Genomic DNA, 62,625 nt, shown 5'->3' with positions numbered 1-62,625 from the left:
TTCAAATCGCGGGAGGGGGGGGAGGGGGGACCAACAGTGGTGGGGAACGAGAATGGCTTCTGTCGTGAAGCCAAGGAAGAAGAAGGGTCCCTATAATTTATTATAGGAAAACGCATTACAATAATGCATTTCCTATAATAAATTATAGGGATTTAAATGTCCTGCAGAAGTGGGCCCTAATATTATAGGAAAACACAGTATTATACTGCATTTTTCTTAAAAAAAATTAATTTTTAATAAAACACAGTATAATACGACATTTAACTTTAACAACTAACTTTCCGTTAAAGTAAAATGCAGTATTATACTGCGTTTTATGTATTTATATAACTTCTTTTTTTTAACAGTACAAACGTATTTTGTGCCATTTTTGGCACTATTTAAGTTTCAGACTCATCAATTGGGTACCAATACCACACATGTAACGCTCCAAAATAATTACATGTACTTTTCCTTAACTTCCTTTTTCCCATTATTTACTCTTTGTCTTTTTGTGTTTTCTCTTTCTTGTTTTTACTTTTTCTTGACTTTACCTTTCTCCCATTAATTACTTTATGTCTTTTTGTATTTTCCCTCTCCTATTTATTGCTCATAGCAAGTTATTCATCTATTTCATCATATATGTTTTTGTTTGAACTTTGAAGGCTTCAAGAGCTTCTTTGTACTCTTTTTCCTGTATTCATATATCAAGATTCCCCGATCTGTGGACAAGTTATGTCTTCAACCACATACAGAGGCGGATTCAGAATTTAAATTTAATGGATTCAACTTCTAAGATTTTAACATTGAACTCATTATACTATTAAAATTATGGGTTCAAATCTAGTACTTGTTGAGATTTTATTAGGTTCTTACATATAAATTCATACTCTATATCAGAAGTTATGGATTCAATTGAACTCGTATCCGAAAGGCTACATCCGCCCCTGACCACATACTGCGATTAACTAACTCGAGGATAATTTTTCTCTCCCTCGTCTTGACTGAGGGCTTTCTCTCTCTAGCATGAGAGCTATTTCCTCCTTGTGAGGTCTCAATCCTTGCTGCAAATTTAGTCTCCACCTCTCAAACCCCACTCTCTAACACTTTGCCAATAGGAAACATAATAACTACTGATTTCATCCTTTGCGGGTATAAATTTGTGCAAATTCCCTATTATCTACTAAATCCTAAATCAATTTGACCCAACATTCAAATCGATCAAATCGCAACGAAATCAACAGGAAAGATCCGGCGATTCACGAAATTCACGGGCGAACGCCGGTGGCTTAGCGACATCCAAATCAGGTTCTGCTTTTATTTAACTTCTACTGCGAACAGGTTCGGTTCCACTCTTCTCTTTAAACATTGGCTCCAGTGAGTTCTGTTCTGGCTCTACTTTTCTCTTAATTATTGGGGCTTTTCAATCTACTCAGTTAGATTTTGTTAGAACTTTAGCTAGCAGGGCAATTGAGGCAAGAAAACATCAGTAATTGTGCCCTAAGCAGCTGACAACAAAATAAGGGTTTTCATCAATAAATATATTCGATGCCTGTAGAGCTAGAAGCTCTGATTATTTCCTCTAAATTGAATAAGTAAAACTAAGTTAATCTGTTGTAAGTGTGCATAACTCTTTAAAAATTGTTATGCCATATATATGAGTCTATCGATCTATTTCTCTATAATTGCAAGTAATTTCAAAAAGGATATTGTTTCTAGTAATAACAAATGTTATGAAGTCGAATATTTAGTAGACAATATCTAATATTTTAAACACTTAAGAGTGCCTTTAGGCTAGCTTAAGCACTGAATCAGCCCATCAATCCAGTTACTGCACCAACAGAGAACAATACATATATTTGGAGGTAATGTTATCACTCTCGTATCTCATCTAATTAATTGAGAAATAGTGAGTACTAAATTTGATATTAATTAAAGAATGCCTAGTATAATATCCAATGGGTTGTATTATTACTAATTTTAATTGGAACACTCTGTTCAGAAGACTAAGATGTTTAAGAGAGAGGTTTGGATGTTAACTCTCTGAAGGCAAGTACTTAAGTTAAATACTAGAAGAACCCTATCTTTTGGTGCAAACAGGTTAAAAATACTACCGACTCAACTACAATAGGGGCGGGAATCCTTCCATTGGAAAGATGGCTGATACAATTACTGACCGCCTAAATAAATTTATTCTTACAGAGGAAGAAAACGATGTTGTAGCAATTGAATATCCAGATATTCAGTCAAGTATGAAGGATTGTGAGGTAAGTCTTTTTGGCAAGGTGATTTATGATAAAAAGTGAATTTTCAGGGAGTCAAAAACACCATGTCATTGGTTTGGGGGCACCCAGTAGGGCTGCGGATAAAGGAAATTGGATGGAACTTTTTTCAATTTATTTTCAAAGATAAGGAAAGTAAGGATAAAATATGGTTTGCTACACCATGGTTGTATGACAAATACCTTCTTAATATCCATCCTTGGGAACCAGATTTGAAGAGTGATTCCCAGGTGTTTAATATTTGTAATTTGTGGGTTCAAGTTTGGAATATCCCATTACATTGGCTGTCAAAGGATGTTGGGCGTAAAATAGGGCAAGCCTTGGGAGGTACCGTTGATATTGTAATCCCTGACAATGGAAGCAAAGAGGGGCGATATATGCGGATTAAAGTTACAATGAACATTAACAGGCCATTACCTAGGGGAGAATTGCTCAAGTTAGGCTTGGAAACAACTTGGGTTGAAATAAGATATGAAAACCTACCTTATGTTTGCTACTACTGTGGTATGCTAGGACACAATGATAGAACTTGTGTATAAAGAGAAAAGGATATAAGATCAGGAAACCTCAAAAGTGACCAGTTTAGGACATGGTTACCAGCGAAGAATCCTTTACTATCTTCAGATAATCAGTGTCGTCAAGGTGTAAATACTAATAACGATGGGTATACTGGGGTGAAAAATCATAACCTTGAACTAGTTGAGGGAAAAGGCGGTGCAAGAAGTAGTAAAAGTCTGCTAACTTTGGCAGATGATACTACCTTGGTTGAAATGCAGCCTGACATAAGAAAAGAGGATCTTCAGAGTGACCAAATGCAACCTATGGAAGCAACAAATTATGAATCTAGAGCGAAGGAGAGTGTCGAGGTTTGGAATAACACCGGGGCTGGAACTTCAAATGGTATTAAAACTACCTCAATGCGAGGTTTGAATATTGGCTTGGAGAAGATAGATGTGTAGGAGCAGTTGCCAGCGGATGACAATGTCACACCTCCTTTTCGCCCGTGCCACCGCAAAGGGGCGCGGAAGGGAGTTTTTTCCAATTAAAGGACAATCGAAACGGGGTTTATTTATTTATTTCAAAGTCGCCACTTGGGAGATTTATGGTGTCCCAAGTCACCTGTTGAGTCCCGAATTGAGGAAAAGAATGACTTTTGTTTAACAGTCTGCGCACCAGAAATCCGGATAAGGAATTCTGTTAACCCGGGAGAAGGTGTTAGGCATTCCCGAGTTCCGTGGTTCTAGCACGGTCGCTCAACTGTCATATTCGGCTTAATTATCTGATTTTATACAATTATGAACCTACGTGCAAATTTTTACTGTTTACCGCTTTGTTATTATTTATTTTAACAGAGAATTACAACATTGTGAAGAAACGTATCTCGAACCACGTCACATCAATGTACCCGTGGTTATCGACACATTTCGACTCTGTTGAGATTTGGATTTGGCTCACATAAATGTGCACCCGAGTTTAAGAAAGTAAATTGTTAAAGGCACAACTAAACTGACTAGTGTATCATTATTTTGGGTAAGGCCGTGAAATTCGCTAAACGGCCGATCCCGAAGTCTATACAATTATTAACCAATTATTGAGGGCCCCGCGACTTATGCATTTTATTGGGCGAGGCTCATCTCGTTTATTTTAAAAGGATAATCCTAAAGTGACTATATTTTTTTTTATTTAAGTTCGTCTCTAAAAAAAGAAAAATTCTAATTAATTACATGCTTGAAAAGGCCGCTACTTATTTATCGGATTAAGACAAATGCAAACTGAAAATTACAATCGAGACAAAAGGAGATTGTTTCATGCCTTATTCTATAATTGAATATTACTAAAATTGAAATTATAAATAGAATACGGAATTTACAAATAATATTACCAAAATAAACTAATTATCCTCTAACTAATTTAGACCCACATTGTTAGATGAATTGAACCGTTGGAATTAATTGTTTACAACTATTTGAAACTGGAATTAACCTTAATCACTAATGCTTATTCGAAAGTTTGTTAAACTTAATCGTTAACTCGTCTTGTTTGAACTCAACTCATGCCTATTGGATTAATGATCTTAGCAATTACTACTACGATCCTAACTTAAAATATAGTGGGCCTACTGATTCTACGAAATTACTGGCCATTTTTTATTCTGCCTAATATTTACAGATCTCCATTACTAACATGATTAAAATTCACAAGCTTTGACTCATTTCTATTCCGGTTTGCATGAATTCAGAGTTATACTTCACTGATTAAACTAAATCAAAATAATCTCCAGTAATGACTATCTATCAATTCATGTATCCATAGGCATATAGAAAACAGTTCAAACTACTTAAAATAATTCTAAGTACAGTCCAATTTTCAGTATAGTTGTACAATGTAAATACATGTTTAAGATGAGCATAAACATATACAATATTTCCTAATGTACATTCTAATACATTAATTGAACACAATTTAATAGGCAAGCTGTTAAGCCTTTTAATTCAGCATTTTTTTGCAGTTTGAAGTCACCTCAGAACTAATCTCAGAATTGTACCTGGAAAGGGACCACAAGGAAAAGGAAGAAAAGGATCAGCAGGAGCAGTAGCAACAACACAGCAACAACAACAATAACGAAAACAGAACAGCCCAGTAATAGTGTTTAATAAAACCAGCAGAATTCCAGCAACACCCCAATGAAACAATAACAAATAACCAACTAAACTCAAGGAACAAACCAAATGAAAGCCCAGAAACACCAACAACAATCAATGGGAAGAAACAAAGTGAACCGGGAATGCAATAGGACAATCGATTTCCGACTCTCTATCTTTCAGACTCTTAAGGAAAGAAACTCACAACTTCAATTCAAAAAAAAAACCAACACTAATTCTGATTTTTAGTAGTCAAAGCAAGACCTCACTCTTTCAGTTTTTAGTTCTTAAATTACTCACCTTTTTTAAAACTTAAATTGAAAGACCAGTTAATGTTTAACCCTTCAAAATCTGATCCCTTAACTTGTGTCAACCCCCTTATTTATATCCAAACTTCAAGCACTCAAATTAATTCCCACCATCTTCTACCCATCCCCCTTTTGAATCCTACTACTTAATGTTTTGTCCCCCACTATATTAAACAAATATTAATTCCCACTAACACATATCTTTTCTTTACTTAATTCCATTATTCCCCACTACCGCATGCTTTGTCCCCTACTATAATAAACAAATATATTAATTCCTACTACCACTTGTCTTGTCCCCCACCATGTATTAAAAAATGTATTAATTTAATATTATTAGTACTTAGTGGACAGAACACTCAAATTAATTATTTTTTAAAACTTAAAATCCCGAAAATGCCCCTGAAACTACTGAAATTACCATTCTACCCTTGAAAATACTGCAATTTATCATTCTACCCCCATCAGCTATAACCAATTCACCTAATCAATTAACCAAAATACAACAGCTATAACCAATTCCTAATCAAATTTCATCAACAAATTTAAGCTAGAAACTCAGATTATGTCAAATATCATCAAAACAAAGACTAAGGATTCAGGGAACCAAACCATATGATGAACAATAAAGAAACAACTGAAATCATTTTGACTGAACAACATTTTTAACAACAAACATACTTTCAGATTCAATAACAGTAACAAATTGAACATAACAAACAAGTAGATTCAAATCACTAAACTCAATAATCAATTGAACTTCAAATTAAATCTAACAACATTACAACCAAGATAAAGGATTCAAGTGATTAAACTAACACACTTTTATATTAAAACTAAACAAGAACAAATGAATAAAAACAAACTGAAGAAATAATCAAGAAATGATAAACAACGTACAAGAAAAGAATCAAAATATACTGATTTCAGATCCGAGAATATCAAACAAAATACGGACAGAAATGAAACTTAAACCAACTAACCAGAAATGACCGCAACGGAACAGAAACTCGGACAGCAACCTCGACGTACCGGATCTCGACGAACAACGACGACCTCAACGGAAATGGAAAACTCGAACCAAGATTGCCAACGACCTCGGCGGAACCTCGACACACTGCCTCGATGTATGACTGAGCATGACCTCGGATGGCTGGTGTTTGGAGACGGCCTGGGAGACGACTGTTTCAGGTCGTTGGGCTACTTGAGGTGACGAACTGGTGGAGAAGAGGAATGGTGGAGGGGCGACGCTACTGGTCGACGAGCGGCTGGTTGACGACTAGTGGTTGCTTGGGATGAGGAGATGAAGCAGCAGCAATGGCTGCTGGACATGGAGCGATGATGGTGGTCGTGGGACTGTTTGGTCTACGGGAGGGAGGTGGTCGTCTGGTGGATGTAACAGAAGCAATGGCGGGTTTGGGTGGTGCTCGCGACTGGAGGGTGGTCACGACGGACTGTATGTGTGCGCGTTGAGCAGACCGACAAAGAAGAAGAAGAAGCAGCAGCCATGGCGTCGTCTGGTTGGCTGCGTCGCTGGTGGTTATGGAGGTTGGGCTGTTGGTTCGAAGAAGACGAGGAAGAACATCCATGGACGACGAATGATCTGGAGGGGTCGTTTGGAGAAGATGACGACGCAGCAGGGGTGGTTATGAGGACGTGAGTTGTGTGTGCGATGAAGAAGATGGTGGTTGTGGGAGCTGGAGCTTGGGGTCAGCCATGGGAGGGCAGCCATGGGAGCTAGAGCTTGGGGTCGTTTGGAGAAGATGGAGAGAAGAGGGGGGCAGATGTTTTTAGGGTTTGGGGAAAATGAAGAATGAAAAATGGGAAGAGGGGGGTAACTCGTTTGGGTTATGGGGCGGACCGGGTCGGGTTGACCCGGTGGGGGTTTGGGTTGGATAAGGGGTTATTTGGTTTGGGCTTGTGGTTTAAAATTGAAGAAAAGACCCAATCCGATTTTCTTCTTCTTTTATTGCTTCTTTTTTCTTCTTTTATTTTTTCTTAAACTAAAACTAAATTCTAAAAATACTAAAGTATCCTATAGAACTAAATTAATTTATAAAAGTGTTAATTAATTATTAATAACAATTAACACACAATTAAATAGCAATTACGATAAAACCACACAATTTGGACATTAAATGCTAAAAATGCAACGTACATTATTTTTATGATTTTTTTGTTCTTGTAAAAACAAACTTAATTGATCCTAATTGTAGAATTAAATCCTAAATGCAAATGTGACATATTTTTTCTATTTTTTATTAATTTAACAAATAAACATGCATGGACAAATACAAATAATTATCAAAAATGCCACGGAAATTCTCAAAATTGCACACAAAGAAAAATTATTTTATTTTGAATTTTTGGGAGTAATTCTCACATAGGACAAAAATCACGTGCTTACAGCTGCCCCTCTTTGTCCGAAAACACAAAGAGTTTTCGTGCAAAGATAAAGTGAGCAGATACGAGCGATTTTTGCCCATCCGAGTACTCCGTGTGAAGCATTTTTTTTGAAAGATTTAACCGAGCCTTTGCTTCGAAGGTGTCCTACATATCCCTGGCTAAAAAGGAATCAGGTTAATGTAGTTCGGGAAGTTTTGGTAGCTGAGACTACCATGGGACTGCAATGTTACTGTTGTTGCATGTTGTTATTACTGCTTGCCGACCTCCTTATTACGCCATGCTGAAAGAAAACAAGAAGCTAGACTAAACTATAATCTATGAATTACAAAATCTTATCTAGATCTTCAGCCATGCTCTTGTGTCTTTTGTTGCTTTGATGTCTCGGTGACTCCTCTGGCATTTCTTTACTTCTGATTTATCTTGTATTCACCCTTGACTGCCGATCTCGAACTGCTCATGTCCTTCTCGGGAGCTTCGCATTATTTTTCCATTGAATCTTGAACTTCCTTCTTCTGCTGGGGATTTTGTTGTCTCCCACTGCTTTACTGACTTCAACAACAATTACTTCTTAAAATATAACGCCTCCATTCTCCAGGCGGGCTCCTGACTTCAACTACTTCTTCGAAATAATTCAGCCTCCATTCTCCAGGCGGGCTCCTGACTTCATTAGCAACTTTGAAAATAAATCAACCTCCATTCTCCAGGAGGGATCCTGACTTCAACAACAACTTAAAAATAATTCGGCCTCAATTCTCCAGGCGGGCTCCTGATTTCAACAACTTTAAAAATAATTTGGCCTCCATTCTCCAGGCGGACTCCTGACTTCATCAACAACTTTGAAAATAATTCAGCCTCCATTCTCTAGGCGGGCTCCTGACTTCAACAACTTTAAAAATAATTTGGCCTCCATTCTCCAGGCGGGCTCCTGACTTTATCAGCAACTTTGAAAATAATTCAGCCTCCATTCTCCAGGCGGGCTCCTGACTTCAACAACAACTTAAAAATAATTCGGCCTTCATTCTCCAGGCGGGCTCCTGACTTCAACAACTTTAAAAATAATTCGGCCTCCATTCTCTAGGCGGGCTCCTGACTCCAACTTAAAATTTAACAACCTCCATTCTACAAGCGGGCTCCTGACTTCTCCAACTTAGAATATAACAACCTCCGTTCTACAGGCGGGCTCCTGATTTCTCCAAATTTTTAAATGTAACACCTCCATTCTCCAGGCGAGCTCCTGACTTCTTCAATTGCTTCCTTCAAAACTGGTGTTTTATTCCTCTGAAAACTGCTGGGGATAACACCGATATTTTATTTCACCAATATGTCATTTTCCTTCTTCAAAGACTATTTCCTTTAAAGCTGGTGCTTTCACTTCCCTGAAACCTGCCGGGAATAACACTGCTGGAGAATTATCTTCCTCCTTTTAACAATGGTGGGGATGATATTGATTCAAAGGTCATTGCTTTTACAACTTTGGGTTATCTTGCTTCTTCCAAGATTGCTTTTCTTTTAAAACTTGTATCTCCCTTCTCGTATACTGCTGGAGATTTTACTTCCTTCAAAAACTTGTGTTATCTTCTCTCTTTCCCAAATGACAATCTGATTTCAAGAAAATTTTCGTAATGAGAGAAAATTTTCTGCCCCAATTTGATAATCTTCTTTGTGACCCTGTCTTTCTGCTGTCAATAATATTTCCTTTCCCTGCTTTAAATCAAAGAAAAATTTATTAGTCTAAAACGGAGCGAGTGGTCGTGCCACTTCTGCTGGGGATGGTTTTTTCCCTTTTCTTTTCCCTGCTTTGCTATAAAACTTGCTGGGGATGATATTATTTGCTGGGGCTGATATTCTTGTTGGGGATGGTTTTTCTTTTCTCTTCCTTCCCCGCTCTGTGTTGTCCGACCATTGTGGAGCTTTGTCGAGAATCTATCGGAGTTGTTCCTGTATCTCGCAAATCTGCTGGGGATCCTCTTGGAATTTGATCCATAACTTTGTAACTGTTGCTTTTCCGTTTTTCTCCAACTTCCCCTAGAAATTTGGTCCTCTTGGGATTTAGACCCATTCATCATTTGGTCTTGCACCAACTTCTTTTTGCTTTATCGCCTTATCTTTGGCCTGTCCTATTCGCATTTTGCTTTGCACCATTTTGGCAACTGGTAGTTAGCTCTGAAAATCTTTTTCAAAAACAAACTGCTGGGGAGGTAAAGTCTTTAAACCAAGAAATGAAAAAGTGATGATTTCAAAAAATAGAAAAAGAAGATGTCTTTCTGAACAAATACTGGGAAACAGGAAAGAAAAGAACTTATCTAAATGATATAACCAATCCCAACGATCATGTCGTGCATTCCGCATTGATCAACCCAGTCTATTCGTATCAATCAATCTTTCGGATGGCCTCATCTTGCTGGGGATAAATAAATACTCAACTCTTTGCCAAATGTGGACCTTTTCCGCCAATCTTGCCTTGTCGCCTCATAGTGCCCTTCGAGGGGTTTTCACTAATAAGACTCTCTCATTTCTCTCAACTCTCGTCGCCTCATGGTGCCTGTGAAGGTTTTCACCGATAAGACTCTCTCATTTTATTTTATTTTTCAGCTGGGGATTGGAGTGTTGTCGATATGACTCTCTTTGCTGGGGATTCTTTCGGCTATCAATTCATTTCCAGTTTATGATTTTCTTCTTTGTTGGGGATCAGAGTGTTATTCCCGACTTCCATTTGCATTGACTTGGCACTTCTCAGATACTGATCGGGAGGTCTTTTTGGACATCAATATGGGTTTTTATGTATGGCCAAAAGGAAAAAGGATATCAAAAGTTCAAAATAATTTTGATGGGTAAAACAATACAACTCTTGGAATCAAACTTTCTTACCAAAATTATAAATGCAAACTTCTGCCCCAGTTTTTCTTGCTTGGCGATTTTTATTTTGTTACATTATGTTACATTATGCACACCATGTTACACTATGACCGAGCCGTGAGGCACCTACGTATCCTTCTTTGAGGAATCAGGTCAAACGTAGTTCCCATTCCTTTATTTTTCTTGTGACTTTTCTTTATCATCATTATTTTTCTCTTTTCTTTTTCTTTCATTTTAATTACTGATCCCAAAAGAGGGATATGAAAGAATAAATAAGGCTCAAAAGGGGAAGCAAAGGTTAAAGTGTTTGGATAGAAGAAAGAATTGCCTCCGTCATTTCATTCTCCGATAAATGCCAACCACAAACAAACAACAATTACAATCAAAAGAAATCATACATAATATCTCTTAACTGCGTCAGAATCGATAGCCATGTCGACGCATTTCCCGTCGATATCTGTTAAACATAAACGCCATTGGGCAACACTCTGGTTATAATGAATGGTCCTTGCCAATTCGGGGCGAACTTGCCTTTTGCTTCGGCCTGATGTGGCAGGATTCGTTTCAACACCTGCTGCCCCACCTCAAATTTTCTGGGGTGCACCTTCTTGTTGTAGGCTCTCGCCATTCTCTTTTGATATAACTGGTCATGACACACAACTATTAATCTCTTTTCATCAATCAGGTTCAACTGCTCCAACCGGGCTTTGACCCACTCGTCATCATCAATCTCAACTTCAGCGACAATCCGAAGGGATGGAATTTCAACTTCCGCCGGTATTACTGTTTCAGTTCCATATACCAACAAATAAGGAGTTGCACCTATTGAAGTCTGAACAGTAGTGCGATAACCCAACAATGCAAATGGTAATTTCTCATGCCATTATCTGGACCCTTCTATCATCTTCCTCAGTATCTTCTTGATGTTCTTGTTGGCTGCTTCAATTGCTCCATTTGCCTTGGGACGATATGGTGTGGAATTACGGTGTGTAATCTTAAACTACTGACATACCTCTTTCATCAAATTGCTGTTAAGATTAGCACCATTATCCGTGATGATCACTTTTGGGACCCCAAATCTACAGTTGATATGGGAGTGAACAAAATCCACCACTGCCTTCTTGGTTACCGAATTGAAAGTTTTAGCTTCAACCCACTTAGTAAAATAGTCGATGGTCACCAGAATGAACCTATGACCGTTGGTAGCTGGCGGCTCAATACGTCCAATGACATCCATGCCCCAGGCAACAAATGGCCATGGTGTTGACATTGTATGCAATTCTGTCGGCGGAGAATGAATCAAATCTCCATGTATCTGACACTAATGACATTTTCACACGAAATTGATACAATCACGCTCCATAGTGAGCCAATAGTACCCTGTTCGAAGAATCTTCTTCGCCAATACATATCCGCTCATATGTGGCTCACAAACTCCAGCATGTACCTCTGTCATAACTGTCGTGGCTTGACTGGCGTCTATACATCTCAACAATCCCAAATCAGGGGTTCTTTTGTACAACACTCCTCCACTGAGGAAAAATCCATTGGCCAATCACCGAATGGCTCTCTTTTGATCTCCAGTGGCCTGATCCGGGTATATCCCCATCCTGAGGTACCCCTTGACATCATAAAACCATGGCTCGCCATCCATTTCTTCCTCTATCATGTTGCAATAAGCATGCTGATCACGAACCTGGATATGTAATGGGTCAACATGAATTTTGTCTGGGTGATGCAACATTGATGCTAAAGTGGCCAAAGCATCGACAACCTCATTGTGAACTCTTGGGATGTGTCTGAACTTCACTAATCGAAATTGCTTGCTCAGATCATGCAAACATTGTCGATATGGTATGAGCTTCAAATCCCGTGTTCCCTATTCACCCTGAATCTGATGCACCAGGAGGTCCGAATCTCCCAAGACCAAAACATCCTCGACATCCATGTCTGCAGCTAGTCGCAGACCCAAAATGCATGCCTCATACTCAGCCATATTGTTGGTACAATAGAAACGCAGCTGAGCTGTAACAGGATAATGACGTCCTGTTTCAGAAATAAGTACCGCTCCTATTCCAACTCCCTTCGCATTTGCGGCTCCATCAAAGAAAAGCTTCCAACCTGGTTCCTCAGGTAATTCCAACTCATCTATATGCATCACTTCCTCGTCAGGAAAATACATCCTCAACGGCTCGTATTCTTCATCAACAGGATTCTCAGCCAAGTGATCGGCCAGTGCTTGGGATTTCATGGCCGTCCTCATCACATAGACGATGTCAAACTCCGTGAGTAATATTTGCCATTTCGCCAACCTCCCTGTGGGCATAGGCTTCTGGAAAATATACTTTAGTGGATCCAAGCGTGAAATGAGATAAGTAGTATATGAGGACAAATAATGCTTCAATTTCTGGGCCACCCAAGTTAGGGCGCAACATGTCTTCTCGAGTTGAGTGTACTTAACCTCATACACTGTAAACTTCTTGCTGAGATAATAGATGGCTTGCTCCTTCCTTCCTGTAATGTCGTGTTGCCCCAACACACAGCCAAACGAATTTTCCAGGACCGTTAGATAAAGAATTAACGGTCTCCCCGGTTCAGGTGGAACCGACACAGGTGGATTTGATAAATATCCTTTGATCTGGTCAAATGCCTCCTGACATTCTGCCGTCCATTCTATCGCAGCATCTTTCTTCAGTAGCCGAAAAATGGGTTCACAAGTTGCTGTGAGTTGTGCAATAAACCTGTTGATGTAATTCAACCTTCCCAACAAACTCATTATTTCTGTCTTGTTCTTCGGCGGTGGCAAATCTTGGTTAGATTTGATCTTCAACGGGTCTAGTTCAATACCTTGCCGACTGACGATATATCCCAATAGCTTTCCAGATGGAACTCCAAATGCACATTTGGCTGGGTTGAGCTTAATATTGTACTTTCGAAGCCTTTAGAAAAACTTCCTTAAGTCTGCTACGTGGTTTTCCTGACGCTTGGATTTTATGATCACATCGTCCATGTACACCTCAATTTCTTTGTGGATCATGTCATGAAATACATTAGTCATTTCTCTCATGTACGTTGCCCCAACATTCTTCAAATCAAATGGTATTACCCGGTAGCAATAAGTTCCCCACGGCGTAATGAATGTCGTCTTTTCCGCATCTTCTTCATCCATCAGAATCTGATGATACCCAGACGTCCGGCACAATTGTCGATCAAGATATGGATGTTGGGTAAAGGAAAGTTGTCCTTTGGGCTTGCCCTGTTCAGATTGCGGTAATCAACACACACCCTGATCTTCCCATTTTTCTTCGGCACCGACACCACATTAGCCAACCAATCAGGATATCGAGTGACATGAATAACCTTTTCTTGCAGCTGCTTGGTTACTTCCTCTTTAATCTTCACACTCATATCCGTCTTGAACTTCCTCAACTTCTGCTTGACGGGAGGGCATGCCGGGTCAGTAGGCAATTTATGAACCACTAAATCCGCGCTTAAACCCGGCATGTCATCATACGACCATGCAAAAACATTTTTGAACTCAATAAGTATTTTGATTAATTCTTCCCTGATATTTGGTGCAATGTGGATACTTATTTTAGTTTCCCTGATATCGACTGCATCCCCTAAATTGATGGCTTCTGTGTCATTTAAGTTAGGCCTGGATTTTTCTTCAAACTGGCTTAACTCTCTGTTTATCTCTTCGAAGGCTTCATCCTCATCATATTCCGATTCATTATCATAATCGACCTCTTGTATAGTTAGTTCGGAATCAGATTGATCTTTTAGACTAGGTTGAAGATCCGTTGTGCATGTCATGTCGTTAAGACCAGTATAAAGAGAACTGTTCAGAAAAAGAAAAGAAGAAAAATAAAATTAAAAAGGAAAAATAAAATAAGGAATGAAAAAGAAACTTTTTATTTTATTGAATTATGGGATAACAAGGTTTCACACTTTGATGAACACAATAAAAATAAAAAAGGAATCTGGATTACAACCCTGGATTAATCCAGAAAACAATAAAGAAAATCAGAGCCAACTACCAGGACTCCCTCCGAGTAGGAAGAGGAGTAGCTGTCCAATTGTTGACATTGTCCCTAGGCCCCACAAACTATATGTCTGCCTTACTGGAACCTTCTCCAGCTTCTATCATGTTGACATCGGCGAACAGCCTTTCAAAGCCTTCATTCAAATCTCCATCTGGCCCGATCAGTGGTCCGAGAACCTTCGGTACCGACAACTCTCTGATACCCGCTCCGACAAATGACCTGGATAGGCGCGGGATTGGCTTAGGAAGGACCCAGATGCTTTTCTTCAACTTGCGGGCCCGCTTTACATCCGCTGCGGTAGGCTTGAATCCCAATCCAAAAGTATCCAGGTTCTTGGGCAAAGAAACTGGCTGGACCATTCCCTGCAGATCAATCCCCAAACCTTTTCCTGGTACAAACCCGCTGTTCAACATCTCCGAGGCTATCATGAAGGTCACAACTGCGATTCTGGGAAGTGGAAGGCCCCCACCCTCAGGAATTTTGTCTACTGAGACTGCGTCAAAAACCTGATAAACCCATGGGCCCTTGTCATCGTCGGTTTCTATGAAGGGCACAATGGCATCACTGACGGCATGTGTGTCGTCATCCCCATGTACCATAATCTCTTGTCTATCCCATTCAAATTTGACCATCTGATGCAGTGTAGAAGGCACTGCTTTGGCTGCGTGGATCCAGGGTCGTCCCAACAAAAGATTATACGACACCACCACATCTATCACTTGAAATTGCATGGTGAACTCGACCGAACCAATTGTCAATTCCAGTATGATATCACCCACTGCGTCAATACCGCCCCCATCAAAACCTCGGACGTAGACGCTGTTCTTGTGGATCCTATCATCAACAACCTTCAGTTTGTTCAGAGTGGCCAAAGGACAGATATTGGCACTTGACCCATTATCAATTAGTGCTCGAGTGACCACCGATTCTTCGCATTTCACCGTCAGGTAGAGTGCCCTGTTGTGTTCTATACCCTCTACCGGTAACTCATCGTCAGAGAATGTCACTCGGTTTACTTCGAAGATTTTGTGCGCTATTTTCTCCAAATGGTTCACTGAGAGCTTGTCCGGGACATGGGCTTCGTTCAGAATCTTCATTAATGCCTGACAATGATCGTTTGAATGGATCAACAAGGATAGCAACGAGATCTGGGTTGGGGTCTTCCTTAACTACTCTACAATGGAGTAGTCCTGTGCCTTCATCTTCTTTAAAAACTCCTCTACTTCTTCCTCCGTTACTGGCTTTTTTATTGTTACAGGATTGGCCCTTCTCAATTCTGCGGGAACAAAACACCTTCCCGAACGAGTTAACCCCTGGGCCTCGCATACTTCTTCCACAACCTCCTTCCCCTTATGCATCACTGTCACTTGACTGTAGCTCCATGGCACATCTTTCTTATTTGTTATCGACAACTGCATTATTGGCCTGATAACAACTGGTTCTACGTGGACCCCCTTCACCACCAACACTGGTGTGCTTGATACTCCCTGCAGCACTGCCTTGATTGACTCTGGCTTCTTCGCAGCAACAGACGAACCTTTCCCCACTACCACAAATGGCTTGTCATCTACTTTTCCCAATTGTACCACTGTCTTTCCACTGGTCGACTTTTCATTGGGACTAGCACGAATCATCATTACCGTTTGTAAGGGTGTTTTAGGTTTCCCTCCTTCGTGCACTAATTCGATCAAGTGGGACTCATAGTGCACCGATAACGGGTTGTCATTAATGTTGGGTGCCTCTGGTGCCTGAACCTCGATCCTATTTGTGTCAATAAGATCTTGTACGGCAGTCTTCAACTTCCAACACTTCTCAGTATCATGCCCGCCCCCGAATAATATTCACAGCTTACTGAGTGGTCCAGATTTTTGGGAAGGAGATTTGGTAATTTGGGTTCAACAGGACTTAATAGGCCTAACTGCCTCAACTTGTGGAACAGAGTAGTATAGGTTTCTCCCAGCGGAGTGAATGTTCTCGACCTCTGCACCCTCTCGTTCCTGAAAGCCTGATTTCCGCGGAAGATTGGCCTTGAAGGATTCCTGTAGGCCCTTGGTGGTGAGTATGTGCTTTGCGGAGGTGGGTATGTGTTTTGTGGAGGTGGATATGTATGTTGGGGAGGTGGATATGTATGTTGGGGAGCCGACGCACGCCATTGCGGGCGAGCCGGAGGCTGGGTGTAAGTTTGGGCGTGATGGACGGAGAAATGTGGCTCTTAAGGTGGATAATAGGGTTGTGGAGGGTTGTATGGAGTGTGTGGATAATTTGGGTAATGGGGTCTGGGTTGGTAGCGAGGGGAAGGACCTCTGGATTTGGACCAAGTACCTGCTTCGACTGTTGCGACCTCCTCTTTTTTTTTTCCGAGCGCACCTCCCGTGCCGCTTTGGATAGCCTGAGTTGTGGCCTTGATCGCCGAATAACTCATTATCTTGTTGGACCTGAGTCCCTCTTCAACCATGCCGCCCATTTTTACTACTTCATTGAAAGATTTACCAACTGACGTCACCAGGTGACCAAAGTAAGTTGGCTCCAACGTTTGTAAGAAGTAGTCCACCATTTCACCTTCCCTCATTGGTGGATCGACTCTTGCTGCTTGTTCTCTCTAACGGAATCTGAATTCCCTGAAGCTCTCTCCAGGCTTTTTCTCCAGTTTTAACAGTGTGAAACGGTCGGGGATGATCTCAAGGTTATACTGGAAATGACCTGCAAATGCTTGTGCTAGATCGTCCCAGGTAAACCACTTGCTAGGATCCTGCCTCGTGTACCATTCTAATGCGGACCCGCTTAAACTTTGACCGAAATAACCTATTAGCAACTCATCCTTTCCACCTGCCCCTCTCATTTTACTACAGAAACCTCGTAGATGTGCCATGGGATCACCATGTCCCTCATATAGATCAAACTTTGGCATCTTAAAACCTGCCGACAATTGAACATCGGGGAAGGGACACAGATCTTTATAGGACACACTGACTTGGCTGCCCAATCCATGCATATTCTTGAAGGATTGCTCCTGTCTTTTCACTTTACGGAGCACTTCATCCTGCTTCGGATTCTTAGCTGGCCTCTCAGTTTCTGTCGGGAGCTGAAGGTGAGGGGTGTAGGTGTATGGCTTGGGTGCTTTGAAGGTGAGTTCAGGAGGATAGTATTGATTGTCATGAACCTGAAACACTGGTTCATCAGATGATTTTTGCAATGTGGCAGGTGGAGGTGCCACGAAAACAGGAACAGCTGGTGGAGGAGGGTTTTGTTTGGGTGGTGAAGCTTGGGGATTATAGGAAGTTTCCCCTTGATAGTATTGGGAAATGGGGAAGCTCGTTGATGGACCAGTGGAAGGGTGTTCCGAAGTCCGAGCTGGTGAAAGGGTAGGAGTAGGGGGAAGTATTGGTGGTGTTTGTCCCTTAGCCCAGGCTAGGTGCATCCCAGCTATCTCTTGTCTCAACCTGTCTACTTCCTCCTTCATCATTTGCATCTCCGTCTTTTCCTCCTCAACACTTTTGTCCGAACCAGACATACTTTCTGGAATGGGCCCTTTTGATCTTGTGTGGTAATGGTAATCTGCCAGAACGTTCTAACGAGCTAACTGTTTTGAAATCTCTTTCTCTAATATAAACAACAAACTTGTTAGCGTTAGAGTTTAACACATATTGCAATTTCACATTGGGGAATGCAATGTTCCTAGGCAGTTTAACCATTTCTAACATGTCTTTGCTTCGACTGCATGCGTCATTCCGGCTTATGTATTCACTTTGCCTTTTCCCCCCTTTTTTTAGTGATGGTCGAATCTTATGTGGATTGCCTACGTATCATGTCCCCGCATGAATCAGACCGGGCGTAGTTATGCCACAAGTAAAGACACAAATTTTTTATTATATTTTCTTTTTCATTTTATTACCAAAATATGCTATTACAAGCTACCCATTTGAAAAAAAACAAACGAAATACAGACTCCACACTATTGACATTGTTTGATATGAAAAGAGAACAGAAGGGTAGACAACAGACTCTTAAAAACAAACAAGTGCAGACTTGAACTAGGGATACATTAAGGCCTTGAATTTTGGTGCCCGCGAGGCATCGTTCGGCCTTTCGGCGGGCTTTGGTGCCAGGCCTCTTTGCAAGCTTTTTAATTCCTCCATGATCCGGTGGATATAACCCATGACTGAGGCAAAAAGGGTATCACGGGGCATTTCCTCACATGTTAGGCACTTCGTGGTGATGTAGTGCCCAATCTCATCGCTCCTACCCCTGATTCTATCCCTTTCCATACACATCTGTTCTATTCGTTGATTCTTTAATCCCAATACTTGAGTATTGTCAACGAGCTGATCTTGGAACCTCTCTATTTGTTCTTCCATTCGGGCTATTGAATCATAGCAGCGCTCCCTATCCGTTCTAGCATCTCGGGCTTGTTTAAAGACCCGATCTCTAAGAGTGGAATTTTTTTCTCTTAATATTGCAATGATCCCATCATAATCCCTTCTCACTTGCCATAGGTGTTTTTTCCGCGTTGTTGCATCTTTTGCCCATCTGGCCTGCATTCTTGCTATGCTAGCCTCGGATCTTTCCAAGTCTTTTCGGCTTTCAATGACCTGATTCCTTAACCCTGCTATCAACCTTTTATCGGACCGGCTTCTCCGTTGGTTGTCGGCATCCATTATGACTTGTCAGTTTTGAGCTCTAAGGGAGTCATTTTCTTGGGCTGATTTCTTTCTGTCCCCTTCATCGGCCGCGGTCTGAATTTCTCTTTCAAATTGAAGATCTATGACCTGCTGCTTCAACTTGCCTATTGTGGCCCTGTATTCTTTTTCCTTCACCAACCAGTCCCAATGCTCTTGTGAGGACTTGGCAAATTCTTGAAGGTGAGGTCTTTTAGCCGGCCTTCCAGACGACACTTCCCCTTTGTACCAAGCCTGATATTCGGGTGACACTTCTCCTCTTGCCCGAGTCAGTACACAAGTATTTGCCTCCAAGTATTGACATTGGCTCCAAATCTGGCGGACCCTTGCTTCAGGAAACTGGCCATCGGAACTGATCTCAATCACTTGGGTGCTCAGGTCCTCATCTTTCGGCACTATCTGACACCTCCCAAGTTGCCTCAAAACCCGATACGGCGCATAAGGTTGAATGCTTTTAAGCCCCATCAAGAGAAAATGGGGCCTAGCTACTAGCATATATATGACTTCGTCGATCGGTAACCATCCCAGTGTCCACTGTATTTGACTGGCGTTGAGGGTCCGGAAGTATGAGGTCCATGCCGAGACTCCTTCAGGTAAGCGGACCTCATTAATTCTGGTGTAGAACTCCTCTATGCAGGTTTTCTCAGAAGATCCATGGCTCAGGAACTGGGCTCGGTGACATAGGTGTTCGGTCATCCACATTTGCAATAACAAGTTACACCCTTCGAAAAAGTTCCCTCCAGCTTTGCAGGCCGTGAGAGCTCGGAAGATATCAGATACAATCATGGGCGCAAGCGTGCTGTCATCTTGAGTGAGAAAAGTACTGAAGACCCCAGCTATCTTTATGTCAATATTCCCGTCTTTTCTTGGGAACACTAAAAGCCCTAAGAAGGTTATCATGAAAGCAACCCGTCTATGTTCATCCCACTTTCTACGGTTACTTTTGCTGCACAACTTGTTTTCTGGCTTGTCGAATCCTCCTATGTGGTCATATCTTTGGTATATGAAGCTTAGAGTGCAAAAACCTTTTGCCAAGTCTGGGTTATAGATCGTTCTGACTATCTTTAACGAGTCCAAAAACCAGTGCACCGCTACGGCTCTTGGAGCAACCAGGTATTTACGCCTCAACGGAACCGCAGCACTGCCGATGTACCCTGTTATTTCCTCTAAAGTCGGGGTGAGTTCAAAGTCCGAGAAGTGGAAGATATTGTGCGCCGGGTCCCAGTAAGTGACCAGTGCCCTTATAATATACCCTCGAGGCCTGATACCCAACAAACCCGTGAGACCTTTCAGATGTTTCTTGACTTCGTCTCGCCCTTCTCCGCCATAGCCACAACTGGAGGGGGATTTTATTCATGATTGAAAAAGGTTCATTTTGAGTCGTGCTCATTCTGCACATTTATTAATGTAATTAAACAAAAGAAAAATTTATTTGACTCAAAACTATTTGATTATTTTTCATAAAAGAAAGACCCTATTTTCCGAACACGGCCTTTCAGCACTTCAGGGACGAAGATTTTAAGGTTGTGCGAGTCAACCGATCAAAAATCCAAAAACAAATGATAGGAGTGGCCATTTATGCAAAGTCAGCCTTCCGGCGTCCCTTTCGGGAACATTCGGCTATTTCTGACAAAAATGGCATCGCCCGACTCTATGACAAAAATTAAAATTTGACATTTTTTGTCTATTTTGCAAAATGGGAGGTTGGACCCGACGAGGATTGCCTACGTATCTCACGCCCTGTGAGAATCAAACCAGCGTAGTTCGCCCAACATAAACTAAACTTGTAAACAAGACTCCTTTCTTTTCAAATAAATCAAACTAAAAAAAAATCATTTTTCAAAATTTCGGTAGGGTTTTGACACTACTTGGACATTGGTTTTATTTTTCTAAAAATAAGTAATTATCTCCCTACACTCCTATATTTTTTTTCTTTTTTTTTTCACAATTTTTCAAAAATTCCCGATTTCAGAAGCCGGTCAGCATGCAGATCTAAATCAAATAAACGTGCAAAACAAACAAGATGCAACAGGATGGTTCTTTTTCATTTCAGGTTGCTTGTCCTAGATGGACCCAACCCCTGTGTTGAGTCCCCTAAGTCAAATGCAACATGATGCAAATAAACGTTCCTACTAGGGATCCGGCATGAAGTCAAGTTATTCTAGGTTCAACCTGGGTATATGTTCTAGACAGTGTACCCGAGCGGACAACTCGAGTTGAGGAAGGAGCTCCTTTCCGGGAACCAAAAGGCCAGCCGACTTAGAAGCTTTCCGAGCCTCTTTTATTTCAGGGTATGATACTAACAGAATAGGGAGTCTCAACCAGTAAGCACATCCCTGGAGGTGAGAAGAGAAGGTTTCGGCATAGTTTATATGTACAATTCAAATAATATCAATGCGGTAAAAAAACATCATTTTGCACATTTAGGCCAAAACATGTAATAAGATCAAATAATAAATAAAGCCAAATATAACAATTCATCTAAGCTCGAATTCTGAACCCTGAACCAGAGATTCTGGGTTATGTCCCCAGCGGAGTCGCCAGAGCTGTCACATCTCCTTTTTCGCCCGCGCCACCGCAAAGGGGCGCGGAAGGGAGTTTTTTCCAATTAAAGGACAATCGAAACGAGATTTATTTATTTATTTCAGAGTCGCCACTTGGGAGATTTATGGTGTCCCAAGTCACCGGTTGAATCCCGAATCGAGGAAAAGAATGACTCTTGTTTAACAGTCTGCGCACCAGAAATCCGGATAAGAAATTCTGTTAACTCGGGAGAAGGTGTTAGGCATTCTCGAGTTCCGTGGTTCTAGCACGGTCGCTCAACTGTCATATTCGGCTTAATTATCTGATTTTATACAATTATGAACCTACGTGCAAATTTTTACTGTTTACCACTTTGTTATTATTTATTTTAACAGAGAATTACAACATTGTGAAGAAACGTATCTCGAACCACGTCACATCAATGTACCCGTGGTTATCGACACATTTCGACTCGGTTGAGATTTGGATTTGGGTCACATAAATGTGCACCCGAGTTTAAGAAAGTAAATTGTTAAAGGCGCGCCTAAAGCGAATAGCGTATCATTATTTTGGGTAAGGCCGTGAAATTTGCTAAACGGCCGATCCCGAAGTCTATACAATTATTAACCAATTATTGAGGGCCCCGCGACTTGTGCATTTTATTGGGCGAGGCTCATCTCGTTTATTTTAAAAGGATAATCCTAAAGTGACTACATTTTTTTTATTTAAGTTCGTCTCTAAAAAAAGAAAAATTCTAATTAATTACATGCTTGAAAAGGCCGCTACTTATTTATCGGATTAAGACAAATGCAAACTGAAAATTAAAATCGAGACAAAAGGAGATTATTTCATGCCTTATTCTATAATTGAATATTACTAAAATTGAAATTATAAATAGAATACGGAATTTACAAATAATATTACCAAAATAAACTAATTACCCTCTAACTAATTTAGACCCACATTGTTAGATAAATTGAACTGTTGGAATTAATTGTTTACAACTATTTGAAACTGAAATTAACCTTAATCACTAATGCTTATTCGAAAGTTTGTTAAACTTAATCGTTAACTCGTCTTGTTTGAACTCAACTCATGCCTATTGGATTAATGATCTTAGCAATTACTACTATGATCCTAACTTAAAATATAGTGGGCCTACTGATTCTACGAAATTATTGGCCATTTTTTATTCTGCCTAATATTTACAGATCTCCATTACTAACATGATTAAAAATTCACAAGCTTTGACTCATTTCTATTCCGGTTTGCATGAATTCAGAGTTATACTTCACTAATTAAACTAAATCAAAATAATCTCCAGTAATGACTATCTATCAATTCATGTATCCATAGGCATATAGAAAACAGTTCAAACTACTTAAAATAATTCTAAGTACAGTCCAATTTTCAGTATAGTTGTACAATGTAAATACATGTTTAAGATGAGCATAAACATATACAATATTTCCTAATGTACATTCTAATACATTAATTGAACACAATTTAATAGGCAAGCTGTTAAGCCTTTTAATTCAGCATTTTTTTGCAGTTTGAAGTCACCTCAGAACTAATCTCAGAAATGTGTACTGGAAAGGGACCACAAGGAAAAGGAAGAAAAGGATCAACAGGAGCAGTAACAACAACACAACAACAGCAACAGCAACAATAACGGAAATAGAACAGCCCAGTAACAGTGTTTAATAAAACCAGCAGAATTCCAGCAACACCCCAATGAAACAATAACAAATAACGAACTAAACTCAAGGAACAAACCAAATGAAAGCCTAGAAACACCAACAGCAATCAACAGACAGAAACAAAGTGAACCGGGAATGCAATAGGACAATCGATTTCCGACTCTCTATCTTTCAGACTCTTAAGGAAAGAAACTCAGAACTTCAATTCAAAAAAAAACACTAATTCTGATTTTTAGTAGTCAAAGCAAGACCTCACTCTTTCAGTTTTTAGTTCTTAAATTACTCACCTTTTTTAAAACTTAAATTGAAAGACCAGTTAATGTTTAACCCTTCAAAATCTGATCCTTTAACTTGTGTCAACCCCCTTATTTATATCCAAACTTCAAGCACTCAAATTAATTCCCACCATCTTCTACCCATCCCCCTTTTGAATCCCACTACTTAATGTTTTGTCCCCCACTATATTAAAAAAATATTAATTCCCACTAACACATATCTTTTCTTTACTTAATTCCATTATTCCCCACTACCGCATGCTTTGTCCCCCACTATATTAAACAAATATATTAATTCCCACTACCACTTGTCTTGTCCCCCACCATGTATTAAAAAATGTATTAATTTAATATTATTAGTACTTAGTGAACAAAACACTCAAATTAATCATTTTTTAAAACTTAAAATCCCGAAAATGCCCCTGAAACTACTGAAATTACTATTCTACCCCTGAAAATACTGCAATTTACCATTCTACCCCCATCAGCTATAACCAATTCACCTAATCAATTAACCAAAATACAGCAGCTATAACCAATTCCTAATCAAATTTCATCAACAAATTTAAGCTAGAAACTCAGATTATGTCAAATATCATCAAAACAAAGACTAAGGATTCAGGGAACCAAACCATATGATGAACAATAAAGAAACAACTGAAATCATTTTGACTGAACAACATTTTTAACAACAAACATACTTTCAGATTCAATAACAGTAACAAATTGAACATAACAAACAAGTAGATTCAAATCACTAAACTCAATAATCAATTGAACTTCAAATTAAATCTAACAACATTACAACCAAGATAAAGGATTCAAGTGATTAAACTAACACACTTTCTATATTAAAACTAAACAAGAACAAATGAATAAAAACAAACTGAAGAAATAATCAAGAAATGATAAACAACGAACAAGAAAAGAATCAAACATATACTGATTTCAGATCCGAGAATATCAAACAAAATACGGACAAAAATGAAACTTAAACCAACTAACCGGAAATGACCGCAACGGAACAGAAACTCGGACAGCAACCTCGATGTACCGAATCTCGACGAACAACGACGACCTCAACGGAAATGGAAAACTCGAACCAAGATTGCCAACAACCTCGACGGAACCTCGACACACTGCCTCAATGTATGACTGAGCATGACCTCGGATGGATGGTGTTTGGAGACGGCCTGGGAGACGATTGTTTCAGGTCGTGGGGCTGCTTGAGGTGACGAACTGGTGGAGAAGAGGACTGGTGGAGGGGCGAAGCTACTGGTCGACGAGCGGTTGGTTGACGACTAGTGGTTGCTTGGGATGAGGAGATGAAGCAGCAGCAATGGTTGCTGGACATAGAGCGACGATAGTGGTCGTGGGACTGTTTGGTCGACGGGAGGGAGGTGGTCGTCTGGTGGATGTAACAAAAGCAATGGCGGGTTTGGGTGGTGCTCGCGACTGGAGGGTGGTCACGACGGACTGTATGTGTGCGCGTTGAGCAGACCGAAGAAGAAGAAGAAGAAGAAGAAGCAGTAGCCATGGCGTCGTCTGGTTGGCTGCGTCGTTGGTGGTTATGGAGGTTGAGTTGTTGGTTCGAAGAAGACGAGGAAGAACAGCCATGGACGACGAAGGAGCTGGAGGGGTCGTTTGGAGAAGATGACGACGCAACAAGGGTGGTTATGAGGACGTGAGTTGTGTGTGCGATGAAGAAGATGGTGGTTGTGGGAGCTGGAGCTTGGGGTCAGCCATGGAAGGGCAGCTATGGGAGCTGGAGCTTGGGGTTGTTTGGAGAAGATGGAGAGAAGAGGGGGGCAGATGTTTTTAGGGTTTGGGGAAAATGAAGAATGAAAAATGGGAAGAGGGGGGTAACTCGTTTGGTTATGGGGCGGACCGGGTCGGGTTGACCCGGTGGGGGTTTGGGTTGGATAAGGGGTTATTTGGTTTGGGCCTGTGGTTTAAAATTGAAGAAAAGGCCCAATCCAATTTTCTTCTTCATTTATTGCTTCTTTTTTCTTCTTTTATTTTTTCTTAAACTAAAACTAAATTCTTAAAATCCTAAATTATCCTATAGAACTAAATTAATTTATAAAAGTGTTAATTAATTATTAATAACAATTAACACATAATTAAATAGCAATTACGATAAAATCACACAATTTGGACATTAAATGCTAAAAATGCAATGTACATTATTTTTATGTTTTTTTTGTTCTTGTAAAAACAAACTTAATTGCTCCTAATTGTAGAATTAAATCCTAAATGCAAATGCAACATATTTTTTGTATTTTTTATTAATTTAACAAATAAACATGCATGGACAAATACAAATAATTATCAAAAATGCCACGAAAATTCTCAAAATTGCACACAAAGGAAAATTATTTTATTTTGAATTTTTTGGAGTAATTCTCACATAGGACAAAAATCACGTGCTTACAGACAATATGTTGAATGACACAATAGAGCTACAACAAAACTTATTGCAAGTTGCCTCACAAATGCTGGATGCTGGCAATCAAAAAATGAAGGAATTGCAAGATAACATAGACAAGGTATGTCCAGGCCTTTTAATAAGCTCTCCTAAGTTACAACTTCATATAGTGAATAATTCTCAACTAATCAATAATTCAAAACAAAACTCTTTAACTGTTAGTAGTACTACTAATAAGAATATAGGGGACATAAAGAGAAAACAATGGAAACGAAAGGCTAATATTAGGGGTTGTCCTGAAGATGTTAAAGGAAATAATTGATAGGTTTAAATGAAAATCATCTTATTGAGGTTGATGTGATAGAGGAAAATATACATACGGCGGGGGATAAAAGAAAAGAACAAACTAATTTTGATACTGGAACAGAAGTTAAAAAACAGAAACCAGTGGTGGAGCGGGAGGCCAGCCCTAAATGGCTTCCCTCCATGCAATGAAAGCTTTAGTGTGGAATTGTAGAGGCCTGGGGGGTCCTTAGCAGTTCCCTTTTTGAAGGAGACAGCGCGTCTCCACTCCCCAAATATGATTTTCTTAAGTGAAACAAAAAATAGAGATAGAATAATGTAGAGAGTTCTGAGAGAACTGGATATGGCACATGCTATTACTGTGGAACCAATGGGTTTATCAGGTGGACTAGCCTTATTCTGGAATGACAACATCCAGGTATGTCAATATCACACTTCTTCTTTTTGTGTTGAAACTTTGATACATGATGTTTTATCTGATTGCCAATATTGGTGTATCTTTGTGTATCTAAGTACGAATAGAATTAATCGTCGATCTCAAATGCAAGAATTAATTAAAAAATCTTCATATTGGGGTACCTTCTGGGTTTTAACTGGAGATTTTAATGATACTCTTGATGATTCAGAAAAACAAGGAGGAAGAACTAGAGATCCTTGGACCTTTAGAGACTTTAAGGATTTTATTTGAAACTTAGGTGTAATTGATTTGGGTTACATAGGAAAATCTTGGACCTGGTGGTGCTATAGGAAAAATGAGGGTATTATTCAGGAAAGGTTAGATAGGGTCTTAGTCTCCCCTAATTGGAAAATAAAGTTTGAAGAGGCTAATTTGACTCATCTTGATACTGGGGCTTCTAATCATTCCTTGTTAATTTTGTCTTCACATTCTGAACAAATTAAGAAGAAAAGATGTTTTTACTTTGATAAAAGGTGGGTTGATCGGGAAGAGGTTCAGAATATTGTATCTGAAGCTTGGTCCAATGACTATATTGGGTTCGAGCAATCTCGAGTTCACTTTAAAATAAAGAAGTCCCGTAGATCCTTAGTGGCTTGGGTAAGGGGAGGAAATGGTAATGCTAGAAAGAAAATTATTCGTATTAAGAAACAGATTACAGACCTTAGAAGTGATGCTAATAATTTTTATTGGAATAAACTTAGGTTGTTAAAAAAGGGAATTAAGCCAAGCTTATAAAGAAGAAGAGATTTTCTGGAAACAAAGTTCTAGAGCCTTATGGTTGCTGGATGGAGATAAGAATACGTCCTATTTTCACATGGCAACCTTACAAAGAAGAAGAAAAAATATAATTAGGGGTCTTCAAACATCTGAAGGGAGGTGGGTGAGTGACCAAACTGAAATAGTTCAAGAAGTTGAGGCTATTATGATACACTATTCTCTACATCTAACCCGACAAATTTTGAATGTATTCTAAATCATGTCAATGTAACGACTAGTGACTCTATAAATCGAGAACTCATAAAAGATGTTAGTGAAGAGGAAGTAAAGAATGCGGTGTTCGCTATGCATCCTCTTAAAGCGCCAGGCGTGGATGGAATGACTCCTTTATTTTTTCAACGGTATTGGAATATTATATCAAAAGAGATTTATGAAGCTATTGATAGCTTCTTCACTACAGGTTACCTAATTCCTTCGTGGAACCATACTTTAATCACTCTAGTACCTAAAGTTAAAAGCCCTACTTTGGTCTCGCAATTTAGACCCATAAGTTTATGTTCTACTCTTTATAAAATTATTGCAAAAATTCTTGCTACGAGAATGAAAACTCTTTTAACTAAGGTTATATCTCCGACTCAAGCAGCTTTCGTTGGACATAGACAAATCACTGATAATGTTATCTTAGCACATGAATTTATGCATCTTCTAAAAAATTAACGCAGAGGTAAAGAGAAATTTATGGCGATGAAATTGGATATGTCAAAAGCATATTACAGAGTTGAATGGATATATATCCAGAAATGCTTTTGCAAATGGGTTTTCATGCCAGATTTGTAGAATGGATTATGCAATGTATTTCTACCCCTACCTATAGTTTTAATATAAATGGGGAGGTAGTTGGATCAGTTAGGCCGACTAGAGGAATACGACAAGGAGATCCGCTATCACCTTATCTATTTTTAATATGTGCAGAAAGTTTATCTACTTTGTTGAAGATTTCTGAAACTCAAAATGAAATTTAAGGTTTAAAGTTAAATAGACATGGGCCGAGCTTAACTCACTTATTTTTCGCAGATGACTCTTTTATATTCTGTTTAGCTAACGCTCACAATGCAGTTCATGTAGCTGAGATTCTAAGAAAGTATGAGCAAAGTTCTGGTCAAGTGATTAATTTAGATAAATCAGCTATTTGTTTTAGTAGAAATGTAACGGAGGAGGAGAAAGTCGAGATATTTCCTTACGTGGACAACAACAAAGAAATGAGATGGGTATGTATTTACGATTACCAGCTATCGTGGGACGCTCAAAGAAAAAGATGTTAGAGTTTATTAAGGATAAAGTCAAGACAAAAATAAAAGGATGGAAGGGTAATTTTTTAAGTACAACAGGGAAAGAAGTAATGCTTAAATCTGTACTTGCAGCAATCCCTACGTATGCCTTGTCTTGCTTCCAACTCCCTGATGGTATGTGCAAGGAGATTACATCTCTTTTTTCTAACTTTTGGTGGGGACAAACTTTAAAAGGAAGATGCATATTAAGAAATGGGAAAGATTATGTGATTCTAAATCAAGAGGGGACTTAGGATTTAGGGATTTAAAGGCTTTCAATATGGCTTTGTTAGCTAAACAAGCTTGGCGTATATTGTCGTACCCGGATTCGTTGTTAACAAGAGTTCTTAAAAGCAAATACTTTTCACACTCAACTTTCCTTGACGCTTCTACATCATCTACAGGATCATGGATCTGGAGAAGTATTTTGTGGGGAAGAGATCTATTAGTTACTGGACTAAGGTGGAGAATCTCTAATGGGAAAAATATAAATGTTTGGACTGATCCTTGGATTCCAAGAAAGAATGGTTTTACTCCAAAAAGTATTCAAATGCAAAACAATTTAGATCTTAAGGTTGCCGACTTAATTGACGAAGATACGCATACTTGGAAACTTCATAAGATAAGTACGACATTTGAACCTGAAGATGTAGATGCAATTTTGTCTATACCAATATCCATCATAGGTCTTAATGATAGATTGTTGTGGCATCACTCAAAATCTGGAAACTATGAAGTTAAGTCAGGTTACTATTTAGCAAAAGGTTTAGCCGGTAAGACTATTAGGAACTCGGAAGCCCAAGCGAGGAGTTGTCATTCTTTTCCTAAAAGCTTCTGGGATTCTTTGAGGAACTTAGAAATTAAAAATAAACTTAAACATTTTCTAAGGAAGTGTGTGATTAACTCTTTGCCCGTTAATTATACCTTAGCTAAAAGATTACAGAACCTGGATAAAACGTGTAAGATTTGTGGTCTTGAAAGTGAAGATATAGAACATATGCTATTTAGATGTCCCCAATATCAGCTTGTATGAAAACAAAGTCCTATTAATTGGCCTGATATTGACAACATAACTGACTTTTCTATGTGGTGGTACAATTTGTTCTTAAATGCTAAGCACTTTCCTGAATCTACTGAATTATTAGATTTGAGTGTTAATCTTATGTGGAAAATATGGAAAGGTAGGAATGCTTGGTGCTTTAATCAAGAAATGTTAGAGCCAACTGAGATTGTTTCTAAAGCTCTTTTTGAGTATGGAAAATATAAAGATCTATTGACTAGTTGCCTCGCTGCACGACATTCAACTGGAAATGATTTTCTGCCTAAACTAACAAATTTTCATGATGATGTTTTATTATTTACAGACGCAGGATTACGGTGTGATGATCGACATGCGAATATTGGTGTTGCGACTTTGAATAGCCTTGGAAAATTACTTCATGCCCATGGATCCTCAATTCAATATGTTGGGAAACCCATGACTGCTGAAGCGATTGCCATAAGAAAGGCACTTGAATGTGCTATTACTCTTGGATGGAAAAGTGTGAAGATTTTATCTAATGCTAAGAATGTTGTTGATATGATCCAAAAACAGGTGGCTACTTCATGGGAGATAGAAGTGTTGTGTGAAGAATGGAAGCTATCAAGCATGTTAGATCACGTCGAGTTTCTTTATATTCCAAGGAAGTTAAACAAAGTAGCGCATAGTTTAGCTAAATTTTCTATTTCTTTGTTGAAGGACATCTCCCGGGAGAAGTTTTTCCCAAGGGTTGTCCAGGATGCAAAGGGTACATTTGAACTTTGTTGTTCGTTGATGCAGTAATGTGAAGTCTTTGTTTTGGAGAAAAGAAAACATAATAATGCCACCTAAACATAAACTGCTGCTTCAGAACATATAAAATCCTTCCAGGACAGGAAGATTCTCCGAAGCAACAAAAATTAAAACTAACCAGTTAGACAAAATTTATGGTAAAAGTTAGATTTAGTTACAACTTACAACCATAAATTCCTGTTAAAGTCTAATAGGAGAACACACTTGGGCGAAAGGACACTCCAAGTCTTGAATTAAGAAAAGAGTGACTCTTTGACCAAAATCCGTTTTTTCTATTTCTTTTGCACAATATATCCTATGTGGTAAAGGTTAAGAAACTGATCAAATGGAATGGAGGCAAGATTATTAGTACAAGAAAGTTGGGGCTTTAAATTAAACCACCACCACATCCTCCTCCTCTTCTTCCATTTTTACAGTATAATTGGATCGAAGAAGTCGAAATATAGTATACTGTAATGATTGTATCCAATATGCGGCCATTAAATTGGACGTCTTGCAGGACAATGCCCTTCAATAGAGATGGATCTCTGATCGACCAATGAGAAACTAACAATCGCAAAGACATCAAAATCACCCAAAAATGGATAAAAATTGTGGCATTCATGGCATATTGAGGAATTATAGTTGATTTCCTGATTCACTTCTCCAGTTCTCTGAACGGAAAATCTGTGTCAAGCTTTTATGTCGATGCTCAACCATTAGAGTTGAATCCCTGCTCTGGAACAAGTAACTTTAACCGCCAGAAGTTGAGGCATCATCCTTGAACCAAGGATGGAGTATATATTCACGTCAGTGACTTGCAGAGGGGCTATTTTCTAATAAAATCTCAAAGAGGACAAGCTTATTTTCATGTTTTGGAGGGTTCACACTTGACCTAGCACAGAACATAGTCATATTAAACAGCTATCAGCTGTCACCCAAAATGCAGGCTGCCTCTACTATAGGTTCAGTCTACTGAGTTTGCAAATTGGAAAAAGGAATCAAAGATGAATATGTGCCAGTGATTACTGGTAGCCACACACTTGCAAAAGTCAAAATAACTTGACTTCAGCTCAGCGTCCCTCTAGGTGTAGATAAGGTTCTTCAAGTTTCTTTTTAAAATGTTCTTCCAGTTATGTAATCATCAGTATTTTGTTACGAGGGCTCTGTTGAATACCATAGAGTAAGGTGGGAGCAACAAGCAAACACCAATTCAAAGGGGAGAACATGCTTCATTATGAACGGAAATTGATCCAAAGAACAAAAGGAAGTGGCTATTTTTACCATTGAGGAGCTGAAAGATACAAAAATCTTCATGTTTGGCCTCAGTTCCATATGAAGCGTATAAAAATCATCTTCTACATGTTTCAGCAGGTTGAGAGGGCTGAGCCATTGAAAGTAGCTTGTATCGGTGTCCAAGATAGAATGCTGTCAGTATCCACGTGAAGCAGACCTGAAAAAGTAGCCAAACTTAAGTTGAACATTCAACCTTCATTTCTCTGAGGCTTTTCAATCACTATACAGAAGTGTGCATTAGTGGATCCAATCATCTGGAATTGTATAAACAGCAACAACAATTTCAAGACATTTGGAGTAGTGTTGTCAAGAGAAGGTTTTACATACAGGTAGGGCATATAGAGAAACAGCTGATGCCTTGCCATTGAGAGTGCTGAAGAGTAGCTTGTACATTCCAGCTGCTGTAGCATCTCCAAGTCTTTGAACAATCACATCTATGCATACCTGCATAGACACATTGGCGCCCACAAAAAAAAAAAAAAACAACAGAATCATTCTACTGCTAGGGATATTCAAGAGAACACTCACTGCCAACTATTGCAGCCACGAAAATCCTTTTGAGGTGTCGTGAAACACTTATGCTGACCTAATAAAAAGGATGTTAACCTACCAGCTTTGCCATATCTTCTCGAAAAGATCTAAGAAATGAAGATCAAGAAATCCTACAGACCGGATATTCATAATACAGGCCGCTGCTAATATATAATATGGAATTATGATAATCTTTCAGGTCACTATTTTGTGACATACCTTTGCTTTATACTTCTCATCCTGTGAGACAACAGTAAAAAGAAGCTCCCTTCCAGGCCTGGTAACAACATACGTGACCACCTAACCATAAAAGACAATAACATATAGGGCTCAACTGCATAAGTGTATCCCTAGTTATCTTTTTTTCATTGCAAAACCTGTTAGTTCCCTGTTAAACTAAAAAGGCAGAATACCTCATTACCTCCCTGTACTTGGCACGGTTTATTTAGCGCACACGGCACACCTAAACTTCACATATTTCTAGCTACCCCCCATACTTGGCTATCTGATAGTCTCGGGCCTCCTTGATGCTGATGTTGCAAGAAGTGTGGATACACTAAAATCGGAAAGTCAGCTTCCAGGTGGAGTATTTTCCAACCATTAGTTTTCACATACAATGGTCTGTTTGTTCCAATTGTGTATTTCTCCTTTCTTCTTTACTTCTTTATATACAATGCATATTTTTACACTAATTTTGTATTTCTTTTTATTTCTTCTTTGGAAGAAGGTTATTTGTTCCAACTATGTACTTCTTTTTTGGACCAAATATGTAAAAACCATGGCTGAAACTCTATTAATTTTAACCGAATAGAAAAGGTTTTAGCCAAAATAAATTCCATCTGTTCATTCCTTTTTATTTCTTCTTTAGATGCAATGACTATTTTTTTCAAACTGTGTATTTCTTTTTCTCGGGCCAAATCCATAAAAAATTTGGCAGAAATTCATTAGTTATTGCCAAATAATAACCAAAATAATAGAGTTGCAATTGTGTATTTCTTTTTATTTCTTCTTTGGATGCAATGAATTTTTGTTTCAACTGTGTATATCTTATTTTCCGGACCAAATCAGTAAAAAGTTTTGGCTGAAACTCCATTATTTGCAGTCAAATAAAGAAGTTTTAGCCAACATAATGGAGGTCTAGCCAAGTTCTTTACAAATTTCGCCTGAAAAAAATGATCAAAAAATTAATGAATTTTAAAAGGTAAAAATATTTTTTTTTTATAAAAAATACAACATAGACAAAAATCCGCATGGCTGCGGTGGCTCTTACCTCCATCAGATTCAGGGAGGTCGAGGCTATCAACTAGCCAAATATATGGGGTAATAAGGACTACGAAAAGCTTAGATGTACGTTGAATGAGCTGTGCCAAGTTTAGGGGCTATTGACGTATTCCAACTAAAAATGGTACAAACCCCTGAAGGAGCGCTTCCTCCTTTACAACTTCTCTTGTCATCATTTTTTTATTACTTCTCTTTAGAGTTTCGGAAAAAGGTGTGAAGAAAAAATACCTTCCTCAGGGTTTCTGAGACAGCCACTGTAATCCATGTAGGCCATACTGCTAAAGCAATTAAATTTGTGAATGCAACAAAAGGTGTGGAGCAAATGGCTAGAGTGACACCAGCAAAAGTAAGGATGCGCCCCTGCAACCACGCAGTGAATAAAGACTTTTAAAACTTGTGGCACTGGAGATACGATTAAATGAATCATGTAACATGTTGTGAACATAGAGAAAAACAAAAGAAGGGAACTGCAATTCAAGACATTAGGAAACTGATCAACTTATAAGACTGTCCATATGTTATCACTTTAAAGTTCTACTTAATCTGACTTTGCATGCATGGGAACTCTTTGGGATCCTTCAAAATGCACCACTGATTCACCTGGAACTGATATTACCCACGTGATATTAAACACTCTTACACACCCCCAAGTGACAGATGTTTATATTCTACGGTGGAACTCAGATGAGGAAAGTGGTGCAATATGACAAGAACATCTGGAGAAGAAGAAGCCTTCGCCACAGGCTCCATTCAATCCCTCCATCAAATTTGAGAGCAGAGGAGAGAAATTTTGAATTAGAGTTGTTCAAGTAGCATAGAGAGATTGAACACACTTTTAAAGAATATGCCCTCAATACCCCCTTCCCCTCTTCCCCGGGTAACACAGACACATGCACAAGGGGGAAAAAAGGATTAGCTTAGCAATTAAACTTTTGCATGTTATACATCTACGCCATACCGTCAAAGTAAGTTGTCCAGCAAGGATAAAAATAGCAATAAAGCTATTGATCTGTGCAAATAATCTCCTTCTACCAGTGGGATCTGTTACTGCAGCAGCAATAACAGTTACTTTCTGCAAAAGAATGAAAATATGGGGGGTGAGGCTGCAGTAACCGTAAGCTGGTCGTTCAAAAAGGTGGTCATCTATGTGAGATCAGTAAATCACATAAAGGCACCACATTACACATGCTTATCCATTCTGTCACTTAAATCAAAGGAAATTCTTATTGTACCTGAAAGTAAAAAAACGAGGAAACAACCGCACTCAGCCAAAGGAACAATGATACGTGCAACAAGTACGCCGAAGATAGAATTAGCTTTAACCCATCCAATATAGCCCAGAGCTGAGGCTTTGCTACAGAAGCTGGCAATTTTGGGGAAGTTGTTCTCTGTGTGAGCTTTGATTCATTCTCGTCCTCTTTGGCTTGATCGATATCAGCTTCTCTAAAACCCAAAACGACAAAGGTCAGAGACTACTGGATTATAATTACTCTTAATTATTATTTTTGGCGGTGGGAGGGGGGGGGGGGGAAGGGCAATGCAAGGACATTCATATAAAGCACCTCTGTTTCATTGCTAGTCTGTAAAATCTTCATGCTAGTCAAAAGGATTTATCTAATTTGTGTTCAACCGAAGTATAAACATTTTATCTAACTTGTGAGGGAGGTATTAATGTCTAGAGAGATGTATTCAATTGGTAAAGTGTAGAGGAAGCACATCAAAACAGATTTACAATCATTGGTATGTCAGTATGGTGTGTTCTTTAAGGAGTTAAATGAATGCCATCCTCTTTATACTCCAGGACTATCAAACTCTATGTAGTACAGATAAAAATATTAGGTTCATGGTAACTTGTAGGTACAGCATCTATCGGTTTTTCCAGTTTTTCTTGTAAAAAGCATTTCCTGCCAGATCAAACACTTCCGTATCCCAGAAGAAAATAAATAAAGGGAGCTGCGAAAGATCACTTGTTATAGAATGAATCTAGACACTTATTATAGGATGAATCTAGACACTTATTATAGAATGAATGTAGACTCTTTCTTGTACATAAATAGCAGATTTGTAGGAATCTCTTTTATTTCTTTCCTTAGTTAGCATCTGATGTACATGTATTTATATTGCTCACCTCTTGGAATGATAACACAAGTTTTGTTCACATGGTATCAGAGCGGGTTCTCCGGCTTTACCGGAGTTAGATAGAGAACTTACCGAAACTGTCAGTTAGGGTCAGAATACTTTTGAAGAGTTTGGAATTTGAAATTTAACCATCTCTCCGACATCGACTTTACATTTTCATCCAGCTTATGGTGTTTGTTTGTTCAGGAAACCTCGGCTGGGAAAATCTCTGACCGTCCCAGGTTCGGTTCATAATGTCAAGGTTTTGTCACCTTTTCTTTGTTGTGTTCAAATTTTGTTTCCTTCTGTGATTGCATGATCCTTAGTAGTGAACCAACTTTATGTGCAGAACTTTAGCCCTTTTTTCTTTATAGCTTTGAGAGTAATCTGTTGGTTAGTGATTCTTGGTTACTGATTCTTGCACTATTGGCCGGACTTTTGATTGGTTATTGCCCATTAGATTGGCTCTATTGGAGTTCTGTTTCTTTGTTTCATTGGGTGTCTTTCCTTCGCTGTTTCGTTGGATAGTGTTATTCTGGTAGAGAACTTTTGAGCTTTATTGGCTTTTCTGACATTTATATTGATACTTTGGGTATTTTTGGAAAGATGACCATAAATAGTAAGCAAGGAGGAAATAGTGATACAACTTCTAGTCCAACAATCCTAGTTTCGGATGAGTTTCTTGAGTTCCTTCAATATCATAAATCAATTAAGGAATCTTCTTCAGTTACTGCTTTTGTCGGGCCAGATAAGACATGTCTTATCACCTCTTCAAATAAATGGGTGATTGACTCAGGTGCCACAAATCACATGACAGGTAATCCAAATATTTTTTTTAGCTTTCGATCACACAAAGCACCCTCTTCAGTTACTGTAGCTGATGGAACAACATGTAGCAGTGTTGGATCTGGAACTGTTAAACCGACTTCCTCTATTACCCTGTCATCTGTATTAAGTCTACCAAACTTGGCCTTTAATTTGATTTCTGTTAGTAAAATCACCAGAGACCTTAATTGTTGTGTAGCGTTCTTTCCCAATCATTGTTTGTTTCTTGATCTTACGACAAAGCAAATTATTGGTAAAGGGTATTTATGTGGTGATCTCTATATCCTTGATGAATGGGAGTCACAGTCTATTGCATGCTCTAGTATCGTGTCTCCTTTTGAAGCACATTTTGATTGGGCAATCCCTCTTTGCCTTTGTTGAAGAAGCTCTGTCCTCAGTTTCAGAATATTTCTTCATTGGATTGTGAGTCATGTCGATTTGCAAAACATCATCACATCTCGTTAGGTCCAAGGGTTAACAAGCGAGCTGAGTCATCTTTTGAGTTAGTTCATTCTGATGTTTGGGGACCATGTCCTGTTGTTTCTAAAACTGGAACATAAGTATTTTGTTACTTTTGTAGATGAACTTTCCCGAATGACTTGGATTTACTTTATGAAAAGTCGCTCTGAAGTGTTTACTCACTTTTCTGCCTTTTGTGCTGAAGTCAAAACTCAATTCAATGCTTCGGTGCGTATTCTAAGGAGCGATAATGCTAAAGAATACATGTCAGAGTTATTTCAGTCCTACATGAGACAACATGGTGTACTACATCAGTCTTCATGTGTTGATACACCCTCTCAAAACGGAGTTGCTGAAAGGAAGAATAGGCATCTACTTGAGACAGCTTGGGCACTTCTGTTCCAAATGAAAGTTCCTAAACAGTTCTGGGCTGATGCGGTCTCCACGGCTTGTTTTTTGATTAATCACATGCCATCTATTGTGCTTGGAGGTTAATATGCCTTACAGTATTCTTTTTCCAAATAAGTTATTATTTCCTGTGGAACCTAAGGTGTTTGGAAGCACATGTTATGTTCGAGATGTTCGACCATCTGTTACCAAGTTGGATCCCAAGGCATTGAAGTGTGTTTTTCTTGGTTATTCTCGCCTTCAGAAGGGGTATCGGTGTTATTCTACTGAACTTGGCAAATATCTGGTGTCAATTGATGTGGTGTTTTCAGAGACTATACCATTCTTCTATGCACCTCCCATCTCTACAAGTCAGGGGGAGGAAGATGAGTGGCTAGTATATCAGGTTACCCGTACTTTGATAGAGCAATCAGATGATGTTCCTTCATCTCCTAGCTCTTCTATCGAGCACCAATCGACTATTGTGCCTTCAACACCTGCTCCAACTGTGTTAGCAAGACCACCAATTGTTCAAGTTTACTCGCGCAGGCGAGAGACAAATGATACGTCTCCTGCACCAGTTCCTTTGTCATATGTTCCTCTTCCGCCTGATCCTCCAGAAGACCTTGACCTTCCCATTGTTTTACGCAAAGGTACACGTACTTGCAAATCCACATATTCTATTGCTAATTTTGTTTCCTACGACCACTTATCCCCCGCGTCTAGATCTTTGATTGCGTCTCTAGACTCCATATCTATACCCAAAACGATGAAAAAGAGGCTTTCAATCATCCTGGATGGTCTGAAGCAATGCTTGAGGAAATACATGCCTTAAAGGAAAACCATACTTGGGATATAGTGAATTTACCTAGTGGAAAGAAAGCAGTGGGATGCAAATGGGTTTTCACGGTCAAAGTTAATCCAGATGGCTCTGTGGCAAGACTTAAGCCCAGACTTGTGGCCAAAGGGTATGCTCAGACTTATGGAGTGGATTATTCAGACACATTCTCTCCGGTTGCCAAACTTAATTCTGTCCACTTGTTCATTTCTCTAGCAGCTTCTCAGAATTGGCCTTTGCATCAATTGGATATTAAGAATGCATTTCTTCATGGCGATCTTCATGAAGAGGTGTATATGGAGCAACCACCTGGTTTTGTTGCTCAGGGAGAGTATGGAAAGGTCTGTCATTTAAAGAAGTCCTTATATGGCTTGAAGCAGAGTCCACGGGCTTGGTTTGGTAAATTTAGTGAGGTAGTTCAAGAATTTGGGCTAAAAAAGAGCAAATGTGATCATTCAGTCTTCTACGGGCAATCAACAGCTGGATCTATTTTCCTTGTTGTATGTGTTGATGACATTGTGATTACAGGAAGTGACTATGCAGGAATCTCTTCTCTCAAGTCTTTCTTGCACACTAAGTTTCATACAAAAGACTTGGGACAATTGAAATATTTCTTGGGAGTAGAAGTAACTAGAAGCAAGAAGGGAATTTTTCTATCTCAGCGAAAGTATATTCTTGACTTACTGGCAGAAACTGGTAAGTTGGCTGCCAAGCCTTGCAGTACTCCAGTGGTTCCTAATTTGCATCTTATGAAAGATGATGGCGAGCTATTTAATGATCCGGATAGATACAGGAGGTTAGTTGGGAGATCAAACTATCTCACTGTGACTCGTCCAGATATTGCTTTTGCAGTAAGTATGGTTAGCCAATTCATGTCCGCGCCCACAATCAAACATTGGGAGGCTTTGGAGCAGATCCTATGTTACTTAAAAGAAGCTCCTGGACTTGGCATATTATATAGCAACCACGGGCATTCCCGCATTGATTGTTTTGCAGATGCAGATTGGGCTGGATCCAAGATTGACAGAAGATCTACTACTGGCTACTGTGTATTTGTTGGTGGAAACTTGATATCATGGAGAAGTAAGAAACAGAATGTTATATCTCGGTCCAGTGCAGAATCAGAGTATAGAGCTATGGCACAATCAACATGTGAGATAATGTGGATACACCATCTTTTAACTGAAATAGGGTTGAAGCATCCTACTCCATCAAAGCTCTGGTGTGACAATCAAGTTGCGCTCCATATTGCCTTAAATCTAGTGTATCATGAAAGAACCAAGCATATTGAAGTTGAATGTCATTTTATTCGTGAGAAAATTCAAGAGAACTTGATTTCCACTGCCTACATGAAGACAGGAGAGCAACTAGCTGATTTGTTCACTAAAGCATTGAATGGTACTCGAATTGGTTACCTTTGTAACAAGCTGGGCATGATCAACATACTTGAGGGGGAGTGTTATAGAATGAATGTAGACACTTATTATAGGATGAATCTAGACACTTATTATAGAATGAATGTAGACTCTTTCTTGTACATAAATAGCAGATTTGTAGGAATCTCTTTTATTTTTTTCCTTAGTTAGCATCTGATGTAGATGTATTTATATTGCTCACCTGTTGGAATGATAACACAAGTTATTCTTTCTATTTTGTTCACATCACCATGAGAGAACTTTCACTAATAAAGAAGTGCACCACCCAGAGATGGATGAGACACCGATGCAACAGCAAAACAGGAATAACACCAGGGGCGGATGCACATGGATACAAGTGGTGTCAGGTGACACCTCTTCGCCGAAAAATTCACTAAATATATTTATATATGACAAATTAAAAAAAGAAATAACAGATAAATAAGTCTAGAATGACATCAATTGACCAAGGGAGGTGCTCCATTCCAGCAATAACATTGGATTACTACACAAATGTGTTGACACGGTTTAGATTCTCCAGCTGTGCTTCATCCAGTTTTTCTTTTCTTTTCATAACTAAGAAGAGTCCTAAAATAACATGTGCTTCATCAAGACATTTTTCCCTTTTTATAACTAAGAAGAGTCATGAAATGACACTGAACATGGAAAGACAGTTCAGAAATCCAAGAAAGAAAGTTAAAACAAAAAAGACAATCAATCATTGCTCTAAAAAAACTTCATTATTAAGGATAAAGAATTTAAAAATCCAAAACTCTTTTTCAAATTTCTCAATAAATTATTAAAAAATCCCGTATTATTTATTCAAGAAAAGAAAAGTCGTTGAAGACATATATTTTATAAATGTATTTGAATGTTTTTTATTAAGATAGTTTTTATAGTAACTTTTTTTTTTCATTTGTTCGCTTTATTAAATATGACACTGCTTACATAAATTCCTACGTGCACCACTGCATAGCACTATAACAGCAGGGTAAGAAACATGAGACAGCCATCCAAAGGCTGATAGAGGCTAGAGAAATAGCTCTAAATGCTTGCATCAAGGAGCTATCGAGGGAGCTGATCATACAATTAGAGACCTCTTTCCCTAATCTCATCTGATGGAACAACTCTATTGCTAATAAACTCTAATAATACTCCCGATCAGGGTAGAACAAGAACAACAAGAAGAAGACAACCTGAAGGGAGATAGTTCTTCAGGAAGTTGTAAGACATCTTTCTTGATCCCTTTTGATGACTGTGCAGCAAGTTCCATGAGAATTGCTGAAACAAGAAGTAAATCTACAAGAACCAAAAAACAAACTACTAAGAAAATAGAAAGCAACAGAGCCTCAAAAGAATAATAAGAATAAGGAAGCAAGAAAAAACATAAAGAGACACACACGCGGTCCTAACCAAGCCATTCCCGTTGTAAATAGCGAACCAAGCAGCTGGCCAAGTGTAGCACCAGCACCAATAAACCCAAACAATCTTGAACCTGACTGCATAAGGAAAAAGTTAAATCATATCTCAAAATTTACTACCATTAAGACAGGTACTCAATTAAATCCATTTAACTTCCCTTCTGTAGGAGGTGATATCTGTTTAAACTTATTGAATCAATCGGAGGCATAATTACCTCACTATCCATCACATCAATAACTCTAGCCCAAGTTGAAGATATAGTAATAAGATTAAGCAAAGCAACCTGAGAAAAAATGATGCAAGAACCTTATTCAGGAGACAAGCATCAAAGAATCGATAAAAAAAAAATACTACTAGAAGTTTTTGCAATAGTTGAGAATTAAAGCCAAAGCATTTACCCAGAGAAACAAGCCAATTCTCACTGACACGTAAAACCACCCATGGTTGCTCCAACTCGCCGATTTTGGAGTATCCGTGTGACTGGCCTCCACTTTTAATTCCTGTTTTATGGTTGAGGACACAGAGAACAGTCCCTGCATTATTACCATTTTTCATCAAAACAGTTGACTGAATCATCACAAAGTGGCGGCCAAATCGTGAAGTTGTACCTTGATATTAAATGGTGAACTTCCGGGAGTAGAAGAAAGCCACAAGACGTAGAATGCAACAAGAGTGACCCCAAAAAACCTGTGTATCAAGACCATAGCCTGGAATTTAAAGAAGCGACCATTACACATGACATATAAAAAGCCCAAAACAACCCTAAATCAGTTTCCAAAGTTCCAAGTTGGTTTCACCACGCAAGAAGGCACTAAGTAACTGAAGCTAATTCACAGCATTAGACAACAAATAGCATGTATAATTTGATATCCTTATGTCGTAGAGTGTCAAGATTTGCAATTTCTTGCTTATCATTATAAATACAGCCAGATCATTTTCCTATCAAAGATAAATTCAATATTATACCAACCAGGCAAAATTATCATTTATCAAATACATATATGACCCAATAAATTTACAGGTACAATACAATAGTCTATTGTGGTCAAATGGAAACCACCAAAAGAATACTACTTCATGCTTAATACTGATGGTGCTGCAAACAGCCAAACACTAATCTTAAGCATGGAGGCATAAGAGGAGTTATTCAAAATGCAAAATGGGGAAGGGCTTGTAGGCTTTGCTCAAAGCCTAATAGAGACAACACACACTCGTGCAGAATTACTAGTACTCCAACAGGGCCTAAAACTAGCACCTTATGGAAATTAAATCCACTGGTCTTATCTGGAAAGCACAAATTTTCACATACTATCTCTAACTGCAAGTGCCTGCTTGAGCAGCAGGGTGGTGGTGTTGTCAAAGACGAAAAGCTCTCAAAAACGCTACAAGTCTACTGGGGCTTTAAGCGCAAAGCCCGATTAAAGTGTGGGCTTTAGGATTAAAAAAAGGCGCAATGTATGAAAAAAATAAAAACAAAATGTAATTCAAGAAAAAGTAACAAATGCATTCATAACGTTTTCTTTAACAACTAATACACTTATTTGCCAATTATATTTGTTGTTTAGTACCGCTAGCTTCAAGATAGAACTCATGGGCAATGAGGCGCACAACTTAGTGTCTTGCCTACATCGAAGCGCAACTTAAGCCAGGCGAAGCGCGCTGCCTGAGCTTTTCTGAGCTTTAGGGCTTAAGCGTGCCTTAAATGAGCTTCTGACAACTTGCTGCGTATCAAAAATTAAAACTTATAGCTAGTAAAGGAGTGTGAGGCTCGATGCATATGAAAAACTTATGATCTATGATTCTCTTCCCCTTTTGTTTTGAATATTTTTGTAAAAGACATACAAGGTGGTAAGTATACTAGACTAGTCCCTTCATCTATGTATGACGCATATTAGATTAACAATATTATCCTTTTCAGTGAAAAGAAAACATATATAAATGAAGGAATTAGTCAGTTATTTATTACCTTGGACTTGGAAAGATTAGGCAATGCAAAGATTAAGGTGGAAACAGGGGCAGCGACCAGTGTGAGTAGCAAGGATCCAACAAACAAGCTCGGGAGATTTCCCAAGCCTAAAGATATAGCTCCTTCATCACGTAAAGGAAGCACCACGAAATATGCACTCAAAATCTGGATATATCAAAAATTAAAAATTAAAAATCCAATTTGATGATTTAAATACTGATTTCATCTGCGCATAGTATTAATCATCAAATGAAGCAAGTAAATCCGTTAAACCACGAAGAACGTTGACTCAAATGAGTCCAGAGAAAGATTGGATAAATTATGTTTTTGAGGAATTGATGCTGAAATGAGATTCGAGACGACAGAGAGAGAGAGAGCTCTTGCTTACAAAGAAAAAAGTGGAGGTGGAGTAAAGCAAAGCGGAGAGCTCGTGGGGAAGAAGAGTGACGAAAAATGAAACAAATGCCTCAATTCGATCTCTGCCCATCAAATTCATCGGCCTCATGCTCTACTCCCTTCTCTCCTTGTTTATCACACTCTTAGCTGATTGACTTGAAGATCATGGAAGAGAGAATGAGAGATCCGCCGAGCTGAGAGTCGACAACTGACCAAAGTTCAGATTTATCAAAGGATCTGCGGTTTGCGTCCCTTCTTCCCAATGTCCGCCAAGAAAAAATGTTTTGATATATTTCGCACGAGTACTCCTTAACTTCTTTTTATGGAAAAGGTCCAAGCTTAATATTCAAAAAGGTTATACATGTGTAATATGACTTCCTACATTTTAAAATAAAAAATATATCAAAATCTTACACAAATATTAGTTTGAATAACATAATTATTTAAAAAGGATGTTACGTCTTAGTTTTCATAAACATGAGATATATCTATTAGTACTATATTTTCCCCTTTATTAATGAGCGACAGTTTAAGGAGCTTGGGGTCGTCCGGGGTATTTTGGGGAAACTGTAAATATTTTGGCAAAAGTCACGTGTTAATCCTACTTTAATTGGGATAATTTCAGCCCTTGTCACTTGGTCTAACAACCCAACAGAAAATGACCCATGTTTGAACTACTTACCTAGTTTGGCCCAGGTTGTACATAATCTGAAAGAAAATTTTCAGCCTTTAGCCACTATTACAAACACACTTTTAGGGTTTCTTTATTTTCATTTCCCCTAGCACACTCTATACTCTCAACCCGCCTCTCTTTGCTTTCTCCGTTCTTTCTCTTCTCTCACTGACATAGATCTGAATATTTGTAGAACTCAAGCTTGATTTAAAGCATTTTCTCTACTAAGTTGCTTAATCTTCATAATTTTTTATAGATCTCAAATATTGAATCTCGATTTATGTGTGTCCAAATTTAAAATTGAAGTTTTGTTGCATCCATATTCTAAACTCCATTAAAGGAGCTTTGAAGCTCTAAGTTCAATTCAGATTTGGAAAATCTAACTCTAAAGTGATGGGTTAAGTTAAAAATTATTGTAAAAGCTTGTAATGATAAGAATCTTGAGTGTTGGGTTAACTGTGTTTGATTAACATTGGTTTTGGGAACCATACTAGTTGAAGAAGGAAGGTTAAGATGAAATCCAGTTTTGTATACACCGTTCTACAATATTATACAATATTATACAAAATTATAATAAAGGGTATAATATTGTATATTGGGTGTGAAAATACTGTTATACAACATTGATCTTTTCTTTGAAGTAAGTTTCTCTTTCATGATAGTAATTTTAGTTTTGTTCCATGTTTTTTATTTTTAGTTTTTCTAGTCCTCTTTTGCTTTTATTTTGGTTACTTTTTGTTTAGATTTTTCTTTTTGCTTTTACTTCGTATTCTATATGTTTCCTATTAACACCGAGTTTGCTTCTTTTTTTTGCCAGCAAAATACTGGTATACAATATTCAATATTTCATATACAAGTTTATACAAACTTATACATCAATATACATTATTGTACAAATGCAGTTAAAACTGAAAAATAGAATTTTTGTATTTTTCTCACTTTTATCTAACAATTTATTTGTAAAGTTAATTTTTCCGTTGATTTCTCTATTAAATGATGAATTTTCAAGTTTTTCTTTTCTTATTGAGTTTTCTGTCAAATCAGAAACTTTGGAGCAAACTATCTCTATATAGAAATTGGAAAATAAGAGATTTTAGGTCTGTTTTTTGTATGTTTATAGCTGGGATAGGAATGTATAAACTTGGGTATGAAATAGAACAAAAAACCATGAAAAATTTGCGTCAGATAAAAAGGGCATTAAGGTTTTTTTCAGATCTGAGCCTAATAATATTGGGCTACATATTTGTAAACTTAAATCTGGGTCATCCGGTTGAAAAGTTAACTTGTGGAGTGTATTATTATGTAATTCCGTCACTTTAATTTTGACACGTTGCTTTACACCGCTCAAATGAACATCTCATCTACACTTTGTTTCCTCCCGATTTGCACAGTCTCTACATAACTCAGAATGGTTTCAATCTCCCAGGCTCTTCTTGTGTATGCCCTTATTACTTTAATTCTTTTACATTCTTTATTTCCAATGCATGAGATCTCTGTAACTGTTTGTAATACTTGATAAAATCACTGATTCTAGAGCTGCCAACGGAGATTCATCTGTTCAAAAGAGTAATACCAAGTCTCACCCTACGAGTTGGTGGTTTGAGAAAGATAGCCTATTTATTTTAGATAAGGAGGAGCGAGCTGAAAAGCAGCAGCGCGCTGTTGCTGCTTCAAAAATTCTCCACAACTTCTTTATAATGAAGTTATCATGCGCCAGCATAAACATTGCTTAGGAACTTTATTCCAATGTCAGCCAAATTATGTTACAGGTGTGAAAGAAGCTCTGTTTGATATTTATGTCACGACGTAATTTAGGATCGTGACCGGCGCTTAGGAGCAAGTGCTCCCAAGTAAGCATCATCGGTAATTTTACAGAAAATAGGATAGAGTTTCCCCTGTTCTTGGACCATCCCAAAAATTTTCCTGTCTGAAATCAGCAACCAAACATCCTAATAGCAATTCAAATGACAATGACTTTATCAATTAACCAAAATAAATATCTGTCTTTAACAGTCCACCCACTAACAATTAGAAATACTACTTTATCTCCAAATTTGATAAGAATGAGTGTTACTCAACATAAGTCTATAATAACAAAGATTACTCAAGACACTAAAAGAATGACCATGGAGCGACTCTAAGAGTTCAAAGAAAAGATCATAACAATTGATAAAATTCCCGCCCACGCGAACAAGTGGAGGCTTGCTAAGAATTATCAACTTGTGCGCTCTAATTAACGAAATCTTTGCCCGCATCAACTGTTGTCTCTGTAAAAAAACAATTAGCGGGGAATGAGTCGCTAGATTAGTGAATAATACCACTTAACCACAACCGTTTTTATTGGGGACAAGTCAGAAAATATGCTTGTATATTAAACAAAAATTATCATAAAAATATCCCTTTCAGAAACAATAAACAATTTTCAGTCTCATCATGTTTTTATTGTAGTATAATACGATTGGCAATTCTGTAATAAGCTCGGTAACCACTATATAATATCAATATTCATATTTTGGGAGGTTTCAATGAACAGATCATGTAATCGGTATAACTATGGACTTCTTCGCAAGAAGTCAAATATAACGGTAGTCCCTACTCGAGGGAAATCGGTAACGACATGCTAGTTCTACCTTTCCACTAGCAAGGGCTATAACGGTAATCAGTAATTACAAGGTGCACCAGGTCTAACGAACCTGTCGTTAGCTACGGGATCCTTCAATGTCTATTCCCATTTATACTTGTCTCTGTAATCCGTATATACTCGTAAAAAATATTTTAAATCAATATAAGGCATTTCGATTCTTATCAAATCATATAATTTCATATCGATAACAGTAAATTCAAGTAACGGTAAAACATATCTAATAACAACGGAAATATTTAAAACAACGGTAATCTTCACAAATAACTATTTCGGTATCATATCGAGTAAAAGACTTGTCCCACATGCAACTCAAAATAATCGGTAACATATAATTCATATTAAAAATCATGTGTAAATCATGCAAGTTATGAGAACACAAATTGCAGTAAGATTACTACTCACAGTACTCGTGCCGAAATACCAAATGCTTCATCTCGAGCAATTCGTACAACTTCCTCCAATCAATCTATAATTACATAATATCGATCTCATGTTAACTTTCATGTTTAGGCTAAATCATAGTTAATTTAGAATACCCAACCCTCGAGGTTTCATATTTGACTATTAATTTGCCGAATTATATTTACCCACATATGAGTAATTACTAATTTATCAACTCCAACCTATTCAGATAATTTATTAACCCAATTTCATAAAGCTCTATTGATTCTTTAGGAAGAAAATTCTCAATTGTGTGAATGAACTAGTGTAATTTCTATTACTCTGTAGAATCTTCCAATCGTGAGAGTCGAAATTAAAATCTGCCAGAAGAAAAAGTTCAAGAAATACCCGTAAGACACAATTAGTGCTTAAGATTCTCAACAGTTATAGCTATGGTTCCAACGTACTGTGCCAATTTCTTCCTCCCTCTTTTCTCTTTTCTTTCTTTCTTCCCTGGTGGTTTGTTATTTTTGCCGATTCCTTTTAGCTTCTGTTAGGGTTTGCCTTTTCTATTGAATCTTTATCATTTTTTTTGTTTTTTTATTTGTTAAATGACCAATTTATCCTTGTTTGAAATTTATGGGATCCTCCCCACCATATAAAATTCGGTCCCCAAATTTAACTCAAGTACGGACCTGTAGACTGAAAGAAATGGGGGTACTTGACTCGCATAGTATCCTCTATTTCCCAAATAGCTTCTTCAACTGTATGATTTCGCCATAAGACTTTCGCGAACTCAATTTCTTTTGACCGTAGCTTCCTTACTTGCCTATCAACAATAGCCATTGGTTCCTCCTCGTAAGACAACTTCTCATCAAGCGGTATAGCAGGTGCTTCAAACACCTGAGATGAGTCTGATATACATTTTCTTAGCATTGAGACATGAAAAATTGGATGAATAAAGGACAACTCAGGGGGAAGTGCTAAACGATAAGCCATCGCTCTCACTCGGTCTAGTATCTCATACGGTCCTATAAACCTGGGGCTCAACTTGCCTCTTTTCCCAAACCGCATCACACCTTTCATAGGAGAGACTCGTAGGAACACTTTGTCCCCAATTGTGAACACTAAATCTCTTCTTCTCTTATCCGCGTAAGATTTTTGTCTGCTTTGAGCTATAAGCAATCTATGTCTGATCAACTGAACTTTGTCCATAGCTTCTTGTACTAAGTCGGGTCCCAATACGTTAGTCTCACCAGCTTCAAACCATCCGATAGGAGAACGACATCTTTTACCATACAATGCTTCGTACGGTGCCATTTGAATACTGGACTGGAAGCTATTGTTGTAAGCAAATTCAGCTAAAGGTAGATAAGTGTCCCAACTACCTCCAAACTCAAGAATGCAAGCTCTCAACATATCCTCCAAGATCTGTATAGTACATTCAGACTGCCCGTCTGTCTGTGGATGAAATGCAGTACTAAGATCTACTTGTATACCCATTGCTTCTTGAAAAGATTTCCAAAAGCGTGAAGTGAATTGTGATCCTCTATCAGAGATGATGGATACTGGAACTCCGTGAAGTCGGACAATTTCGTTCATAAATATTTGTGCATACCTCACTCCACCATAGGTAGTCTTCACTAGCAAAAAGTGTGTTGATTTCGTCAGTCGATCTACAATCACTCATACAAAGTCATAACCTCTAAGGGGTCATTTGGTAGGGTGTATAAGAATAGTGCGGAATAATGTGCATTAGTAATGCAAGCATTAGTTATGCAAATATTATTTCTTATCTATTGTTTGGTGTAGTGTATTAAAATTATAATGCATTGCATAATTTTTTTAAAAAAATAGTTGCTTACAAAAATACCCTCCATATTCTCTAGTTTTAAGGGGCCTTAAGGACAATTTTGTCTTTAACCATGCTAATGCATGCATTAAAGCCTTGGTATTACTAATGCCATGGTTTTGTATGCATTACTTATGCATAGGATAATGCCAAGTATGATGTATAACTAATACAAGTATTAGTTATACACAAGTTGAAAAAAGGTACCAAACAAGGTATTAGTAATGCATAGAGCTAATGCTTGCATTATTTTTTCTAATACCTCCTACGAAACAACCCCTAAGGGTTCTTGGTATCCCGGTGATAAAATCCATAGTAATTCTTTTCCATTTCCACTTTGGAATCTCAATTTGTTGTAACAGTTTTGCGGGTCGCTGATGCTCAGCCTTGACCTGCTAACAAGTCAAACAACTAGAAACAAAGTTAGCAACATCTTTCTTCATACCTTCCCACCAAAAAAATTACTTTAGGTCATGGTACATTTTTGTGGATCCAGGATGTATAGTGTATTTAGAGTTGTGGGCTTCTTCAAGAATAGCTTGTATCAACCCATCTACGTCTGCTACACATAGCATGTTGCCTATTCGAAGAACGCCATCACTTTCAACCATCATATCCTTTCTTTTACCAGCCAAGGCATCATCTCTCTATTTGTATAATCGTTCATCCTCATATTGGGTGGCCTTAATGCGCTCAACTAACGAAGACTTAGCCTGATCACAAGCCAACAATGCCTCTGAATTTCCAATACTAAATCTGATACCTGTATCTTCTAGTCTCTGAATATCTTTGGCCAAAAGTCTCTTTGCAGGAGCTATATGTTCCAAACTTCCCATAGATTTTCTACTCAATGCATCAACCACCACATTGGCTTTTCCAAGATGATACAAAATAGAACAATCACAGTCTTTGAGTAGTTCCATCCAATGACGCTACCGAAGATTCAGATCTCTCTGCTGAAAGATACACTTCAGACTTTTATGGTCAGTATAAATCTCACAAGTTTTGCCATATAGGTAATGCCTCCAAATTTTTAGAGCAAATACCACTGCAGCCATCTCCAAATTATGTGTAAGATAGTTTTGCTCGTGCTTTTTCAATTGTCTCGAAGTCTAAATCAAGATTCTTACGTGTAAGAAACTTACCAACTTTTGGATTAATTGAATTCAAAATCAGCGCAGACATAACTTCATTTGGCCTCATATAAATACTATTCCCAATTAAAACTTGGAAAGCAGACGCTACATCTAGCAAGGTTTCAGCAAATTTCTTACGAAAATTACTAGTTCCTTGACAATAAACGTTTTGCGGTTCTAAAGGAATACGATGCAATCCTTCTCAAGAATATCATATGAATTTTTCCCTACTTCGATTCACCGTTATGTATTCCTCGAAAAAGACGTGTGTTAGAGAAATTGTCAAGAGAATCGGTCCAGGTATGTTAAGGCCATCCCTTCTTTCTTTTGGCATGATCCATACGATGCAAACGTAACGTACAAATGCACAACTTCCATAAATGACTCTATTCATAGAAATGCTAGAAATGCTTATGTTCTTGATTCTCCATGTGTCATATTATTCTATCATCTGTTCATGGGTCTCAGAAAAAAATACGTATTTGATAAAGTTTATCTGAAAGGCGTATTGAGTTTTATGACATTCCGAGAAAATCTTATTAACGTATTTCTTATGCATTTCATACATTTATACATGTACATTGACCCATGACTCAGATGATATTATATATATATATATATATATATATATATATATATAGGAAAATGTTACATCGTTATATACGCACCACCACCTGATCAGCTAGTATACGTTGATGATTTTGCCCTCAGTGGCCGAGATGATATGATGGGATGCCCTCAGAGGCCTGATGATATTATGAAACATTTACCTATGCACGACATGACATTTATACGCATATGCATGACACTACAATTATTTCATGATTTACAAAGTTATCCGGACTTACAGGTTAAGTCATTTAATCTATATTTCTTCCATGTCTGTTATGAACTTATTTATGTACTTTACATATTTGGTACATTATTCGTACTAACGTCCCTTTTGCCTGGGGACGCTGCATTTCATGCCCGCAGTTCCCGATAGACAGCTCGAGAGCCCTCCAAGTAGGCTGTCAGCTCAGCGGAAGATGTTGGTGCGCTCCATTTGCTTCGGAGTTGCTTGTTTGGTTAGTATGATTTAGATGTGTATTGTTTGGTATGGCGGGACTCTGTCCCGATCTTTATGATATTACATATTCTTAGAGGCTTGTAGACAGATATCATGTATACAGATACTTGTATGGCCTTGTCGACCTATGTTTTGAGTATATAAAGGATCATGCTGGCCTTATAGGCCATACGTCATATGTATAAGTTTGGATTACATGTTGGATCGTCCAATGACTGTTGATACCCAATTTTTCCCTATATATTTTCAATATGCAAATAACTTCAAAATAACATATATAAGCATGTCCAAGTATTTTATTATTTTTCCTATAATTTTAAAGGTTTAAATTAATTTATTTTCTCCCTTTTTATCCATAAAATCCCCAATAATTATTTCCAAAATTATGTTTTTGATAATTCATCTATTGTATATTTTATATTTATGCCAAAATATGGCTAATGTAATTTTTATATATTTTTACAATTTTATTTAGTATTTTTAAAGCTAAATTGCACATAATTGCAATATTAGCCATTTTAAGGTTTAATTGTGTTTTATACGCATAAAATCGGATCCTATATTTTTAAATTATTAATTAGGTATTATAAATCACTTTAGTACTTTCAATTTATTTTTCAGAAACTATTTACTACTTTTTATAAATTAAAATGGGAAAACTGGCTATTTAAATAACAACTCCTTTTGTATTTCAATTCTAGCCCAAACTGGACCCCAATTTTCCAGCCCAAATTTTAATTTAAACCCGACCCACACCCTTTAAATCCTACCCAAAACCGGATCCCCACCTACCCCATTCAATCTGGACCGTTGATCATTCAGATCAACGGTCCCCAACTCCCCTTCCTAAATTAAACAAAACGACCCCCCCAAACCCTTTCATTCCTCACTCAACCGACTCCCATTGCTCTCTCTCTATCTCTGGTTCTCTCTAAAACCTTCCCCTCTCCCCTCCTCTCCGATGAACTTCACCCACTTTCTCCGACCATCTCCTTGCTTGAATCTATGGTGGTCTCACCACCTACCAGCCTTATGGCTCCCTCTTGAATGTGTGTCACCGTTTTGAGGCTTTCAAGTGAACCAGAGGTGGTTCACTCGCCTCCCATGGTTTCCCATGCCATTTTCTGGCCATCCATGGCCGTTCGAGTAAGATCTGTGACTCTTCCGGCTAGATCGGTAACTTTTCGAAGTTTTTTCACTTTTCTGGGTTCTCCGAAACTCTAACTTTAAAGACTTTCCTATTTTTCTTTCAGATCTGTCTTAGATCTGTGTATGTTATGAATCTCTTGGTGTTCTTCTCAAAGGTTTTTCTGGTCTTTGTTTTTTCAAAGTGACCCACAGTCTTCAAAATTAGGGTTTTCTCAACCTCTTTTAAAAGACTTCTCCTCTGATTTTTAGTGTTGTCTTATGATTCTACTATTTTTAAATGGTTTGTTTATGTTTTCTTCTACCTGGTTCATCGTGTTGAAAACCCTAAGTAATTTTGGTTTTATCCGGGGTTCTGGAACTGTTTTTGTTCATTTTGTATGCATGCTTATTTCGATTGAGTTCTTTATAGTTAGATCCTTTTCTTCGTTTAACTTGACTGATTCTGAGTTCTTACTGTTTCTAACTCAACTTTGTTAAAACCCTAATATCTTAAAGATTCTCCTCACCTGTCACTGTGAGTTTTAAAGACTTCCTTTAATCGTTTATGTGTGTTGGCCTGATCTCCTTTACCTGTTATTATGTGTTAGACTGGTTTCTTCATTTTGGTTCTATGTGTTAGCCATGACTACTCGACTTTATTGAATACCATGCTTCAAGTAGTCCTTAGCCCACTCATGTCACTTCTGTATGTTTGTGTTCATTTAGTTTGCTCATTTTTGTCAATATGTTTGACTCTGCATGTCTGATACGCCTGTTCATTCTTTTCTATTTATATGTCGAAGTGTAGAATCATGACTCCTTCTTGATTGATCTTGATTTCCTTAAGTTACGGTTTGATTGCAAGGTTTTCTTATAAACCCCTAATTTTACTCGTTTGTTTAAGTTGATTGATTCCCTTTCTTTATTTGCTGTTATGTGTCGCCCCTGCTGAATCCTTTCCCCAAATTAAGTATATTTTGTACCTAGACTAAATTATATACTCTATACTTTTACTATCCCTTATATGGTAAAAAATCAATCTTTCTCAAATTGATTTTCGTTCCTTAATTATCCCTGTTAGTATCCGTTTGAGCAGTAATTCCTTGGTTAAAGGAAAGTACTTGTATTGATTGGATTCTAATGGTGATTACTTCCATAATTGTGCAAAACCTTTACTTGTTACTTTATTTTCTACTCGTTTTCAAAGCTATAAATACTCTACCCTCTCTTATCTAAAGACACGAACATATAGTTCAGAACACACACATACACACTCAAAATCTCTCTTCTTTCTCTGCTACTTGTGCTACTGCTTGTCTAGCCGGCTGAAAGCCAAGGCTAGACTATGGAATTCTACTTGCTTTACTTTTCTGCACTTTGCTTCTTTAACTGGTATGTCCTAGTTTAATTCTAAAGCTTCAACAACAACATGCTTCTCTTATTGTTTCAGTTTCTCTCATTTTTGGTCTACTTCTGCTTGTGGTTCTGTTGTGATCCTGCAGTTTAGTTACATTACCAGCATGCTATAATGTCTCCCCTTCCCCTTTAGATTAATGCACTCCCCTATGTGTGTTTCAAGGCATGCTTTGTCAATCACTTATTGTGTACTTACCATATTATGAATTCCAAGTCCCTATCCCTTCAATGTGTTTATGTTCTTTCTAACTAGTTTGTGATTGTGCCTGTATCAACTATTGTTGTGCATGTCCAAACCAGTCCTAAGACCTTTGATGGGGTTATGTGTTTACAATCAAATGTCTGTGTATCCCAAATACCTTGACCCCCTTGTGTGACTATTGATTCTGTGTGTGATCCCCTCTTAAGGTGTTTGAGTTTTGTTTGCTACTACAACGGCCTTCAATTATCTCTGTTACTGATTGCTTTCAAAATGGACTTGTTAGTCCAATTTTTAAACAAACTCTTTTCAAACTATATCGAGCACTCTCACATATATTCTTAGGCTACTAGGTTATGCCCCTTTTGTGTGAGCCTTGCTTCGGGACCCTTGAGCTCCCTCTGAACCTGGACATATAAGAGCTGGCCGTTCCACACTGCACTTATTCTTGGTTATGCAATCTGGGTGTAAGCACTGCCCGGGATCCCTTGAGGTCCTTAGACACACCTAGATATGAGAAAGGCTATGAAATAATATTGGCATTTGAGGTGGTTTATTACGTAACTCAGAGAGAAAGTCAGAATCAGGCTTCCTATAGTTGTAACTTCTTATTTTACATCTCTCATGTAATTCAATCACATGGTCTGTAATAATTTGGAAACAAGTCTTGGGGTGGCTAGTGAAAAGGGATAGGGTGAATATGCATGCCATAATTTGTTAAGGGTAGAAAACATGCTATTAGATTTATATTCCTATTTATGCAATAGAACCATGCTTAGTATCCGTACGATGCATTAGAAATCATGTTCTTAGGACTTATGTTTCTTGCTTCAGCACCTCATTCATTGATCCATGCTCTATGTCTATGCATTTAGAAATCCTACTCTTAAGGAAATTCTGCAATCCTACCATGTGCATTTAGAAATCCTGCTCTTAGGAAATTCTGCAACTCTGCCATATGCATTTAGAAATCCTGCTCTTAGGAATTCTGCGTCATGAGTTTCATACATGCACTTTAGACACCATGTTTTAGGATATTATTTGCACTCACATTCACACTTAGTGTAAATTGCTAATTATAAAAGAGGTAAAAACAGCTTCACACTCGATTATCCTGTTTAATATAACTAGTAATAACCACTGCATTCATATTAACTAGAACCACATGCTCCTAGTGTAAATAATTTCCAAACCCTCTTTTAATAATTTTGAATAACTACTGCATCTTGCTTTACGCCTAGGAAAGCCTTAGGTAATAACTTAATAAAATTGGAACTGCCTTTGTCTAATTATCAACTATTAAAATCAGTAGGTAAACCTAGTTCGGACTTCTTTTCTAAGTCATGTAATAAATCTGGTTCTAATGTTACCAATTAAGCACCCTGCTTTAGGATTCTGAATTCAGACCTTAATTGTGTATGAGTCATGCTGTCTATGTGCATTATTTGTGGGGGCATATCTGAGCCTTCTGCTTGTTTTCTGTGTTTCCCCCCTTAAATGCAGTCCTACTTGTTTTTTATGTCGCCTTAGTATTTTTCCTTTAAACCTGAGGGTTTGCCTAGAACCTCCTTATAGGATAGGAGTCCTAAATTCCTCCGGGACTGATAGGAAGGGACGGGTAACAACATGCAATAAGAGTCGAGACCAACCCTCGCTTCAATTACCTTCACATGGTGGCAAGGTTAGATATGGATATGATGACCGGTGCACTAATACCACTTGTAGCCCCTCTTTTGAGGAGTGTCATACCAGGTATTGCATTGATGTGATCCATATTACAAACAAACCTAGGACACCCCCTTTACCTTCATAAGCATGCTTAGATTGTAACTCTTTTTCAAAACCTTGCTCTCATTAATCGTTTTCAAACACTTGTGTATTTAAACTTAAATCTCCTATTATTTGAGCCCTACATGTCTATTTGCAAATTGCACAAATTTACAAAAAACTGTCTGGCCGAGAACCACACTAGTGGATCCTGAGGGGGTGCCTAACACCTTCCCCTTGGGATAATTACAAGCCCTTACCATGTCTCTGGTTATCAAGCATAGTTGGAAATGAACCTTATGGGTGCCCTAACGCACCTTAAAATCGTTAGGTGGCGACTCTTCAAAAAATGCAAACCCCGTTCCCAAAAGGAATGAGTTGTCCCATACCCAAAATGTCATGAACCCAATTCTGTGAGGAAAAAAGGGGGCGCGATAGCATGACGACTCTGCTGGGAATTTTAGGCTTTTACCATTTCAGATTGTTCTTGTGAATTTGTACCTCCCTATGTGCAATTACTTTTTAAAATTTCTTTATGCATTTAATTTCTTTTTCAAAAGCAAAACTGATGTATCTTTCTTGTTTCCTTCCTTTACTACTACTTTAAATTATAAAGTTGCTGTATTTATCGCTTTCTTAACGTGCAAATACATGTCAATATGCTTTTAATTATTGCATAATCATGCTCAACATCATACTTCACTCGTGCCAAACAAATATTATAGCAACACTTGATGAGTGGTTGCGCTCTTCCTATATCATTACCCCCTAAATTCAAAAAGGCATATTTGTGGTAAAACTAGTCGATCAGCGGTGCAATCGACGGTTCCGTGCCTTTCTCCTTGAGTTGTCCGCTCAAGGGTACCAGTGTAAAACCCCATAGAAATCTTACTCTGTTTAAATTGTGCATGCATCATGATCAAACCTAACCGGGTTAGTTATGTTGTCCACATAATGATCCTTTAAGATAGCATTGTCCAAAAGTCCACTGGGTTTCCCTAAACCCAAACGGACATCATTACGTTTTGTGCATTTATTTGAAGAACTAAATGCTTCCTGCTAATTGTTGATAGTCGAGTCTGGTGGGGGTAAGGGCCTAACCTTGTTTGTCTTGCAGAAATATGAGGCACGAAGTCCCCACATTCGGCATGGTCACCAACATCCACCCAAGATTGCTAAGCTAGTGGAGATTTACATTCTAATGATCAAACCCTCGTCAGAAAATATCTGGGTAATCTACCATTCCTCCTGGAGGTCCAGCCTAACAACATGATCATAGAAGCTGCTACATTATTTTGGGATTGTGAAAGGGCCGTGTTCCGCTTTGGGGACATTGAGATGACACCTTTGCTAGAGGAGATAGGAGGACTGGCCGGTCTAGTGTGGGAAACTCCGGGTTTGTTAATGCCTGAGAACCGCAAAGGCAAGGGTTTTCTTAAAATGACGGGTTTGAAGAAGAAAGCAGAATTGGTATGCCTAAAGGAATCGTACATCCCTTTTGACTACCTGTATGAAAGGTACGGTCACATCAAATCATACCGTACCTACCCTGATAAGTTCGGCATCACGTCCTTGGGACATATCCATCGTAGGGTTTTTGTCTTCATGTTTTACTTCCTGGGTCTGATCGTGTTTCCGATGAAGAAAGGGAGAATCCATACTAGGCTGGCTATGGTAACCAAAACCCTAATAGAGGGGATTGGTAGGCAAACATTCAACATTGTACCCATGATCATTGCAGACATATACCGAGCCTTAGAGAAGTGTCAACGAGGAGAAAAACACTTCGAAGGCTGCAATCTACTACTTCAACTCTGGCTCATGGAACATCTCCAAAAGGGAGAATACCGACAAGAAATTCAGTGGAGGGACTGGGATAATCACATCGCTTTCCACCATCCAAAGCGAATGAATTACATCCCCGACATGTTTGCTCAGCCGGAGAGTGCAAAAGAATGGGTTGAGCTCTTTGATAATTTGACTGAAGAACAGGTTTAATGGATTTTCGAGTGGTTTCTAACAGAAGAGTTCATCGCCCGATCCAGAGATGCACCTTTCCTGATCCTGATTGGTCTAAGAGGAACCTACCCTTACGTCCCTCTTCGAGTTATGAGGCAAGCTGGTAGGAAGCAAGTTATACCCAGGGTCGACAAGATGAGCCATTTCAAAGCTGATTTCCAAAATGATGATAGTCCCTACAAGTGCCAAGCCCAGCATATGTGGCACTGCAAGATCGTAATGGGGAAAGACACCATCAAGCCAGACAGATATCATGCCTCTTGTACCCCTTTCTATTCTGGGTGGTTGGAAGACAATCATGATGGTCTGAGCCAGCCAGGGTTCGTTCGAGGTCACAGAATTATAGATGAAAAGGCCGAGGCGCAAGTCAAGTACAACTAGCTGTGCAAAAGGATCCGTGAATGCGAGAGCGAACATCGAGAGATATAAGAGTCTAACTAGAAGCTGATTGAGGAATGGAATGACATGGATATCAGTGCTAACAAAAGGCTAGGATACTTGGAGCGGGGCATAGTAGAACTGGAGAGAAAATTTCTCAAAAGGGTTGAAGATTGTCAAGAGGCTGAGGGGACCGAAGATGGACATATAGCAAGAGCGTACCTGTTGTTGGGACTTTGTAAGTTGGTGAAGCTGTTTAACGGAGCCAGGGATGCCGAGTCTGGGGAAGGTCCTTCTGGGACCAAGTAGATAGGAGTTTATCTTTTTCGCTTTATGAATGTAATAAGGCCAATAGCCATTAGTGACTTTTATTTCTTGCTTATTTAGTGTCGTTTTGGGATTCGTCTATAAAATGAGGCATTTAGCATTCTATGTTCTCCAAATCAATCTGTCGCTAGTCCTACCTTGGGCACAAAGAGGTTCCCAAATTAGGACACGCTTTACATTCCTGCACTATGTGTTTAAATATTGCAATACTTTTTATAATCCTCACTAACTTGATTACATTTTGTCTTTATTTTTGTTTTATTCCCCTCCCCAAAGGTTAGTTCGTATATTCTGGCATCGTCATCTTATTTCACAAGATCCTGGGGACCTCCACCCACTCCTCCTCTTAGTCTTGTTAAAAGCAAGAACAAAGGCAAGATGGAAGATTTGAACAACATCAGGAAGGAGAACATGACTGAACGGGTAGAGGCCATTGATAGCCAGGGTATACGGGTTCCAAACAAGACTGTGTCACAACTTTAACAGAAACTGCTAAAATTCCAAGAAGAGCTCGATCAGGTTCAGAATTTGGCAAGCCTGTCATTTTCCCTCAGCACCCCAGCTGTCAACTTCCCCAACACTCAAAACCCCACACCTCCTCAAAATATCCCAAAAAAACAGAATCATCCCGCTCCTCACCATCACGCTGCTTTACCAAAGAACCAATGAAACACCTGCCATACCCCAAACAACACCCCACTACTTATCCCAAAACCTCAGAACTCCACAAACGACCATTTCCACACCCATACACCAGGCCACCATAACACTCCTATCTACGTGTAGACCATGCCATACTCCACCCAACCCATCTCATGCACACCTGAGTCTGATGAAAAGGATCTGCTTATCAGGAACTTAACCGAGGAACTTAAGAAACTGACCAGCCGGATTCAAGGCGTTGAGGGAAGCAAAGGAATCTAGGGGCTAAACTATGATGATCTTTGTATATAGCCTACTGTCGAACTGCCCGAGGGGTACAAACCTCCTAAGTTCGAAATGTTTGATGGTACGGGTGATCCAAGGGTCCATCTGAGGACATATTGCGACAAGATGGTTGGAGTAGGGAAGGATGAAAGGATCCGTATGAAGCTATTCATGAGGAGTTTGAAGGGAGATGTGTTATCTTGGTACATCAGCCAAGATCCCAAGAAGTGGTCAAGCTGGGTAAGCATGGCATCTGACTTTATGGATAGATTCAGGTTTAATACAGAGAATGCACCAGACATGTTCTATATCGAAATTTGAAGAAGAAGCCCATGGAGACGTTTCGCGAGTATGCTACTCGTTGAAGGTCCGAAGATGCTAAGGTCAGACCCGCCTTAGAAGAGGAGCAAATGAACAAGTTCTTTGTACGGGCTCAGGACCCGCAGTACTATGAGGGACTGATGATGATTGACAACCACAAGTTTTTTGATATTATCAAATTGGGTGAAAGAATTGAAGAAGGTATCAAAAGCGGTATGGTTACAAATTTCGAGGCATTGCAAGCTACAAATAAGGCTTTACAGTCCGGTGGTGTGTCCAAGAAAAGGGATGTAGGGGCCGTGATGGTTGCACAAAGGACCAAATCTCCTCTCAAATACCAAACTTACCCAACACCTCTGCTCACATACCAGCCAACCCCAAATTACCAAGCACCCTCACCCTTATACCAAGCTCCGCTACCTACTTATCAGTCATCTCCACCTCCCACATATCAACCTACTTCACCCAGATACTCCCAACCTGCTCATGTCTACCAAACTTATAATGCTCAACCATCTCACTATTAATCACCCCCTGAACGCCAAAATTTCCATAGACCCCGACCTAATTTTGATCACAGACATCCAAAACAATATACAGCCATTGCTGAACCCATCGACTAGCTGTATGAGAGGCTCAAAGCTGCTGGTTATGTCATCCCCATCCCTGTTGCAACCCCCGAGAATCCTTCTCAGTGGGTTAACCCAAACAAATCCTGTGCATACCACTCTGGCATGAAAGGGCACACCATCGATAAATGTCGTTCCTTGAAAGACAAGATACATTCTTTGATTGATAACAAGATCATTGTGGTAAAGAACCTGCTCCAAACGTCCACAACAACCCTCTGCCAGACCATAAGGGTGGAAGTTTCCACATGATTGAAGTAGAAGATGACTGGGATCCTGAGGGATCAATCGGGTTGATCACAGAAGGTGATAACCCAAAGAAACCAATGATCACTCTCAATCCAATCATAGTCCAGATCCAACCGTCTGAGTATACTGAGGTGAATATGTCTGTACCTCTTGAGTTTGAAGCAACACCGTCCGCAAAGACACCAGCACCAATTGAGGTTGAATACGTGTCTCCAGCAAATGCACCTGCACCATTTGAGGTTGCAGTCCTGCCACCCAAGGCACACGTTCCGTTCGGAGTGAGGATAGCCGTACCAATCCCAGTGGTGATGTCAATCATGATACCATTCCATACAAATGCCATACCCTGGGACTATACAACCGAGGCAAGAAGGAAAGGCAAGGTCAGGATTGAAGAAACTGTCACAGCACAAGGCATGACAAGAACTGCTAGAGTCTATAGCCCTAAACATCTAGCCGAATAAAGCAAGCAGGCCTCCAATCGGCCACCCCTCATTGATACAGGTCCGGACGACCTTTGGAGGAAAATACAGGCCAAGGAATATTCAATCATCGACCAGTTAAACAAGACGCCATCACAAATATCCATTATCTCTTTACTGCAAAATTCTGAGGCGCACAAGAAAACTCTGTTAAAGGTGCTAAGTGAAGCATACGTACCAAGTAACATCACTGGCGGGGAAATGGCTAACATGGTAGGACAAGTGCTAGAAAGCCATAAGATCACCTTTCATGAGGACGAGCTGCCATCTGAAGGGCTGGGGCATAACAAGGCACTGCACATCACTTTGCAATGCGAAGATTATTTCATCACCAGAATCCTGATCGATGGAGGTTCCAGTCTCAACATTTGTCCACTGGTAACACTCAAGAAGCTGGGTAAAGGACTGCACGAGATAAAAGATGGAGCAATCAATGTGAGAGCCTTCGATAGTTCTCAAAGATCTACCATTGGTGAGATTATTCTATGCTTATAGATGGGACCAACCTGGTTCGAGGTCGATTTCCAAGTAATAGATGTACCAGCATCTTACAACTTGTTGCTGGGACGGCCATGGATTCATGCCGCTGGGGCTATGGCATCAATGTTACATTCGGCAGTAAATTTCGATTGGAATCACCAGGAAGTGATCATTCACGGTGACGGTAGCAACCCTATATACAGTCGCCAGACCATGAAGGAAGCTAGGTGGAGAAACTTACCACCACATCGAACAGGTTAATGCTGTCGACAAAGATAAATGGTGGGACAGCAAAATCGAGAGTATACTGAATTGGAGTGGGTACGAACCTGGCAAAGGGCTTGGCAAGAACCTCCAAGGAATCTCTAAGCCCATAAAACTCAAGAAACATGGCACTACCTTCGGTTTGGGATATGAATACACACCTGGGAAGAATTCAACAAATGGTCGCTACCATGGCGTGGTCCTTTATATCCACTAGAGAAGCTGATATCGCATCTGGAGTAGACTTTCCAACAAGCGACGTTATTTATGGGTCAGATGAAGAAGAAACACTTGCAGCTGTAAAGAACTTGTTTCTCTAGGACAATGATATGGGCTGTTGTGTTGTTCTCGAGGAGGAGGGGAGGAAGGCCCTTCCATACAGGCTGTGAGTAGAGGGGCACATCTCAATAATTGGACTATCAGGACAACCAAAACACGACGAGCTTCGGGGTAGCAAGGCTAAAACAAGCACTATTCACTATTTTATTTACTAAATGATTTTCTTTTCGCATTTTTCAACTTACGCAATAAGATCTTCAAGGATCAAAATAGTTATTCAATTTATCAAAAACATTTTTGATTTTTTTATGAATTAATATTTATTGCTATCGTTT

General features: G+C 38.8%; 2 protein-coding genes and 1 pseudogene across 4 annotated transcripts; 2 read left to right on the top strand and 1 right to left on the bottom strand.

The window, feature by feature from the left end:
- Window positions 1-2,135: 2,135 nt before the first annotated feature.
- LOC138887793 (uncharacterized) lies at window positions 2,136-4,857 on the top strand. Its single transcript, XM_070169579.1, has 4 exons — window positions 2,136-2,246; window positions 2,294-2,697; window positions 2,803-3,127; window positions 4,771-4,857. The coding sequence occupies exons 1-4, from the start codon at window positions 2,136-2,138 to the stop codon at window positions 4,855-4,857; spliced, it is 927 nt and encodes a 308-aa protein (XP_070025680.1).
- Window positions 4,858-28,893: 24,036 nt separating this feature from the next.
- On the top strand, window positions 28,894-30,754 carry LOC138887792 (uncharacterized; annotated as a pseudogene).
- A 1,194-nt stretch (window positions 30,755-31,948) lies between these two features.
- LOC104211531 (uncharacterized) lies at window positions 31,949-43,963 on the bottom strand. Of its 3 annotated transcripts, none has more exons than XM_070170917.1 (13): window positions 43,663-43,963; window positions 43,275-43,439; window positions 41,917-42,015; window positions 41,707-41,841; window positions 41,523-41,591; window positions 41,289-41,385; window positions 41,083-41,185; window positions 35,077-35,287; window positions 34,803-34,916; window positions 34,073-34,204; window positions 32,783-32,863; window positions 32,360-32,476; window positions 31,949-32,189 (listed from the first exon to the last, which is right to left on the bottom strand). In XM_070170917.1, exons 1-13 carry the CDS (start codon window positions 43,777-43,779, stop codon window positions 32,088-32,090), a joined length of 1,542 nt encoding a protein of 513 aa, XP_070027018.1. In that variant the 5' UTR covers window positions 43,780-43,963; the 3' UTR covers window positions 31,949-32,087. The 3 variants fall into 3 exon arrangements, with proteins under 3 accessions (XP_070027018.1, XP_070027019.1, XP_070027020.1); XM_070170918.1 differs by having other exon boundaries at window positions 41,300-41,381; XM_070170919.1 differs by having other exon boundaries at window positions 41,707-41,808; window positions 43,663-43,962.
- Window positions 43,964-62,625: the final 18,662 nt, after the last annotated feature.

This window comes from Nicotiana sylvestris, chromosome 3 (genome assembly GCF_000393655.2).
Source record: "Nicotiana sylvestris chromosome 3, ASM39365v2, whole genome shotgun sequence".
NCBI lineage: Eukaryota > Viridiplantae > Streptophyta > Magnoliopsida > Solanales > Solanaceae > Nicotiana > Nicotiana sylvestris.
The sequence above is the reverse complement of the archived record's forward strand: the minus strand, read 5'-3'. Positions and strand labels throughout refer to the sequence as shown.

What these genes read in the sequence shown, in the direction of transcription:
- LOC138887793 (XM_070169579.1), top strand. Translation starts at nt 2,136, where the DNA reads ATGGCTGATACAATTACTGACCGCCTAAATAAATTTATTCTTACAGAG. An exon ending in CCTAGGGGAGAATTGCTCAA is followed by an intron (nt 2,698 to 2,802) that starts GTTAGGCTTGGA and finishes TTGTGTATAAAG; the next exon opens with AGAAAAGGATATAAGATCAG. An exon ending in GAGCGAAGGAGAGTGTCGAG is followed by an intron (nt 3,128 to 4,770) that starts GTTTGGAATAAC and finishes ATTTTTTTGCAG; the next exon opens with TTTGAAGTCACCTCAGAACT.
- LOC104211531 (XM_070170917.1), bottom strand. Translation starts at nt 43,779, where the DNA reads ATGAGGCCGATGAATTTGATGGGCAGAGATCGAATTGAGGCATTTGTT. An exon ending in GTTCACCATTTAATATCAAG is followed by an intron (nt 41,842 to 41,916) that starts GTACAACTTCAC and finishes GTAATAATGCAG; the next exon opens with GGACTGTTCTCTGTGTCCTC. An exon ending in TTGATGTGATGGATAGTGAG is followed by an intron (nt 41,386 to 41,522) that starts GTAATTATGCCT and finishes TTCCTTATGCAG; the next exon opens with TCAGGTTCAAGATTGTTTGG.